At 41.0% G+C, this 72,089-nt stretch overlaps 1 long non-coding RNA gene across 1 annotated transcript; it reads right to left on the bottom strand.

Moving 5' to 3' along the window:
* Window positions 1-25,488: 25,488 nt before the first annotated feature.
* Window positions 25,489-50,631, bottom strand: LOC127196849 (uncharacterized). Its single transcript, XR_007831558.1, has 4 exons — window positions 50,557-50,631; window positions 44,298-44,383; window positions 34,119-34,217; window positions 25,489-25,558 (listed from the first exon to the last, which is right to left on the bottom strand). It is a non-coding gene; the product is annotated as an uncharacterized LOC127196849 (long non-coding RNA).
* Between the last annotated feature and the right edge of the window lie 21,458 nt (window positions 50,632-72,089).

Here is a 72,089-nt window from a genome sequence, read left to right on the forward strand (position 1 = left end):
CCATGGGATAGTGTCATTTAGAGTGAGTCTCAGACCTTTCTGAAAACAGCTTCAGAGATGCCCCAGAGGAGGGTTTCTGGCCACACATATTAAGAGTAAAGATTGGTGAACTTCAGAGATCAGCCCTGTCACCCTGTGGACAATGCGTTAGAGGATGGCAAGACTGAGAGAAGCCAATTACCCAGCTGGGCAGGCTGGCCTGTGAAAGACTGAATGCATGCAGCTTCACTAAATCATGACTGTAAAACTGATTTGAATGATGTCTCAAAATCTTAAAGTTTGTGTTGTGGCAGGAGACGCATCATAGTTTGTTTCAATATGTATTTACACGACGTATCCTCAGCAGCCTGCTATTTTCTTCTAGTTAGTGTGTGTCCCTAACTTTGTCCAAAATGACAAACTTGAGAAGCCACAGCTGTCACTGACTGAAGCCAATGGAGACTATTTACTCAGTTTCTCATGGCGATGGTCCCCATACCTAGGAAAGAAGTATGTGCCAATTTTAACAAGTGATGGAGAAGTGAAATCTTGAGAGGAGAGAATTGTTGTTTCCCAGTGTAGGAGAATGGAAATAGGTAACAATACCATCCTACTTAGCCTCAACTGTCCATTTGGTACACAGTAGAATCACCTGAGATAGAGGTCTCATTTTAGAGTTTTCCCACAGCAGATTGGACTGGGAGTGACTGTGGGGGATTGTCTTAACTAACAGTGATGTAGGCGGTCTCAGCCCTCAGTGGGTGGCACCATTCCCTGCACAGGTTATCCCAGGCTATATAAGAGAATGAGCTAAGCAAAGGAGCCAGAAAGCAGCACACTTCCACGGTTTCTCCTTCAAGTTCCTGCCATGACTTGACTCATTGAAGTAACCTGCTGATTCCTTTACTACCTTACGTTGTGTTTGGTGAGAGTGCTTTAACCAAGCAAGAGAAAGAAAATTAGAACTATCCAACCACGTGTTGCTGTCCGTCCAGCTTAAACACATCCCTGCTCCATGGCACAGAAGTTGTATTCTCACACTAGAGGGAGCAAACAGTTTATAAGAAAAAAGCTGGTGAGCCCTGTATAGTTTAAGGATGGCTGCTAAGGATGCAAAGAAAATACTAACTCTGAACCTCTGAAACTATCATTATCTCATGTTGTAGTCCATATTACATAAGCAAATGGAATCCCTACTTGTGTGAGCCACTTTGTTCTTGCAGCCAGATGCACTCTTAGTTCACACACTAATCCTCAAACAAGACAAATAAGAGCCATTCAAATAGACCTGACTCTACCATAAGGTTCCATACATCACCAGGCACATTAGAGAGGCTCCCATGGTTCAAACGCATCTGAAAACCAGAGGCCCAGCCAAGGGCAAACACCACCATTTTCAGATGATTTCACTCCAAGATTCTAGTCTATGATAATCTTTCTTTGCTGACTTTCAACAAAATAGCAGCTTAAACTCAAAGGGCCAATGAGAACAAGAGGGAGTGCTGAATGCTCTGGCTTGACTTGGTCCTCTGGGCAAGGAATTCTAGGACACAGAGTCCTTTTGGCTTACAGGAGAAAGGCACATCACACCAAGGACAGCCAACTTCTGTGCTAAAATACTTTCTCATTTTAAAAACTCCTGAGTTGCCTCCTGCTTTGCTTTCAGTTCTTGATGGAACTTATATAAGAAATGAATATAAAGAAAGCCATGCAGCGAGAGTCTCTTCACAAGACACACAATGCATTAATATGGAATTTTTTGGCAAATAGGAAGAATGACACATGAATGAATGGTCTCTCCCCATTTTGAACATTCTTACCCACTCCAGACGGCCCCACCTGTAGAGACCAGGTGGTCCACATCCCTGCTTCTGTTTTATTGTTTGACAGGTTTATATATTTATATAATGAGATTCACTCATATCCATCACCATTTCCTTCCTTCATTTCTCCTATTTTCCTTCTGTCCATGTATGGCCCACTGAAATTAGCAAGCAGTACTTGCCTTAGTGTGGGGAAGCAGTATTCAGTGGAATGAGAGTGACTTACCCATGGTTACAATGCTGAAAACATTAATACCCTCACTCTAGTTTGCTTCTCAGTTTCTTCAGTACCATGCTGAACAAAAGCAACTGCGGGGGGGGGGGAGGAAAGAGACTGTTTGGCTTACGACTGCACTTCACCGTAAAGTGAAGTAAAGGCAGGAACTTGGAGAAAGAGCCGAAGCAGAAGCCAGAGAGAGAAAAAAAAAAAAAGGCTGCTTACTGGCTGGCTTCCTCTGGCTGGCTCAGCTCTCATTGTATTTTATTTTTACAAAGCTTGGGCCATGTGTTCAGGAATGGCACTGTCCCCAGTGAACTCGGCCCTCTCACGTCAAATGATGATAAGCGATGCCCCCACTGACATGCCCACAGGACAATGTAAAGGAGTCAATTCCTCAGTTGGGCTTTTCCCTTTCCCCAGTTATGAACAGCTGGTGTGAAGGTGGCAAGAAATAACTATGATAAACCTCCTTTACCAGTGAGTGCTAACTGCTAATGATTTCACTAGCAGGGATAGGGGCTCATGGACCCCTGCCCTGTCTAGGAGGAAATGCTGTGCAGGTTTTGTGCAGGTAACCATGGCTGCAACGAGTTCATGAGGAACAGAGCTACATCACGTCCAGAAAATGTCTTTTTGCTACATGTCTCCCAAAGCTCAGCTTTTCCATTCTTTTCATTCATGCTTCTGAACTGTCCCCAAGCCTTCGGTGAGGTGATAATTATGTCTCATTGAGAGCCGAGCAGAGCACTCTGCCATCACGTATTCTTAGCACTTTGGTCACATTGGGGTTTCAGCACTAACTGCTGGAATAGCTGTTTGCACTGACTTTTTCAAGCATCTGGACATTGGATCTATTTCTCAGGAATTTGAAGAAAGAAGCACAGCCATTAGGAAGAGAAGAACTACCTGTATGATAAATGCATAAATTGTTCTGGCTTTGTGTGATTTATTGTAGATGAGTGTGAGAGGGACTATAAAAGCTATGCCATTAATTTCATTTCCCTTTTAGTGGTTACATGGGCTTAGCTGCCTTGGAAATTATCTTCTTGTTCTCTCAGGAGAGAGATCTGCAGAACAACCAAATGGCTGGATGTATTCTGGCATACACAATGGACTCAACTTTAGGAAGCTCATCCTTGCTTTCTCCGGCCGCAATCTCCTATGATTTTGCTTCAGTAGGAAAAAAAAAAGGCATTTGGAATCTTCTCCAATTCCACACACACTGTGTTTAATAACAGTATCATTGTGCCTTCCCACTAATTATGCCTTGGTTATCACTCCAGTCAATCCTATTTTAGTGCTACTGTTCCTCAACGGGGCTCATTTGCATCTGTGCTTAGAAGCTCTGGTACCCTCATTAGGTTTTCATATCAGAAAAGTGCTTTCCAATGACATCCCTGCTTTTCTAACTCTGATTTATAAACTCAAGATCTAGGAAAAATCATTTAAAATTCATGGAAGCTCACTTACTTCCAAAAATGTCTTCCCGACAGAACCAGCCGATCACATCACAGGTTCAAGCACTGGCTTTTCACAACTCAAAGGTTGTGTTCTGTACCGAGCAAACAGACACAGGTAATGATGCAGCTGAACTTTATTAGATTCTTATCTTGAGCCCAGCACAGTTCAGTGATTTCAATGAATATGGCCGCATATGAGCATGTGTATGATTTTCTGTGGATTTTATTACCTCTGTTATTCTGATAAGAACAAGAAGGAATTTAAGCTAATAGCTGCCATCAGATATGTGGTAAATGCTGAAGCCTGGATTTGGACCCAGGCTTTTAGCTGCAATACCAGGCCATCCAGAATGACTATTTTCTTTTCTTTTTTTTTTTATTATTAATTTATTCTTGTTACATCTCAATGTTTATCCCATCCCTTGTATCCTCCCATTCCTCCCCCGCCTCACTTTCCCATTATTCCCCCCCCCATGACTGTTCCTGAGGGGGATTACCTCCCCCTATATATTCTCATAGGGTATCAAGTCTCTTCTTGGCTACCTGCTGTCCTTCCTCTGAGTGCCACTGGGTCTCCCCCTCCAGGAGACATGGTCAAATGTGAGGCACCAGAGTACGTGAGAAAGTCATATCACACTCTCCACTCAACTGTGGAGAATATTCTGACCATTGGCTAGATCTGGGAAGGGGTTTAAAGTTTACCTCCTGTATTGTCCTTGGCTGGTGCCTTAGTTTGAGCGGGACCCCTGGGCCCAAATCTGCCTATCATATTGTTCTACTTGTATATTTCTAGGACCCTCTGTATCCTTTTATTTTGCTATTCTCCCATGCATCTCTCATTTAGAGTCCCAATAGGATGCCTTCCCCTCTGTCCCAGTTTCCTGGTAAGCGAAGGCTTTCTTGGGACATGCCCCTTGGGCTAGTATGCAGATATAAGTGAGTATACTATTGATTCTTTGCTTCTTGCTTCTGGGTTAACTCACTCATTGTGATCATTTCTAGCTCAATCCATTTATCCACAAATTTCGGGAATTCCTTGTTTTTAATAGCTGAGTAGTATTCCATAGTGTATATGTACCACAGTTTCTTTATCCACTCTTCTACTGAGGGACACTTAGGCTGTTTTCCATGTTCTGGCTATTATGAATAAGGCTGCTATGAACAGGTTGAGCACATTTTCTTGTTGTGTGCTGGAGCATCTTCTGGGTATATTCCAAGGAGTGGAATAGCTGGGTCTTGAGGAAGCCCTATTCCCATTTTTCTGAGATAGCACCAGATAGATTTCCAAAGTGGCTGTACTAGTTTGCATTCCCACCAGCAATGAAGGAGTGTTCCTCTCTCCCCACATCCTCGCCAGCATGTGGTGTCGCTTGAGTTTTTGATCTTAGCCATTCTGATGGGTGTAAGATGGAATCTCAGAGTTGTTTTGATTTGCATTTCCCTGATGACTAAGGAGGTTGAGCATTTCTTTAAGTGTTTCTCAGCCATTTGATACTCCTCTGTTGAGAATTCTCTGTTTAGATCCAAGCCCCGTTTCTCAATTGGGTTATTTGGTTTGGTGGTGTTTAATTTCTTGAGTTCTTTATATATTTTGGATATTAAACCTTTGTCAGATGTAGGGTTGGTGAAGATTTTTTCCCAGTCCGTAGGCTGACTATTTTCAAATGAAGCCATGCCTTGAAACTTATCAATTATGAAACCTGTGTTTTCTGTGGCTGTTTTGAAAGAAAGCTGAAATCAGTATTGAGTGGATAGTTTTTGGAGGATAACTCAACTGCACCTTTCTTCTTCTTTCTTTAAAAACAATGCCTTTGGTATAGATTCATCCTGTTGTCCTAACTAATGTCATATGGATGTTCAGAGGAATCCTTGATTTGTTTGAGCTCCCAATGGTCCTGCTTCCATCTGTAACAACAAAGAGGATTCAAGATAGACTCGTTCTTCTCTTAAGTTTCCCTTATGAACAATCACGAGTCCAGGGATATGATAAATATTTGTGTTTATTATAAAATATCTAGTAACATGTAGCCTGTGGTCAGAAAAGCAGACTGGCTCTCTTCTTCTAGAACAGAGGTTGTCAACCACTGTGACCCTTTAATATAGTTCCTAGATTGTGGTGAGCCCCAACCATAAAATTCTTTTAATTGCTATTTCATAACTCTAGTTTTGCTACTTTTATGAATTGTAATGCAAATATCTTTGTTTTCCAATGGTCTTAGGTGACATATGAAAGGGCCATTCAACCACCAAGGAGGCTGAGAACTGTTGTTCTACAAACAAAGCAACGTATAGCTGCAGTAACTGTTGGTGTCAGTTCTAGGATCAAGGGTAGACAGAAGTTAACTAAGAGAGGCAGCAAGCAGGTCATCAGGAGAGAATTCTCTGAATTGCTGAGGATGGAAGCCTGATCACATATGTCCTTATGGGGGACAAACATCCTTGCTACATCTCATTCAAATTATAGTTAGTTTTTTTATTGTTGTTTTTTTAAACAGCCAAATGCATCCTAAATCATACAGGTTGCAACTGATTTTGAGGGAGTGAGGACCAAAGGGTTGGCTGCCTTCATGTACCTCACCCTGCACTTGACACAGCACTGCTAGGTTCTGTAATGATAGTCATTTCTGGGGATCTCATAACAGTACTGGTAACTGAATCAATATAATACCTGATTTTAGGGAAATGTCTAAATGTAGCTGCTTCCCAGTCCACAGAAATCTGCAGCTGGCACCCCACCTTCTCTAGTTCCCAGCCACATCATTCTTCTAACCTCTGCTACATTGGCTTTTCCCAGGTTTTCCAACTTGACATGTTTTCTTCTCTGCCTCACACCCTTTGCTGCTTCTACATGGCAACACGCTGAGTTCAGTTCATGCAGGAGTTATTTGTCTCATTACTGTGACAAAAACACCTGAGTCAAGCAACTTATAACAGGAAAGGTTTATTTTGGCTCAAAGTTGAAAGCTTCAGCCCACCGTGGTGGAGAAGCCATTGCTTCAATTTAATTGTGTTCTGTTCACATGTAGGGTGAACATGATCTAGAAAAGGACCCCACAGAGTAGAACAGAGCTGTGTCTCCCAGGTGGGTCTACAGGCTATGATAACCAATATTAACAAGCACAGCTCAGCTCACATCTCTTCACAGGAAACTTCTCTGGTCTCTCTGTGACTCATCCATAGGGCCTCAATGCTGAAGATACTAGGAGATGTTCTTGTCTTCTTCTGGAGTGGTGTACTACAATTTTATATATTTCACTGGCCAAGAGGAAGACTCCTCCTTCTTCCTCCCTTTCTGAATGAGTGGCTCCAATTCAATTGCTGTGTATGCCTGGTCATGATTTATTTGAACATGAGGTTATGGAGCATTTAGGAAGCGGTGCCAGCTAAGAGAGGTATGTAGGTGCTACCAGGGTGAGCCAACCCCACTTCTGGTCCCAGATTCTCAGTTTACTGTCCTGTTGAGGTGTGAGTAATACATAGCACACCCATCCCACCATCCTGTTTCTACCATCAATCACCATGCCTTCTCCACCAGAACAAACTGTATACATTTAAACTATGATCTCTAAGAAACATTGCCTCCCTAAAATTACTTTGGTCAAAGCAATGAAAAAAGCAACTAAGGAAGCAATGTTTTGATTTTCTGCTCCACTGCCCTCAAGGACATCATATTAGGATATTCCAGGCTCATCCTGCTGTAAACACTGGACATTTCTTGCTTGCAGGCTTATCTCTAGCAAGGGCAGCATGGACGTGCTGGGGAGTTAATGATGTCACTGTCAAGTGTCAGTGACCAAATGGTGTTGAAGGATAAATACCCAGCTCCTTCCTGGCTATTCTGGTGGTGTTGTTAACAGGAAGCCAAAGCAGGAGTAGCAGGATGGGTGTCACCTGGAGTACTTGCTGGGAGAGAACTTCAGTTGGCTACAGTAGTAATTTATTCTACAAATGATTCTTATTCACCTCTCCCATCTCATTTCCTTTTGAAAAATTATTTAGCTCACTCCCCTTCCACTAAACTACATACACTTCATTACCGATGTCAATGTTTGTGTCTTAGCTTGGTCTCAGTGTTGGGATAAAACACTGGCCGGAAGTAACTTTGTGAGGAGAGGTTTGTTGGCTTACCACTCTGGGTCATTGTTCATCGTACGAGGGAGTCAAGGCAGGAGCAGAAGCATGAACCCAGAGAATGAAAGTGAAGCCAACCGTCGGAAGACTGACTTGCTCCTCATTGCCTTGCTCCTCCTCGTGCTCCTCAGCTTCTCGTCTTCCATAGCCCAAGACCAGATGCTCAGGTGAGCCCACCCACAGAGAGCTGTGCCCTCCTACATCAGGCATTAATCAGGAAAATGCTGCTCCAACATGCCTGGCATTCAGGATAAGAGAGGAATTTCCCAATTAAAGTTCACTCTTTCCAGCTTATGTGAGTTTGGTGTGTGTGTGTGTGTGTGTGTGTGTGTGTGTGTGTGTGTGTGTGTGTATGAGAGAGAGAGAGAGAGAGAGAGAGAGAGAGAGAGAGAGAGAGAGAGAGAGAGAGAGAAAGCAGTTTGAATCTAAATTAAACCCAGCCTAACAAACAGTTCTCTCTTCCTCACAGGTAAAATACAACCACTGTTCTTTTTCCTAAATCCATTAATATATTGTACCTCTATTTTCATTATTTCCCTTTCACACCAACTCTTATCACCTGTAAGAATCATATTCCCTTTGTTACTAATATACAAGTCTGCAAAGGAGTTCACAGTTCTCTAGCAGCTTCTAAATGAGTCTCTGGCCTGTTTTGCCTGCTTTCCCATAATGCATCACTTTCCCCCTTACATATCAAATAGATAGATCTGGCTCTGGTGTTATACAAATTTAAGATTCCAATTCTACCTCCAACTAGCTGTATAATTTTATACTGTATTTCTCTGAGTATGTTGCCTTATGAGTGTAATAAAAAAAAAGTAATAAAATCTACCTTTTAGTGAATTTTTTGTGAGGGTTAAATTAAGCAATGTTTGTAAAACACTTAGCAAAATGTCTGACATAGCTTGATAACTGTTGGTCTGACCACATTCATCACCAGTAGTACTGTTAGCTTTAAATCGTGGTTGTTCCCCAATGTTAATGCATCATCCACCCAATAAACTGTATATAGTAAATTGATATTTGTTTACTAATAGACTAGTGAAATAACAAGACATGTTTTTCACAATCAGCAGCAAGACTTGATTTGACCAATGAGCTTTCACAGCGCACCCAGCAGTGATGCTCTGAAGCCACTCAGCCCTCAAGACTTCCCACAGACATAAATCAAAACCACAAGTAATCCTCCATCTGCTTTGAGAGCAATGCACAGTTTGTCATTTCCCTGAGACATTCAAAGGAACAACAGGCCAGGCATCTTTCTCCCTTTTTGATCTATTCAGGACTTATTTTAAGGATACACTTAGCTCAGAGGAAGGATAGCAGGCTACCAAGAAGAGACTTGATGCCCTATGAGCCTATACAGGGGAGGAGGTCCCCCTCAGTCACAGTCATAGGGGAGAGGAGTAAGGGGAAAAAGGATGGAGGGAGGTAGGAATGGGAGGATTCAAGGGATGGGATAACAATTGAGGTGTAATATGAATAAATTAATAAAATATATTTTAAAACTTAAAAAATGGATACACTTAGCATTTGCACATGAAGTCTGGAAGCAAGGCAGATGCAGTGTGTGGCTTTCTCCTGGCCATTTTCTGTATCACACAGAATGAGCCTGTGGAAACAGAACCTGACTAAAATTCTCTCAAGAGTATGATCCTTCCAAAGTCAATCAGAATGCATGCCAGTTTCTCCAGCCACATCATTCCAGTGGGGAAACTCTTCCCAAGCTTAATTTTCTGCGACTCCTCTGTACACTGCTGCCTATTCATCTGCTACTGTCCATGCTGAGTACTTTTCCAGGAATGCCCTTCTCTACCCTTCATATGTGTCTAGTAAATATCTCTCCCCTCCCAAGATTCTGCTTAATTGTCATTACTGTGAATTTTCAACCTTTGTTAAAGTGTCTTCTTCTTCAAAAATTTCCATTTCTCTACCTATGGTGCAAGTTGATATATGAGGCTCACATATTACAATATTCAGGTGATGTGTGACAAAAAAGGATAATGATTCTTATTTCTAGCCAAGCAAAAACATTCTTGGTATCTAACCAATTACAAGCATTTCGAAGTAATCCAGTGGGATTCTTTTTGAGACTACAGGATGCCTGTTTTGTACGGTGACTCTAAGTACCTTTCCCCTTCCTGACAGCTTCCTCCTGCAGTCAGTACTTGGTGCCATCAAGTGACCCCCCCCCCCACTCCCTGTGGTTGGGAACAGCAACACTTCAAGTGTTCAAGGCTAGCAATTGCTGAGTCACATACTTTAAAAGACAGTATCTGCTTGATTCAATCTCCCTTTGATCAAGTGATTAAGCCTTTCTGTGGAAATATACTGATAAATGTATGTGCCATAGATTAGTTTTAAGAATAAGGAAACAACATGCACACAGCCTTTGGCACAGTAATTGATACAAACCTGTTTAAAATGATGATTACTGTTGCTTTTATTATTATCAATCATGTTACAAGTAGTGAAAATATTGAAGACCTTCCAAATTAGAGAAGCATAGGAGAATGGGGAAATAGAAGGATCCAAAGGGTCCTAGAAACCTACAAGAAGAGCATTATGACAGGCTGATCTGGGCCCAGGGGTCCTGCTCAAACTAAGGCACCAGCCAAGGACAATACATGCAGTAACCTTCAAACCCCTACCCAGATCTACCCAATGGACAGGAAATTCTTCACAGTTGAGTGGAGAGTGGGGTCTGACTTTCACACAAACTCTGCTGCCCCATATTTGACCACGTCCCCTGGATGGGGAGACCTGGTGGCACTCAGAGGAAGGATAGCAGGCTACCAAGAAGAGACGTGATACTCTATGAGAATATACAGGGGGAGGAGGTCCCCCTCAGTCACAGTCATAGGGGAGGGGAGTAGGGGAAAATGGGAGGGAGGGAGGAATGGGAGGATACAAGGGATGGGATAATAATTGAGATGTAATATAAATAAATTAATAAAATATATTAAGACATTATAATTTCAAAGAGTTATTATGAAGAAAGTACTTCCCTTCTACTAGGCATGACTGGGGGTGCGGGGCCGGAGGGGGTAGACAGATATTTGTTGAAAAATCAGGAAGGTCATGATGATTGTACTGGACCACACACCAATTCATCTTCCGCATACATCCAACAGACTGGGTGAGTTTCAGAGATACAGCCTGTCTTGACCTGAGTTGCATCTCTAGCATTAAGATATGAATATGAGGTTCAGGTTAGATGCTCTGGGAATGTCAGTCTGAATTTAGAGGGATGCTTAGCAAACTGGATACCTCTTCTTAGTATTAATACCAAACTATGAAGAGAGTCTGAAGCCAATTGGGAAGCAAGAGAGCAGGGATTTCCTAAACAAGGCTGCCTTTAAGGTGATTCTGTGCAGTCCACTCCCCAGCTGAAGGATAAGGATAGGAATCTGTTGGGAGACAAACACCAGAGCAAACAGACTCTGTATTCCATACCACCAGACAGATTTTAGAGGGAATTTCTGACTATAATTCTTTTCTATAATATATTAATTCATCTCTGTATATTTATCTTTTCCGTTTTCTTAAAGAAGACAACTTTAAATGTACACACAGGACTCTATGAGAGCAAACAAAGACATCAAAATTTATCTTCTCTACAGTTGGAAAAATAATGATATAACAGCAAAGTACCTCCTCTATAAAACACCTTTATGAGAAAATGCAAACTAACATTTATTGTAGCACAAGGAGAAGCAGGAAGCTTTTAAATCAAATATGGTAGGCATGAGCACACACATACAGACACACACACACACACACGCACACACACACCTCTGATTCATCCTCTAACAGAACTCTGTGATGTATTATGGAAAAGGAAGGAGAGCAGTGGGGAGGCTAAGAAATAGATTCGAAGAACTGGAAGAACTGGAAAATACTAGATATTCCTATGAATGTGCCTTTGTGATTTCTCACCTATAAGCAGAGGGTGTGGCTGGGTAAACAGTTGGTGGTACAGCTAAGACAATTCATTTACAGCAAGCTTCTTCTTCTTCTTCTTCTTCTTCTTCTTCTTCTTCTTCTTCTTCTTCTTCTTCTTCTCTTTTCTTCTTCTTCTTCTTCTTCTTCTTCTTCTTCTTCTCTTTTCTCTTTTTCTTTCTTCTTCTTCTCTTCTTCTTCTTCTTCTTCTCTTCTTTCTTCTTCTTCTTCTCTTTTCTTCTTCTTCTTCTTCTTCTTTTTCTTTTCTCTCTCTCTCTCTCTCTCTCTCTCTCTCTCTCTCTCTCTCTCTCTGTCTCTCTTTTGTCTTCCTCAATCACTTCTTGTTTTTTTCTGCCTTTCAGGATTGTTGGCTTCACCCTGGGGTTCCTAGTGGTCTTCTGTGCTGCTCCAGACCTTCTCGAGTGCCTTAAGGGTAGTAGAGTTCTGTTTCCCAAAAACCTTGCTAGTGGTTTTTTTTTTCGCCGGCTCAGCTCTAGTTGCTTGTAGAACACTTCTCTGAAGGAGCCATGTGGCCACGCAGTGAAGGGCAGGGGATATACCCATTGGCTCAGACTAAATAGGAATCATCCATAGAGGTGGTAGACTGATCGGGATCCTTCCCATACCAAAGGCATGAGGACAAAATAGAGGGATGGAGCTAGGCAGGATCAGGGATCAGTCCCCCAAAAGAAGAAATTGATACCAGGAAGGCAGACATTAAAATGACCCTTATATTAGATCTACATTTTCTCATCTATGTGGAATTTCCTTTCAGTTCATAATGATTGCTTGATAAAGAACAAAAGAAATCATAACACAAAGTGATTGTCTTAGCCAAGTGAGTGGCTTTTTGTATGAGAGCTCTGGGATTCAGTCTGCTAAAGATTTCCACAAAAGTCCTGAGCCCTGAAGAAGGAAGGAATCTTAAGGGAAGCTGGGGTGATGGGCTGAGGACAGTTTCTAAGATAACATTCCAATATGAAATCACCAGGAGACAGAACACTGAAGAACACTTAGTCCAACCCTTGATGTTCGAACAGCAGCATGGAAATTGTTACAATGACACATGGGGAGAACTCTGAAGAAGCGCTGTTTCTCAGAAATAATTAATTCACACATACATACGCATGGTACTAAACTATGAACAAAACACGAAGATATGATAAAATCTTAATTTTCTCAGGATAGCTCTGGCAATTTTAAAATAAAATATAAAGCATAAGTTTTCTTTCTGATTTTAGAATTATTTTTCATGATTTATTAATTATATGTATGTGTGGACATATGCATAGGAATGCAAGTACCCTTGGACATCAGAGGCATTGATCCTCTGGAGCTGGAGGACAGGCAATTCACTTTTAGCCCTTACTTTCTTTTCTCTTTCTTTCCTTCCTTCCTATCTTCTTTCCTTCTTTCCTTCCTCCTTCCTCCCTCCCTCCCTCCCTTCCTTCCCTTCCTCCCTCCCTTCCTTCCTTTCATTGTTTCTTCTTTAAGACAGGTGTCACTGTTCAGTGTTGTGTGGCCTAGAACTCATGTGAACACAAAGCTGGCCTGGAACTCACACAGATGCTCCTGTCTCTGCCTCCTGAGTACTGAACTAAAGGCATGTGCTACCATACCCCGGTTTCTCTTTTTACTGTTTTAGACTCTCATACATGCATAAATATGTTACAATTAGACCCATTTCCCTTTCCCTCCCCAATAACTTTTCTCCTTATTGCCCCTCCGCCACTTCCCCTCACCCCAACTTCATGTGTTCTGGTTTCTATATCCAGAGGCCACCTAGTGATGTCTGCGTATACATCTGGCGTGGCACCTGCTAGAGCGTGGTTAGCCTCTCAGTGGCCACATCTATGCATCGAGTGAGGAGGTGATCATGAGGCCTGACTAAGGATTCTCTGCTGAATTTTTTTTATTTGAAAGCTTCATCCTTGAAGTGGTGGGGTTAAGAAAAAACTTCGTTAAGAGGCAACTACATCCTGAGAGGTACTGTTCTCCAAAGGGATCACCACTGGCCTGGCAGAATGGGTGAGCGCTTATAAGAATGAGTTACCTCTTGGGCTTAGCACCTTCTGATATAGCTTCTCCTATTGTGATTTCCTCCCACACAGTGATGGGACCAGGGGAACCTTTTGCAAAAGAAAACAGTTCAGGTTAGTTCATCTTAGGCCTTCAGCCTTCAAACCTCCAACCTAAATAATTGTTCTCTCTTTTGTTTTTGTTTTTGTTTTGTTTTTTTCCTTTTCTTTATGAAATGTCTAACTTAAGAAATTTTGTTTGATCATCTGATAGAAAGAGAGGACAGAATCCTGCAGGCTGTCCTTTAGCCTCTAAACATGGGCTAAGGCACCCAGGAACCCACCTACACAAACACACATATGCACACATAAGAGAATGGATGAATTAATGGGTGGAAGGAAACTTAAAAGTAAAGCTATCTGTATTAATTGCTTTTCATCATTGTGATAAAATGCCAAGACCAAACATAATTTAAGAAAGGGTTGGTTTTGGCTTAGGTGGATGGGGTCTATCATGGTTCCAGAAGCAGGGGGCTAGCTGATCACATTTTTATCCACACACAGGAAGCAGAAAGAAAGAACAATAAATGGAGTATGGCTCTGTGCCTTTTAAGCCAGCCTTCCCAATGACATAGTTCCTCCAGCAAGGCTCATCCTCCTTAACCTTCCATAACTATCCCAGACAGTACCACCAATTGTGGACCAAGTGTTGAAATATTTAGCCTATGGGAAACATTTTTCATTCAAACCACAATACTTTGATGCTGAGAAGTCTGATGCAAGCTTGACAAATACAAACGTTTTTGCTTCTGTGAATATTATATTGAGGAGTGAATTAAATTCCTATAAATTAAGATTTGCTCAGAAACCCCCAAGAACACTACTTTTAAGTTGGGAAAGCATTAAAAACTTATTATTCCTGTATGGTTCCAATCAATAATCATCATGCTAACACTGTCCTTTTCAATGTGTGGAATCCTATGGTAAAGCAGGAAGTATCAGTTGAGTTTTCTCCCCAGCCAGCACTACAGCTATGCTTCCTGAGAAGTGCTCCCTCCTCTGGGCTGTCAAAAGCCTGGCTATTGGTACATCATGTAATGCTGTCTTTGGCCATAAGCTGACTGGTTTAGAAGTAGGAAGTTGAGCTAAATAGAGTCAGTCTAATGTTTTCTCGTTGTCCTAATTTGCCTTCTAATGCTGTTCTATGACACTGACCAAAAGCAACTTGGAGGGGAAAGGTTTAAATTGGCTTACACATACTGTTCACATTCCATCATGAAGGGAAATCAGAATAAGAACTCTAGACAGACTTGGAAGCAGCAAACATATGCCATGGAAGAGTGTTGCTTACTTACTGGCTTGTTCGCCATGACTGCTTTCTTATATAACATAGGGCCTCCTGCCCAGGATTGGCACTGCCCACAGAAGGCTAGGCTATCCAATATCAATCATCAACCAAGAAAAGGCCCCCACAGATTTGCATACAGGAGAAGCTGACGACAGCAATTCTTTAAATAAGGTACCCCGTTCCCAGATGACTCTAGGTTATGTTAACAACAAAAGTAACCCCCACATTCCTGACATGAAGAAGACACTTGCAAAGCAACACTGAAATGTGACTGTGGAGGGATATTTATACAAAAACGTGGGTGGAGTATCTAAGGGCACCACTCAGGGGTGTGGGGGGGTGGTATGAAGAAAAAGAAAAGAGACCTCTTTCCTTTGAAAAGTAAATGTGGAGACCAGAGAGGCAGAAATCCTGTAGCTCCAGAATGAAGTGCAAAGCAGAAGGGCTTTGTCTCTTAGCAACATCTCTGCGCAGCAAAAGCTCAAAGGGCTATTGTACAGATCCTGCTCAGGTTCTTTGTGCCATGACAGAAGCAGAGCCAAAGTCTGAAGGGTGGACCTGGGGGATGGGCTTACCAACAACACTTTGAAACTGTATAAAGTAGTTACTAGTGTGTTTGGGAGTATTCACATCTATATATGCCCTCTCTGCCTCCCTTTGGCCTTTCTGACAGCTTTGCCTTTGAACGCCTAGACTTCACATTCTGTATTCATTTGCGTTTACTCCATAGAGTCTAAACCTACTGGTGATACAGGTTTGCTCCGCACTGATTAGATTTGAGTCTTACTAGGCACTAGAATGCTTTAATGAGCAAGGCATGGTGCAGAGCCATCCTACTCCGAGATAGCCAATGCACATTCTGATCCAATCTAAGTAGCAAATAAACAACACAAAGCTATGATCCATGTTAATGCCTAGTGTTTATTCACATTTCTGGCCAACATATTACCCTACAGACATCACTGAACCACCCATAAAAGAACAGTTTTCTCTATCCTATTTGCAAATAAACTGTACTGTTACAACATCTTCGTGGGACATTTTTGAACCCATAAAATCGGTTAATGATTTTGAAAGGCTCTGGCCTAATGAAGTGTAATGTAGCCACGCATCAACAAAAGGAAAGAGTGTATTCTGATAAATGCCATGTCAGGTGACAAATCACAGAGAGTTTTTATACAAAGATGGCCACACCATCACCAAGTAGCATAATCTCACGAGATAGTATCTGTGTACACAATTATCATTGATGAACATGTTAATCCTTGCTAGACTTCCTTTTTCTGAACCAAGTTGATGAAGTCATTCATTATAATGTTGTGAATACCTGTTTACATCTGTGGTTGTTTTCCTTTCCATTCAGAATTCTCCTCCAATCCCCACTCAAGTAGCATTATTCTCCTTGACATTAAGACAGAGGGGAAAGTCCTTGAAAGACCTGTTCCCATTATTTCTGGTCGCCTGGTTTTGATAGCCTGGTGGTTATACAATCTTTCTAATATGATGAGATGAATAATACATCAAGCTCTGTGGCTGCCAGAAGAGCATCATAGACAGATGGGATGGGTAATGAGTCAGGCAGCTGAGACAGATCCTGCTCAGTGCTGGCTGGTGAGGATAGTGAACTTTATCCGCATTATGTGAATTGTGCAAAGACTACTGTGATCAAGAACTGGGGATCTGACAAAGCACCCTTAACTCTCGTGGTGTTAAGCTTCTGTGTCACTGGGGCCCACTAAGATAAGCCGGTTTCAAGTAGTAATAGAGGAAATCCAGAGCCCTATAGAATCACCTACCTTTCCCATTTTTTTCACTCATTACCAGAGTTATGATTAGTAGGTATTTTGATTATTTAGTAATTTGCCAAAATAAATATAACAAATGTTGTTACTGTGACAAGGGACAGATTGGAGACAGAAGAACGAGTATGAATACGGAAAGTGTCCTGGTCACGTGGAAACAGGAACTATGGCTGCCCAAACCAAAGGAGACAGGAAGGAGAGAGGGGGAGATATGGAAGATGGGAAGTAGGAGGAGTAAAGGATTGCAACAGGAAAGTGGGTGAGAAGGGAATTATGGGAAGGGAGAGTAAGGATGAGGAGAGAGGAAAGACGGCAAATGTAACATTAAAAGGGAGAAAAACAGAAAGGATGGGGTAGAACTAGAGAAGAGAAAAAAATTAGTCAGAGAAATAGCAAGGACAATTTTTAAAAATGTTTTATGCAGTGACCTTTAAGGAAAAGTGTGGGATTGTAATCAATTAATTCTTAAATTTACCTACAAAGTAAACCTTGATTAAAAAAAAAAAAAAAGCAGGATCCCAAATGGTTTTGTCTCCAAGATACTTAATGAGCAAAAGGCCATGATTTTCTGTTATGTACATCCCTTAGTTCATAAATCAGGTTGTTTGTCATTTTATTTCCCACGTTATTCCCCTGGGTAATGTTGAGCTGGGGTACCTGACCACACCTGATATTCCTGCTTCCTGAGTCTTCACCAAAGGGAGCCACCTCCCCTGGGAAGCCCACTGCTCCCTAGCACCTGATGCACTTCAGGTACAAGGTTGCTCCCCTGAAAGGGAGTCAGCTCTCTAGCGAGACTCCTATCCTTCTGCTGTGGCTTGAATTCCAAACAGGCATTCTGAAATGTTATCTTCTTCTCAGGAGACTTTTCATGTTTTCTTTTCTTTTTGCATTCATTTTATCTACACCAGGATCCTTTAACAAACCACCTGCACAGATTTGTTCCAACAAGATGGCCTGATTAAGGCCTGCAAGATGGCTCAGCAGGCAAAGGTGCTAGCTGCCGAAAGTTTGATTCCTGAGAATCCACAGAGCGAAAGGAGAGAATTGATTTCCACAATTGGTCCTCTGACCTTATAAGCATGTCATGACAATCAGCCAATAACTATCATTAAAATGATTACCTACTTAGGGGTAAAAGATTCTTAAACCATTCAAATTGCCATGCTAATAATATCTACCTGCCAAACCTTCTGCAGGTCTATAAATAGTGTTTTGTGGATTGTTGCTGCTTTGATATGGTTTGAATGGACAAACTTGGGTTGGGGTGTCTCTGCACAGATCTTAAAGCTATTAGACACAGAAGCTCATGCACAGATACATGAGAGAACCAAACAATGTTTTTGTTTTCTATATCCTTCAGATTCAATCCCACTTATCTCTTTAAGGATTTAATGATATGTTATTTGCAAGTCATTATGGATGGTTTCATTGGAGATGATCAGTGTGTGTGTGTGTGTGTGTGTGTGTGTGTGTGTGTGTGTGTGTGTAAAGCAAATAATTCTGGGCAAATACATTCACAAAGTCCTCTTTTATTCTAGTCATTATTTAGTAAGTTCATAAAACACTATACATGTGTTGCAATGAAATTAATGTACAACCCCTGGGTTGAGTAGAGGAATAAAGAACTCCAGATCACTTAATATAATCCTTGTGGCAATCACTAAACACTCTTTCTGTGCATTGTACATTTACTGGCTGGATTTTATTTCTCCTTCAATAAGAAGCTGTCAAGTACTCTGCAAATCTCACAAATTTGCTTTACTGACTGTACTTTGCCATAAATTAATTACTATGAGTACATAATATTTATTTCTGCCCAAGGCAGTCGGCGCTGGTGTGTCTTATTAGCATTCATTGATGAGTATAAACATACAGAGTGTAGTTAGCATGGAAAAACTTGTTTATGGCTTTCCCATCTCTAGTGGCAAAGCTCGAAAATAATTTTCTACTTTATTTCATTTTTTGTGTACTGTCTGCATGCACATGTTTATCGCAGCAGTTCTCATCTTCAAATTGGTTGTGCAAAAGAAATGTAACTCGTGAGAGAGTCACATTGTGACACCCATTGAATAGCCACAAGCCAAAATCCCACAGACATCAGAGAAACGCGAAGCCACTTCTCTCGCCATTTCAATAAGCAAATACCTGCTTTGTGATGTCTTTAAAGTTAGGAGTCATTCATCCTTATTTTGAGTTATCAACGCCCAGTTCAGAGTGGTATGCACAGGCTTGCTTAGGAGACTGATGAGCTTGCATCTGCAGGGCATGTAGAACAAGATTGATCTCTGTTTCTCTGGACAGTGACTTTGGATGTTAGCACAACAGTGAACTCAAACAATGCTGGCCTCTGAGTTTGCCTTCCATGCAGAGCTGGGGGGCTGAATGAAAGGAAACTGCACCACTAACACTCTGTAGTAATATGTGCCTCTCTCTGCTAATGGGATGTTTGAAGAAACTCAATACTGAAGCCTGCTGTAATATTTGTAATCTCTCAGTAAACATACTTCCATAAACAATAAGTTAAGCATGCCATGTATACCTGAGTCTTCCTGTAGAGCATGCATAATACAGACTGTATATGTTTGTGAATACTGCTGCATGGATGGCACTGATGCCATAATGTGGTGCTTAGCAGACATGCACAGTACTGGACACAGACCTGCCCTGACTCATCTCCCAGTTACTTTGCCCCTTCTTTTGCTCTTCCAAACATCCTCCTAAATTTTTCTTAAGGAAAAGTGATGAAATACTCTTTCTGCACTTTATCTTGCATCAAATACACATACTGTTATGCAATTTCCTCCATAGCAGAGCACTTACTAACTCAATAAAAAGTCCCACAGAGATGAACACAATCCACAAAGAACTTCCATGAGAAATCTGGGCTAAGTCATATCAGCTATCTATATGACACGATCCTCCCTCTTGTCATAGTGAGAGGCATAAAGTAAGTCAATGTATATACAATAACTCTCAATTTTAAATACAATTAATATTACCCCCAAAATGGATAAAACACTGATTTGGAGGGCCGAATTCTAGCATTTCTTATTTATTAAATCTGGGTTTTCTTCAAACAATCCTTATTTATATCAGGTTCTCAGAAGGTGGTAATACAGATGTTCAAGAAAGCAGGCTCTGTGACCCATCGAGGCATATGATGGCCACAGCTGTAGTAAGAGAAACCCAGAGTGTAGGGAGAGGGGTGTGGTATTATTGATGTCTCATTTTTACAGCACTTTCACGCTGGTATGCTTTCTTCCTGGCTCTCAACTGGTATATTCTCCACTCCACTTGGCCTGGCTACCTACTGGTTGGCACTGCAGGTGAGGTGGGAACCACAGACGTTCAGAGACTCTGAACGCTCTGAACACAGTACTAACTTCTCATTACAGAGAGGAAAACAGATGAGTCCATCTCCTCTGAGGCTCATCACTCTTATTTCAGGAGTTCAGACAAGTAGTTAATCTGCTGGAAATCTAGAAAATGAACAGGCTGCTACCATCTATCCATGCCAGAGGGGACCTTCCATTAGAAAGACGATGCTCGTGTGTTTTCATTAAGGCCATCTAGGTTGTTCATTCAAGTATTTATATTTTAATGCTTTGTTTATTGAACCTGCTGGCTTTTACCCTTTGAGGCAGGAAAAGCCAGAATAAAATCACAGGACTCTCTGTTACTTTTTTATTATGTGAAGTTCTTAACACATAATTGTTTAAATTTTAGAGTGATCTAATGGGAAGTACTCTGTCTGTCTTGTAGGTAAAGTGAAGCTCACAGAAATGGCAGGTTTTCAAGAATTCACACAGTAAGGTAAGGGCTTCAATGGCATTTTAATTTAGGTCCTTTAACTTCTCATGCTATATTACTCCATGATTAATGATTCCGTGACACCATAAGATAATAAAGAAAGCCCACAGTTTAGAAACGTCTGTGTCTTCACACAGCCAGTGCACTGAATGCATCCTAGTGAAGCAGGTAAGCACGGGGACTAGCTTATCAACTTGGGACTCTGCCGGACTTGGGCTACCCACTCCCCCCCTCTTCTTGTCTAGAAATGCACTTGGCAGTGAGGGGTTTTCTTTTTTTATATTAATTTATTCTCATTACATCTCAATGGTTATCCCATTCCTTGCATCCTCCCATTCTTCCCTCCCTCCCATTTTCCCCTTACTCCCCTCCCCTATGACTGTGACTGAGGGGGATTACCTCCCCCTGTATATGCTCATAGGGTATCAAGTCTCTTCTTAGTAGCCTGCTATCCTTCCTCTGAGTGCCACCAGGTCTCCCCCTCCAGGGGACATGGTCAAATGTGAGGCACCAGAGTACGTGAGAAAGTCATATCCCACTCTCCACTCAACTGTGGAGAATGTCCTGTCCATTGTCTAAATCTGGGTAGGGGTTTGAAGTTTACGGCCTGTATTGTCCTTGGCTGGTGCCATAGTTTGAATGGGACCCCTGGGCCCAAATCTGCCTATCATAATGTTCTTCTTGTAGGTTTCTAGGACCCTCTGGATCCTTCTACTTTGCTATTCTCCCATGCTTCTCTCATCTAGAGTCCCAATCAAACCAAAGCAACAGAGTCCTCTTCTAACAAAGCACGTAGCAGTCTAGGATTTCCTCATTCATCAAGCTGCATCTACACCAAGAAGAGGAGTTTCTACTCCTCCTGACTACCATTAAAATCTCCCCTTTCATGGATAATTTCTATTCAAATGCATTGCAGTTATATTTAAGCATAAAAGTAAGGGTTTTATCTTGTCTACACTAGTTTAGGGTGCATATGCAATCAACCAAACTGTCCTCTGAATGAACTTTTAAGGAGCATCTCCTATTTACCATTTTCTGCCTATGGATAATTAGCCATTCATATGATTACAATCAGATGCATCATAGGAAGAGTCACAAGAAATGGTGAAAGGCTTATATATCCTGAACCTGCCATTCAAAACAAAGCCACCTGTACTATGTCTCTAAATGACCAAACACCTTCTTCTCTTAAACTCCATAAAAAGAAACACCAAACAATAATCAGGACTTTTACTCCTCTTTCAGTAATGAGGACCAATGTCACTTTTGACAGTCAGTGTATCTGAACTGTTGTGTTGCTTTGCTTTGAATAATCCTAATACTTTACAGTTTGTGTGTACCTCTTTTTCTAGTATTGAATAAGACACCAAGAACCTGGGAACACCAGGTTTAAACTACAGAATAGATTGAATAAATCCTTAGACGTGGAACTACAACTTCAAAGGGCTGAAACCCACAAAGTCTCCATTTTTTATCTGTCATGTCCTTATAAATCCCTTCAAATAAATGGCAACCATTTCATTGGTGGTTTTTATGAAGGACACAGAGTATTGTGAACAGAAATACATTATGGAAAACATAACCACTGGATCTAAATGAGACTCTACATGGCTGCAACCCTGCCAGTTGTAATTCTACACTGGTGAGGGAAGAATGATTGTATTTAAAATGTCCTTTTCAAAATATCATTGAGGGGTGATACAAGCTAGGATTGCTCTGCTGAAGGACTCTGCTAAGTGCTGGAGAGACAAGAGGGTGCTCCAAAGACTAAGATCAAAAATCATAGTCTTGGGGATGAGTTGAGCAAGTACAGGGCGTCGAACACAGAGTGACTGGAAACAGAGACTCTTTGGTAGTTAACCTTGCAGCGAGGATGAGGATGAAAAGGATTCAGATGTTTCACATAGGAAGTCTGTCTAGTTCAAGAGTAATCAGAGTCGTCAGCTGAGTTTTTGAAGTCCAAAATACCTACTGCCCATAAACAAGGGATTCTGGTGGCAGAAGAAGATGAGACAACCCAGTCACAGGTACAGGTTTTGTAAACTAAAAGACCTTTTCTGTGTAATGTTTTAGTCTCATGTTAATAAAAGGCAAGTGGAAATTTTTCAGTTGGAAGTATTTACTGAACTTAATGGTAGAAAAATAATGGTAAAAATCAAACCTTTGACATTGTATACATTTCTTTATTTGTGGCCATAAGGGTTTACTTTTTTAAACAGAGGATATTAAATTAAGAATTTATGGTTTTGTTAGCTTTCTTTTTCAAAATGAGAGAAATGATAAGTATGCCTTGCACGGTATGATGCTTGATTTAGTCTGTTTCTATGATATGCCGTCAATGGAAATCATAATGTGCATACTGGTACTGCCTCCTTAAAAAAGCTCTTAGGACATGGGCATAGGACAATACTCTGAATTATGAATATTAACTATCTAACAATTCATACACATGTGGGAATGGCTATCCTTGATAGCGTGTACAGACCATCCTGGCAGTTCAACACAATTATAATGTAAGGCAGAGCCCATCAGAAGACCTTACACAAAGAAATCAAAGATATGGAAAGACCAGGAAGACAGTTTCTCTGGTTCTCTTGATTTTTTCACTTCTTTCTAGAATCACAATTTACTAGGCACAAAGGGCATGTCTTAACTACAACCACCACTATTTATTTTAATAAGGGAGGAAACAATGATCATACTCTGAGTAACCATCTCTCAAGTAGAATGTGGGTAGGGATAATTCTAAATCTATATCCAGGGAAGTAGCCAGAAACTGGACCAGACCAGCACAATTTGTGTATTGATCAAATAATACCAAGGAATATAGAATTGTTCCACACACTCAATGCCAAGTCACTTGTAATGCAAAACTCACTTATAATGAGATACATTCAGTTAAGACTGCTGAACCACAATCAACTCAATACTAAGGGTACCTCAGAGAAAAATCAAGGATCAAAACAAGATTGACTCCCAAGATATATGCAGGCATAACACTAGTTGCCCTTGAGCGTTTCCATTATTACCCAAAGTTCTTTTATTCAACTTTAGAATTTTAAATTTTGCATTACAATTCTCTGTTGCACCAACAATTCTGAATATGAGACAAAATACCTGCCTTGAAGGATGGAACTTGTCTATATAGCAGATTCAGAAAGCAAGATATATTTTTTGGAGCTGCATAGAATATGCTGGTAACATCACCTCCATCAGTTTGGGCCAGATGTGTGTTTGTGGAGTATTATCTCAGCTGATAATTTTTTCAGGAGAGCCCAGATCACTGAAGGTGGTGCCAGCACTATCAGGTGTACCTGGGCAAATGTGAACCTAGAACAAAATCTGTAAGCAGTGCTCTTTCATGTTCTTTGATTTAGGTTTCATCTTCAAGTTCCTGCTTCCATCATGAGGGACTGTATCTGTAATCCAAATGAACCCTTTTCTCCCCAAGTTGACTATCTTAGTCATGTCCTATTGCCATGACAATATATTATAACCAAGGCAACGTGCAAAAGAAAACATTTAATTGGGCACTTCCATGAAGTTTCAGAGGATGACTCCATGAACATTATGGCATGGGACATTATGGCAACAGACATGTAGTCATGCTGTTGAAGTGGTACCTGAAAGTTTAAATCATGATATAACAACCGCAATGAAGCAAAGAGAAAGTAGGCTCATTGACAGTGGTGTGATCTCTTAAGACTTCAAATCCCACCCTAGTGACACACCTCCTCCAACAAGGCCGCATCTCCTAATCCTTTCCAAACAGTTCCATCACCTGGTGACCAAGATTGCAAACACATAAGTCTATAGGAACAATTCTCATCCAAATTTCCACATTTATTTGGTCATTGTTAACTATATCAAAAGAAGTAAACTAGGAAAAACAAACAGCTTCAAGGCTAAAGCTGCTATTGCGAAGGTTTAAGGCTTAACTATTCTCTGCAGTTTCAGGCCAAGCTTGTGCATGAAAACTATTTAGCCTTTGGAAGATTTGGTTTGACATCCCCAAATCTGCTGTATCTATTAATCAACTCCAATGTCCATATTGGAGTTATGTTTGCATAATTTGAGACTCTGCTATACAGTATCAACAGCCTATGATATGTGCAAAGGAAAGAGTCTGGATCCAGACTCAAGAGAAGTTATAGTATAAATTCCTGTAAAGAGAATAAACTGAGAGATACTAAGAGCCAGGTTACCAGAAGAGCAGGACATTTTGTTGAAAAGACATCTGCATATTTATGGTTCAGGCAACATTGTCAGCAGCTGCCCAAGCTGTGCATCAAACAGTAGAGGCTACAGGCGGGGGTGGTCAACCATGAATGTATGAGTAAAAGAGTGAAGCAAAGGCTGTTTATATTCACAGAGGAATATTATTCCCAGTGTAGAAAAAGAGTAAAATCTTACCATTTGCAGTAGCATGGATAGACATGGATAGACATCAGGTAAATGAAATAAACCAGACGCAGAAAAACAAAAACCATATGTTAACATTCATGCATGCAGGTCAAAAGATAATTTTATAATTATAGAGTGAAATAGTGTCACTAGAGAGTAGCTTCCAGGGCATAGTAAACTCACAATAGTTCATAATAATGTGCTATATAGTATAATAGGCATTATAAGAAAGGCATTAGAAGCTTCTCATTTAAAGAAATGAAACATGTTCACGAAGAAATGCTAATTGCTTTGATTTGGTCATTGCATATTGTACATAAGGCTCATATTTCCACGATGAGCTTCATTAATAGGAACAATTATTATTCATTAATTTAATTTTTTTTACATTTTACAAGACTAGGAGAGCAGCCCAATGCCAGAGAGTTGGCAGACTCAGACAGTAGATGAAATTGTGGGACAGTGCAGCCTTCTCTGCGGACTTCTAGATACTTTAGCTAATAAAGTATTTTGGAGACAGAATCAGAATGAGGCTCAAAATAGCTTACCTTTACTGTCGCACAGATGCTGCTGAAGTCCAGGGCATGTAAAATATACTTGGTCTCCATGTATGAAATTCTGAGAAGACACGCAAACAGATAATCATGGCTGCACAGGGGAAATCTATGGACCTTCTCCTTCCCTTTTAATACTCTAATTCTGCATGTCCAAATTGTCATACCTAATAGCAATAAGATTAAAGGACACATAATATGGAAAACTAGAAGGTGTCATGATTAGGTGTCCACCACAAGGAAGGTGATAAGAGCCAAGGGCTAAGTGTTTTCTATTCAACTAGTCAAAGAAAAGCAGCATTGACATGAGATTCATTTTCTAAATACCTTAATTACTTGGATTTTGGTTATTAGTTAATGAGCTAGAAACATGGGGTAAGACAATATTAACTCATGAGTAATGTGAATAATTCAATTAGAATAATTAGGCGAGATGCTGATTGGAACCCTGTGGTGATAAATAAAAATAACATCATTTTGCTAAACTTTCTGAGGAATAATAAATGTCCTCTTTTCCCCCAAATGGTGTGGAAATAACTCAAAGTGACTACTTTTAATTTCTGAGCTTTCGTTTCTTCTGATGATTACAGGCAGAACAAGATAATTCAATGATAAAAAGTGTGAAACTGGAAGATGTCTTTGATTAACCAGTAATCCCATCCCTCCTAGTGACATGCAGAGTCCAGAGCCATGCGTAGGTAAAAAGACAATTGGGAGAATTATTTTTCAGTGATTAAATTCAACATCTGAAGTTGAAAAAAAAAAACCCAACAACTTGTCTTAAATGTCTCTTATAAGGAAAAGATCAGACTACTTCCCTAAAGCAGCATGTTTTCTACAGGGTATAATCTAATTTTAGCAACAGAGTGATATGCACAATTACAAAAGGATATTCAAAATCTATGAAGAAATCATAGAGATGGCACTGATAGAAAAGAGACTGAACAAATAGGAAATACATGTCAAGGTTGCAAGGGTGGTAATCTCTACATTGGTCTGGAATGGCTACATGGGGCAAATGTAGGTGGTTCTTTGTGGGGAATACTGAGAAGACAATGACACAAGCAGTTGCACAATGAGAAAGAGAGTAAGACAAACATGAGGGGGACTGGAGCGATGGCTATGGGTAAAGTGCTTGCATAGCAGGCATTCAGACTGAGTTTATATCCTTGGAACCCATGAAAAAAAGCTAGATACAGCCACAAACTCTATAGTCTGAGCACTAAGGAGGAATAAACATGATTCCTGAGGCTTCCAGGCAAGCTGGTCTAGCTGAACAGATGAGCTCCTGGTCATTGAGAGGTCTTGCCCCAAAACATAAGGTGGAGAGCAACTGAGGAAGATAATCCATTGGCCACGGCCTTCAACACACATGTGTACATGGTGCACACACATAACACATATGCATAAACCCATACTCATGTACACACCTAAAATGTAGATTGTTATTGTAGAATCCAAGGACATAGGGGTTACTGGCCAGGAAATAGTCACTAGAAAGGATGAAAATCTTTTAAAGGAGAAATAACTAGTGTTCACCTCCCTCTAAAGACTTAGTATCAACCATTTAGAGTCCAGGGTGTTAGCAGGAAACACTTATAATAGAAAGTGCATAAGATCAAGTCCAGATTGTTAGCAACCTTGAGGCTGCGGCCACATTCCCACCTCTCCCAGCAGTTCCCTAAGGGGCAGGCCCTGAGGCTGGTACTTTATTGCTGGTAGGTATTTAGGACAGCAAATGAGTGTCTGAAGGAACTTGTTCATGTAAAGATTGTCAACATTGTCCAGGGATCCCAAGGCCAATTTTTCACTGACAACAGCCAAGCTTACATCTTACACTTAGGAACCCTACAATCAAGAGTTGGAAAAGTGTTATCTTCTGTGTTGTTTGGCCTCTGCCTTATTTAGTCCAAGAATGTTAATACTTGCTCTTGTGTAAGGTTATTACGAAGGAGACATGAGCATGCGTCTACTTGTCTGAGATAGAGAATCAACAACAAACAAAAGTCATCACCAAAGTTCAATGTGGTGAACCAATGAGTTTACATGGGTTACTTATAAGAGTATAGGTGATGGGTTCTTTACATAATCAGAAGTGACTCAAAGATGGCTGCATCACAAAAGTCCATTCTAGCATAGGTGATGGTTCATGGAAGCTAAAAACCTAGAGTACATTGCAGAACAGTAAAACAAGTTGGACGGGCTCTCTTTTGGGCAGCTCAACTGGCCTAAGCCTCTTCCAGGCAGCTAGGCTGCCTCTCTGTATCTTCTAGTTGGCTTGAATGGTCCTGGACTTCTTCTAGGAAGCTTGGCATATTCAAGAGTGTCTCTCAGCTGTACTTGCTGCTTATGTATGCTTGGAGGGAAGGGCCTAACACATTTGTTCAGTTTGAGACTATGGGTCAAGCATTGGGGTGAAGGTCTCAGAAAGGATGGAGGAGCATAAAGACAGGATAAGCGTATGCTTTTGGCAAATACATAGTTACCATATGGACCTTCAGCTGCCATTCACTGAGTATCCTGAATGTTATATCATGCCACTTCTATTTGAGCTTGTCATTTGTCATGTGCAGTTGAATTGAATCCTCTGGAATTCAGGATTCTTCCCATGGATTTCATCGTTGCAATTCTCATACTCAGAGATAAAGTTTTATGGAGACCCCAATCATATTTTAAAACTTATAACTGAATCAGGCAAGTTTCCAAAAGAATAGCAAGTGGATGAATGCCAAGTAACAGAAGAATTCACTGCTGCTTCATGCGCAGGGAAAGCATAAAGGAATGAAAGGGAAGTCAATATCCATCACTCTGTTCCCTAGGGAGAGATGCCTAAAGACTCAGGCTCTGGAATGAAGCTGCATATTTATTTCTTATAGATCATCCCTCTGGTGGGTTTAATCACTTCAGATACTGCAAGAGGACAAGAAAGAAGACTCGTCTATTGATCATTCTGTTCTCAGGAAGACAGAATTCAAGAAGAAAGGAGAAATACTAAAGACAACAGGTACAGTGGCATCAACAGCAATGTCCACAGCAGGGAGCCATAGAGGAAACATCTGCTCTTTGCCAATACATATTCTCACTCTTTTATTTCCATTTAATCTTTAATTTTAAGCTAGAGCATCTCTTTTGAAAATTATAAGATGAACCTACAGCGATTATAAACTGCTTATGCATAGTAAGGAATTTTTTAAGTAATTGCTCAGAGGATGAATTGAAATCAATCTAATAGTTCAAATTGTGAAAACAGAATGAAAGGAGGACTGAGACAGGGTGGGTGGCAACCAAAGGGGACAAAAAGCCAAAACTCATTTTCTTCCCACTATTGCCTCCAGTCCAGTCTTAACATCAACAGGCAACCAATATGAGCCACCACCAAGAGCAGAAAACAGTGTTAATTTCATTAAGCTCAATCTCCATCAAAACTTTGCAAAGTAGAAATATCCTTACCTTTAGAGAGGTACAAAAAAGGAAGTGTCTCACTAGTGTCATTCAAGAAACAACAATTTGATTCTAAAGCAGGTCTGTCTGACTCCAATGCTATGCAGGACCCCAAGCCATGAAAGTCAGTATTTCATGAACATATAAATTTGCCTTCATTTTTCTTATGCATGATTATAAATGGATACAAGGTCTGGCAAAACCTTCAATGATCCTTCAATGATGACTTCATCACAAGTATCTAGTGACTAAGTAAACTTGGCACAAAATTTCTAACCCCACTGTGACTGGTCTTCATTCAGTAGCTTTACCAAAAGTCTATATCACTTCACTGCTCACTGTGTTAGGTACTGGTTGGAAATGATGAATAAGACATGAACCTTTTCTTCAGTTTAGCATCTCAGGGTTTCAAATGACAAATACTTAAAGAAATAATGGTATAGATTAATTGTAGTGAAAGACAGAGCTAAAAAAGTCTCATTGAGGTAGACCTCAAGTAGACAACATGTGTCTGGTAGACAATTTTGTAAGATTCCTGTTCAACTCATTATCAGTCATCTCTTCTGTAGACAATTTCTGGGCTCACCAGTACCCACTGCTCATTGGTAAGCCCCAAAGGGTAATATGGCTAAGTTGTTCTACTGATCATGCCTGTTAGAGGAGGGATGAGTGCGCAACTCAAGTTGGATCAGTAAAATTCTCTACCATGTGAACATAGATGGAAATTGAAAGAAGGACTATGGAACAGATTCACATTAAGATCTGTCTTCTAGCCTACCACTGGAGATGTAGCTCAGTTGGTAGAGTGCTTGTTTAGACAAAAGGAGTGCGGGTTTATTTAACTTTACAAAAGAGAATATAGTTCATATGTAAACAAGCCATGAAAGATTCGGAATAACAGTAACAAAGAACAGTGTGTGTGTTTGTGTGTGCATGTGTGCATGTGGGGGAGGAGGGGAGTGGGGAGAGAGAGAGAGAAAGAGAGAGAGAGAGGAGAGAGGAGGGAGAGAGGGGAGGAAGAGAAGAGATAAAAATGTGTGAGTTCTTTTCAGGTAACCAGTGCAGTACCCTTCAGTTCTACACTTTTAATTTTTAAAACTTTTATTTATGTGACACATATATACAGGTGTTAAGCGAGGCCAGAAGAGAGTGTCATATACCTTGGAACTGTAGTTATAAGCAGTTGTGAGCTCTCATAATGTGGGTAGCAGGAATTGAACTTGTATCCTCTGTAAGAAGAGCAAGTGTTCTTATCTTAGCACTGAGTGGCATTTCCAGCTTACCTAGCACTTCTAACAATCAAGAGTCTGGCCAATGCTGAGAATATCCAGCTAGGTTTCATTCTACAATCCATGGGTCACAGAAAAGAAAGGGGGGATTTAAAGATGCTGATCCTGCAATTCCTCTCTTGAGGTGCCTATAAGGCTTATTTTAGGCACACCTTCCTTCAGCTATCTGTTCTAGGTTTTGGCAAACACTCCTTCAAATCTACCTGGTTGGCTTTCGTGGAAGGAATGTGACTGGAACCCAGGTGAAAGTAGTCCTGGGGGGCTTGGCCTCATTGAGACATCATTGATACCCCAAGCACAGATGGCAGGAGGGACCCAGATGAATGGTTCCAGCACCGATGGCTGGGGGCTTGGGGGCTGGGGAAACAGCGGGAGAGAGAAGGCTAGAGTGGGACCATGATCAGTGTGGCTAGCTTACCTCTGGTAGAGGATCTGCGAGCGAGGCCGAACATGCCACGCCAAGGGATTCACCCGCGGAACTGATCCCCAGATTCTTGTTCTCCTTAACCTCCTTTCCCTCCTATTTAGGATAGTTGGGTAGTAAGGAAGAGGCTAATAAAGTCTAATTGTTAAGGAACCAGAGCCAACAGGCTTTTCCATAAATTGTCACGAGCTTAGGTCATCAGGGAAGAGAAAAACTCAACTGAGAAAACACCTCCATCAGACTGGCCCAGGGACAATTTTGAGACTAATTATAGCTGTGAGAGGACTCAAATAACTGTGGGTACTGGTAACCCTGCAAAGGTGGTCCTGAGTTGATTAAAAAAAAATAAGCTGAGTCTTTTACAGGGACCAGGCCAATGAGGAGTGCTCTTCCATGGTACCTGCTGTAGCTCCTACCTCCAGGTCCCTGCTTGAGTTACTGTCTTAATTTCCCTTAATGATGGACTGTATGCTATAGCATGAAATAAACCCTTTCCTTTCCAAGTTGCACATGGTCATTAGCCCTTTGTAGTGTTCATCTATTTAAAACCTCTTAAGCATGTCTTGGTAAAATGCCCCTTCCTAAAAGTCTCCTTAAGTGACACAATCACAACCAAGTCCCTCTAGTATCTTTCACGTGAAGACCTGCTTGTGACAAATGGGCTTCCTCTGTAGCTCCCTACTACTGGAAATAGCCCTATGCATAATGTCCTTTTTAAGGATTATCCAGAGTACAGCTAAGGTTATTGCAGACATAAATAAACATTTTAACAGCCTCTGGGAACCATAAGTTTTCCCAAGAAAACTTTCCTGTGCCACCTAAGATAAAGAATACTTCACACCAATATCAAATGGGATAGAAAGCACCTGGGTGATAATAAACAGAGCAATAAGCTACAGGCAAAGTCCAATAAGCAGCAAGAAGCGTGCAAGAATGGCTATTGAGGGATAGGAGAGCACGGCCAATTGCATAATAATTTGAGCTCACTTCAGGAACCAGCCACAATTGCCTAGGCAGCCTGGAGGGCAGAACAAGGAAAATAGGGAAAGGCAAATAAATAGAAGCAAACTCCCAGAACATGGTTTAGCATAGGCCGATTGCAAAGTACTTCTCAACAAATTATCTAAGACCCAGTTATCTCATCACATGTAGACATACTAAAGAATTATCAAACATGCCACTACTACAGGTAGCATGATCTTGGAAACTTAGTTGACTTTTCAACTTTCTTATACATTTTTGTCTATATATCTATGTAGCCATTCACCAATACATCAAATTCTAGGTCATTTATGAAGTCATAGGTATATGTATTGGTGATATAAAGAAAAGCATGGGCTATCTACAAAATTAGATTGAGGGAAATACAGAAATGAGCAAGCAATAAGCATAGAACACTTAAACCCATACATAGCAGTGAAATGCAGGATGAAGGGGATGCAGGGATAATATAAATGGCCTTGAATCTGGAGTCTTTGGCGACAGTCAGAGAAAGCTGCATTGAAGAGCAGACAATTGAGGTGAACTTTCCTGTTCATTCTGGCTTAAAAGAGAAAAGCTACTGGAGCATTAGGTGTAAATCCTGTGCATCTTTAAATAGAAACTTCCAAAAGAACAGACTTCCTTTCTTAACATCCTCAGGCAACCCAGTGCCTTAAGTGGTACCCAGTGGCTGAAGTACCCTCATCCTCTTTCCAGCAATGAGGTTCAGTTGCTAGGCAACCACCACATGACTAGATCCAGCCTCATTCTCAATTAATTTGAGGAGGAGGTTCCCCTTCAAGTTATAGCCTCAGGGCTTCATTTTACACAGAAAGAGAAAGCTTCTCTATCCAGTTTAATTGTGAATTTTATAACTTGTCTTCAATCATAGTTCCACATTTCTTTAGAACCAAAACCACATACCTACCACTGTAAAGAAATCATGGTACTACAAGGTCATAAAGATTTCTCAGATTCACTCATTGGAAGCCATTAAACTGGTTTAACTCCACGGGGATACTGAATGGTTAACACGAGTTTTGAGTGCTTTGTATTTTGTAATTGCTTGGACCCAACAGCCCTGTCATCAACACAATGCCGGTCCAACTATGATAAAATGGCATTGTATCTAAGAAGTTGAGTTTCTGAGAACTTTTAATGATGACATAAAAGTGCCTTAGTTCTGCAACATGGATGTTTTTCCAGTTACATAAAATGCTATTGGATCATTTTATGGAGTCAGATTTATGTGTTCTGAATAAGAAGTATCTACAGGAAAAGCATGAGTCCTTGAATAATATACTAGAATATAGTATGGGCTTATTAATAAGAGAAATGAAGAGATGTGCCTCAGGCAAACTCCAACATAGATGTATAGGAGGAAAAACATTTTCCCTTAGAAAGTTGTTCACAGTAATTCTTCTAGTTTTTAAGGAATAGTAGTGGAGTTTCATGTCAAATTTAACCACTGTACTTGTTGCTTTTCTTGTTTTGGGGACCAAATACATAATAAGACACAGAATAGGGGAGGAAGGGTTTCTTTGGGCTCAGAGTTTGTGGAGATTCAAAAGAAAAAGCATCAGGAGGGCGAATAGTATGGCCATTGATGGCATGGCATTCACGGCTAGGGAACAGAGAGCAGACTGTAGGAGTGGGCTGTTGAAACTCCATACCCACTCCACTTCTTCCAGCAAGTCTCCACAAGGTACCACAACCTTTCAAAAACAGTCACATCAGCTGAGGATGAAATTTACAAACACATGAGCTTAGGGAGGAAATCCCATATCCAGACGACAACACTCACCTACATAGGTATGTTCAGAGTGTATTTAAGTGTACTACATCCAATGCACACACATGTACAGCCTTGTTAAGGAGATCTCCATGTCTCTCTATGTGGCATGTTCCTCAAGAAAAGGAATAAGAATCTTACCAAAGATCATAGAAAACTTCCTGATTAGACATTTTCCCCTAAAACTCAGAAAAATTAATTGGCTTAATAAGAAGTTGCGTGCCTGATTTATCTGGATTTTTATCTGTAATTATAAAACATACAAAACATACCAAGATAAAGAAAATAATATGATTCTCAAGGACACAAAGGTCAAATATTATCAATATTAAAATTCCATTGTATTTTCTTCATTATATCATTTTTGTCTTCTCACACATACAAGTATAAATAGCAAGGGTCCAAATGTTTGTAACTATCATTCTTGTATATTTTAATATGTTTATTGATCATGTATACAAGTAAGGCATAGTATTGATTTTTGGAGTTATAATGTGCATAAATTATATTGTACTGGGTGTATCCTTTTCACCTGGCCTGAACTTTCTAGAACCTTTTCACTCTGTGCATTGATTTAAATGGTGTAATTAAATTCTCATTACCCAAAGCAATCATGATAGTGTCAAAGGCAGAGGCTGCACAGATGGACTAAGAGAAATTCAAGGACTGTAATCACAATCATAATTGGAATTCTCACCTCTTTGTGTCAGAGCTCAGCAAAACTACTGCCTGCAGAACCACATAGTAAAGATGTTTGGTCTTGAAGTGATAACATCTCCATGGCAACTAGTCATCTCTGCAATTGTAGATCAGAAGCAGTTATGGATACATAAATGAACAGGCCTCCTTATGTATCAATAAAACTTTGTTTATAAAGGACAGGGGCTGTTTGGGGTAATGGGGCTATAGTTTACAAACTTCTGGTCTATAAGAAAAGATCCAGTCACCTTAATTTCTGTTTTTCTCTAGAGCCTAAGTTATTAGGGATGATCTGAAAAGTTACCTTCTTCTCTGATGCTCCTTACATACCCTCCTTACATACCCTATGCTTCTAAGAAAAAGATAAACTCCTATAACTGAAGAGTATCTTACAAGAAAAATTTCAAGAGAAACTATGTGTCAGTCAACAATCCAGTACCACTGGCAGGTAGGATACCATGTCTTTGTATAAAGAAAACCTACCTGGCAGCTAAGATCCCATGGATTTAATTCCCAACTTTGAAACTATCAGTTGATCTCAGGAAGTAATTTATCCTTTAGGGCCTTAGCCTCCCTTTTGTAAAATCGGTGTGTTAGGTGGTATTGCATACTATTCTTTAAGGCATCATGGTCCCATACTATATGTGATGGCATACCTAAATAAAATGGAACAGAGACCTGTTACTACTATTTGTTCAACATATAACAAATAAGACACATTGGAATGTTCAGCCCTAAATGAAATGTCTGTATCACACCCCTCTCCTCAAAGCTTGGCGATCTATGCAGAAGAAGAGATGGAAAGATTCTAAAAGCCAGAGGTGTTGGATGACTTCAAGGAAACTGTTCTCTAGGTGCAGAGCTGCAAATATATATATTAACTCAGTAATTGTGACAGCATGTACAAGAGCTGCATGATCTCAGACAAAATCCAGTATGGAGGAAGGGAAGTGGTCAAGAAGACCCTTTCCTAGGTGAACAACTATAGGCATTTGCTTGCTGATTGGAGAAGGAGAACCAGTTTTCTTCTATGGTGCAACACCTTGTACACTAACCACACTTCAGAGTTGGCCCCATATAGTAGTAGTCACTCAGCACAAACTGGACTCAGAAGAGAGGAGAAAGAGAGGTAAAGGGAGAGAATGAGAGAGGGAGGGGGTAAAGGGGGTAGGAAGGAAGAGAGAGATGGAGAAGGGGAGAGGGAGAGAGAGAGGGAGGAAATGGAGTTGGTTAAGTATGGAGGTGGGGGAAGACCTGGGAAAAGACAGGTAAATATTATAAAAAATGTGTTGTATGGAATTTTCAAAAAAATTAATAAAACAACTACTTAAGAACCCAACGGAATAAGCCTTTTACTCATCTCTCCCACAGAGTAGCAGTGTCTCCAGGAACCTTTAGGAGTAACAACAACAAAGGCAGATGAGTCAGTTAAATTCCAGCAGCAGATTTCCCTCAGCTTCGAGATGGCTTGGGATGGCTAGAAGGCAGGCACGAGAGAGGGAACAGGAGGTGGGAAGAATCAAAACCCAGACAAAGGAATCTAGGGCAGGAGGGGGCTTCCAGCTCTCTGCATGAGAACTCTGCTCAAATGCAAAGATATCAGAAACCATGAGTTACAGCACAGTGATTCAGTATTTGTCTTAAAGGGAGAACCTGTGCTAACAGGAGAGCTCAGGCTCATCTCTAAAAGACTGTCTCCAGGAATTAAAGACTTAAGCACACAGCAGAGGCAAGGACTACAACTCAGTGGTAGAACATTGGTCTAGCATACATAAAATCCTAGGTTCAAACTGCGGTGCTGAAGAAAAAAATTAGTCGTGAAATTATGTACAAGTAATGGCCGGTTAATGAGTCAATTCAAATGGACTGAAGGGTCAAGATTCCTATGCTTAACCTCCCTAGCTCAGGGATTCTATGGCTTTACCTTGATGGTGTGTAGCCTGAAGTCTGACACATTTCCTCTTGGAAACGCCTGCTCTGTTTTCATGTGTAGCTAGTTCGTGGAAACTATTTCAAATAAGGAAGAATACTAGTCATTAATATTGATGCTGTGCCAGGCAATAGTGAGTACAATACCGGGCACAAAGAACATATTTATTAAATTATGCATCAAGGGGGAAGAATGAGAAAGAGAAAGGAATGGGAAAGGGAAGGAAAGGGGAGGGGGAATGGAAAAGGAAGAGAAAGAAATGGAAAGAAATAGGAAGATGGAAAATTCTAGGACACATAAATGAAAATTCAATTACATAAAAGGAGCGTGGATAAATGCTTTATGTATTCCTTAGGATGTACAAAATTCTAGCTTCTCTGCTTCCTTGCTCACATTATCTCCATGGAATTACCTCACCGTGCTTGAGAACTCATGCTCATGGAGCTCAACAGAGGCAGAAGATCCCTGGGGCGGCCTCCTGCAGTACCTGTTGTTGACTTGACACCTTTCCCAGGACTGCAGGATGAGGTGGGAACCAGCAGTGGCTCCCATCTCATCCTGGCGGTCCTTGTTTTGGGAGCCACAACTAAATTCTCATGAAGTCACCTCAGTTGAGCAAGCACAGCTTGAGGCTCAGATTTGGGGTAATTGCAGTAAGTACATATGGAGTTCTGGTTTGCTGCTGGCTATAATAAGCTGCGCTTGGAAAGAGGATTACTGCAGTATGCTTCTGGGATGCTCTCTGAAGGTTATTTTGTTAAAGGTTTTGTCTCTATTTTGGTGCTATTAGAAGATGCTATTGGTGCTGTGGGTGGTAGCATCCCTAGGTAGGTAGAGCTGGGCAGGATAAGGAAGATAGCTAAGCAAGCTAGGTTAAGCAAACCAGTAAGTAGCATTCCTTCATGAGCTCCACTACAGTTTCTCCTGCCTGGCTTCCCTAGTTGGTGGACTGTAAGCTAAAACAAAGCCTTCCTTGTCCAAGTTGGTTTTGATCAGTATTTTATCACAGCAACAGAAGCAAACTATGATACACTGCTTCCTCCTACGTAATTTCAGCTATCCAGATCATTTGATCCCACCCACGATACTGTAGGAAAACCCAGAGCAACAGGATTCAAAATTCCAGATCCCTCATCAACACCAGCGGTGACTCAGAGTAATGAATTTGTATTATTTCATTTCACACTCCCACAGCCAGTGAGTATACGGCCCTTCCCTGTACCCCTGAGGAAACTGGGCTAAAGAGACTATTATTTCCTGGGTCCACAGCTTTAGAAATAACAAAAAACATATGGTTCTTTTCTGTTTCCTGTAGAGGAAAATGATGAGCAAACGAAGACCAGAATCCTGCAAATCCAAAGTCACTGCTTCCATGGAAACCTAATTTCTACTTAATAGCACTAAATGATTAAATGAGACCTTCTGACACTCCTTAAGAGCTAATGATAGCTTTGTGTTATCAACCCTTTGTTTTATGATGTGAGTCCCTAAATAGATGGGATCAGAAGAGATTTTTCCAAGTTCCCTCTTAACCTTGAGAGAACCCAAAAATGTTTTCTTATTACACTGGCAAGGCTGGTAAAGAACACAGGCTGCATTTATTGATAAACTGATTTTCTGAGTGCTGCGGTTTGACTTGCCTCTGGCTACGTGATTGCCTTAGATTGGCTGTTAATAATTGCACCCCAGGAACTAATTTCACTTCTTGCTTCTCCCCAAAGTAGTATTTTACCTTACCCTTCTGTTCAAGAGAAAGTTGGTGAATGTTAGCTGCTGTAAATGAGACAGAGGGTAATTTGTTATATTAAATCCCTGAGCTAAAAAATTAAACAGTAAGAACACCACATTTGCTTTTTATGATCTCAAGCTCCACAGTGCTTGGAGAGGCATAAATTTCTACTCCAAAATCAGAGTCATTGCTGAGGAAGGGACTGGGTTTGGCTGGAATGGAAAGATCAGGTCTTGGGGTATAGAATGGTATGGCATTATGTTTGAGTTTTGGAAGCAACTTCAGAAAAGAGGAGGGGTTTTTAGGCAGAGAGAGAAGTGCACTAGCCTGACCAGGACCCTCAGTGAGGACAGGTTAAAGCATTCTCATGTGTGATTGAGAAACGCAGATGTGGAGACTTAGGGCTCCACACCAAGGCCTTAAAATGTTACATAGGTGGCAAAGCTTTATGGGATATGGCATCACTCTCCCCATGCTCACTCTAGAAGTGGCACTTTAACCATGCTCCTCCTGGGCAGTTGCATTGGTAATCTGTCTTGCTTCCCTGCTGGATCTCTCTGATATTTATTTCAAGATCTCTGTTGTAGAAACTGGGAACATGGCTTAATGAGTAAAGTGTGTGCTGGGCCATCATGGAGACCTCGAGTTCAATTTCTAGTACCTTAAAAAAAAATAAAAAACAGGTTCCGTGTTGTGTCCCTGAAATCCCAGTGCTGGGGAAACAGAAACGGAGGATCCCTGGTGCTTGCTTACTACACAGGGGCACTACATTCATTAAGCTCCAAGTCCCAAATGAAAGACACCTGTCTTAAAAACTGAAGAGGAAAGCAAGCGAGGAAGATTGCTGATTTTGACATCTAGCATGCATGTGCATGTACCTACACACACACGCACACACATACATATGCCTATACAAGTATACACATACACACATGCATACATGCACACACACACAGAGAGAGAAAGAGAGACAGAGAGACAGAGACAGAGAGAGATATCTATTATTCAGAAACATTTCCCAGATTACCATGTTTAAAAGAGCAGTCCCATCCCTCTATGCTTCCTTGTCCTTCCTGCATTCCTTTCCTCATAACAGCTGTCATTTTTAAATTAAATTTTTATTTTAATTTACCCACATTATATCCCTATTGTTATCCCCTTACTCTTCCTGTTCCCACCATCTCTTCCTCTCCTGCCCTATTTCCCGCCCCTAGACCTCTGATGGGGGGGGGGTCTTCCCATACCTGATAGCCTGCATCCTGATAGCCTGCATCCCCCCTCCTCTGTGTGCTCGCAGGGTCTCCCTGCCAAGGTGAAGTGATCAAATCACTGGCTCCAGAGTTCAAGTCAGAGGCAGTTCATGTTCCTTTCCCCTCCCACACCATTAGAGTGAGCTGTCCATTGGCTAGATCTGAACGGAGGGTCTTAGTTCTATGCATGCATTGTCCTTGGTTGGTACAACAGTTTTTGCAGCCTCCTCATCCACATTTGCCAGCCTTAATGGTCTCCCTGTGGGGCTCCTGGACCCTCCTTGTCTTTCCATCCCCCTCCTCTTCCATAGCACTCTCAATGTTATTCCCAGGGTCTAGCTGAAAGTCCTGGCCGTTCATCATACCCTGCCCCCCACCCCCGAGTCTTTCAGATGACCTCTATATTGGGCTAATATTCAATTCTCAACTTTATATGGAAAAACAAGAAACCCAGAATAGCTAAAACAACCCTGTACAATAAATGATCTTCCAGAGGAACCTCCATCCCAGATCTCAAGCTGTACTGTAGAGCAGCTTTCATTTTTAAAAAATGATATGTTTTACTCTTTTATTCCTGGCCTGTGTCCCACCAACTCCTCCTGAATACAAATTCCCTGCCAGTTCTGGCTGTTTTTGGTCACAGCCATATTCCTGACACCAGAGAAGAATCTCAGGCATATCATGGAATGACTGAAAAGGGAATAACAAAGGTTAAACCTGCATGGGGTAAAGAGAAGTAACAAAACCACTGAATGGGATGGAAAAGAGCAGCTGTAAAGATACAAAGAGGGCACTAAAGAGTATGAGGACAAGAGATTCAGAGAGTGTCTGTCAGCTGCACATAAAGAATAGAGCAAGACCACTGTCCCAGCCATTCCCACCCTCTTGCTTAACACGAAGGCTTAAAAACAGGTCCCCTGCCCTGCAACAGCGGTGGCTCCCACGTCAACAGATGGGTTAAGTCTGGAGTGGTTCCAGCATCTTGGTACTAAGGGATTATAGGCTACAGCTATTAGCACACTGCCCAGGTCTGCCTAGCAACCAATAACCCCAGTCTGCCCAGCAACCTATGACATCATTACCTAGCTGTCACTAGGAGTGGCCCTACCCAGGATTATAAAAGGTCAAACCCACCTTGTCTCTCTCCCTCTCTTGTTCTTCTCTTCCTCTCTTGCTATCTCTATCTCTCTGTGTCTCTGAGTCCCCCTTCTCCTCCCCCCCATGCTCATATAATAAACTTCTTCATATCATATCTGCTGTGTGGCACATATTTTATATCTTATTTTTCATATTTAAAGACAGTCTGAGTCTTAAGTGCTTTCCAAAGATAATGTAGTACAGGTGATGGTCCAAGCCCTTACTGCCCTTGGGAGGAGGTAGGCACTTCAGGAGATGATGTCTATTACAACTATGTTTGGTTATGGGGAAAGAAAATATCTCAAAAGGGATAGTAGGATGTTGGCCACATGTCTATTTTCACTTCCCAATGCTATCAGAAACTTCTGCACTAAATGCCATCATTATCATGATAGCTGCCAACATTAAGTCGACAAATTGCTAGTGAGGCAGGTAAGCTACTAATTAACTGCTATGGAAAATGAAAATGAAATACCTCTATTATTAAAATGACACATATAAAAGCAGTAGACCATGTGAGCAACGAGTAAAACCTCTGAAACCATGAACCGAAAACTAAGTTCTCTTCTTATGGTAATTGAAATAAAAATGTGCCCCTTAGGCTCCCTTAGGTCCCATTTGGTGGTGTCATTTGGCAGGATTAGGAGGTGTAACCTTGTTGAAGGAAATGCGTCACTGAAGGTGGGTTTTGAGAGTTAAAAGACTCACTCCATTCCCAGTTGCATTGTCTGATGTTCAAGAGGCCAGCCCTCAGGTCCCTGCTCCTGCCACCGTGCCTGCCACTTGCCCACTTGTTGCCATGCCCTTCCTCCACCACCGTGAATCAATCCCTCTGAACCTTTGTCACATTGTTTCATCGTAGCAATTGAAACATAAAACTCCTCTTAAGGAAATTTGATTTGGCATCCAAGCTAAGGTCTAGCAGGAATGCAACAGCACTTTTTGGGAAAGTTAGGTTCAAGCAGACAGGGTAAGATTGTCCAGTAAGACGAGGATATCCTCCCAAGTGGATAAAGAAGGGAGCTCAGGCTGGCAAAAGCAAGCAGGGTTTGGATCCCTCTTTACCTGCTGGGCAGCTGTCTGCACAGCACCAACTCCTGCTTACCTCTTGAGTTTATGCAGTTGAACCTGTCAGCAAGGACTCATGGTTAGAAAGCACAGTGGAGCATCTGAGCAAAATACCTAATTACATACAAATGACAGAGGAACTGAGAAGTATCCCCTGTTAAGAAGCACCCAGAGACCTCTGGGAATTTACAAACAAACATGTTATTAGCTAAAACTACTTGAACACAGTCGTTGTGGAATCCAGTGAATATTCAAGCACATGGAGATGAGAGAGCATCAGACTCATCTTCATTAAACACTGGGCTGGAACTGAAGACTAGATGCCTCCTTCCTGGGAGATATGCTTTTCATTACTGGTTAGCATAGAAAAGACAGGCATTTGTATCATAATAGAGTTCCATGGTGCATGAACTTTCCCCCTTTACCTAAAGAATGTCATTTATTAATTATCAGTCTAATTCTTACAGCATGTGAGTCACTGTCCTTCCTTAGCAAGCCATAACACAGCAATGCACTGCCACTGATTCTACCACTTTTTATATTATAAAGGCAATTTTATCTAGAGCTGAATGCAAAGCATGGAGCAGAGGGAGAAACCCACTACCGGGCCTCTCAGTCATTCTAGACCTTAGTTTCTTCACTGAAGAGAACTCTTGAGCATTAAGTTGCTAAATTGCTAATAAGGCAGGTAAGCCACTAATCAAATGCTAAGTAAAGGAAAAATGAAATACCTCCATTATGAAAATGAGAGTCCTATTTATTCCCAAGTTAACCATGAAAGCCTTATTACAGATAATTATTTTATTAAAACCCTGATGGGGATCTGGGAAAATAGCTCAGTGAATAAAGTACTTGCTCTGAAAGTGTGAAGACCAAAGACCAAAGTTCAAACCCCCAGAATCCACATAAAAGGCAAACACTTGTGGGAGCCACCTGTAATCTCAGTACTTGAGAGACAGCAGACACTTTAACAAACTGCCCAGCTGGAGTTGATGGAATTTGTGAACTAGGATTCAAGAGAAACTGCCTCAAATACATAGTAGAGAATGACTGAGGAGGATACTTGATGCCCACTGTGGATTTCCACATACATGCACGCGCATGCGCACACGCGCTCACACACACACACACACACACACACACACACACACACGAACACTCATCCAAATACATGCATGCATACATACATACACGAACACTCATGTACATATATTATACATACACACACAGAAAAATCTTGATTTATCCTTTCCATGTATTTTTACAATTTAGAAAACACAAAGGGAAAGCCACAATAATTTATGGCTCAGTGACTCGGAGACATTTCAGAGGGTAAGCCCAATTCTTCCATTTTGATCCACAGACCTTTCACAAACCCATTTGAGGGCATCTCTGAAAAAAAGAGAGTAAGAGATAGACAGAGCCAATCCATAACCCGTTGTCATCTATAACAGTCACTGACAATTCATCAAAATCCTGCTGCAGATTTATTCCTATTGTTCTTGATCAGAAGTGAAGATCTGTGGAGTGGGGAAGGGGAGGGATGACATTTAAATTGTTTTTCTAGGATAATTCAAGTCTGTCTTCTTGGTTGTATGCCTTTCTTTGGACATCAGTTTAACATCAGGTTTAAATAAGGCAAAGTTGGGTGACTAAGAATAAATAGGAATCCAGAATGATCAAAATATTAGGTCCCATCTGTGCAAACACCTCCTTATATTATATGATGCTTCTCTTGGCACACACACACACACACACACACACACACACACACACACATGAATGTATACACAGCTCCTTCCAAACCCTACCACCAGCTCAAGAGCAAACCTCCACTATTTACCTACATAAATGGTGTGGGTAAAAATGGTCTGCCATCCCAGGTCTGCTTTTACCACAGGGTATCCAGGTACCATTGCACACTGGCTAGAATGAAGAGTAGCCAGGAGATGGGGTAGGCAAGATCTTGGTCAGTGTGAGTGCATAAGAAACAGCCAGATGAGAGAAATCATCCAGCTATCTTTATTGCGGGGAAATCTGAGCATTTAAACCTTGGGGTGTGAGTAGGTGCTTATGGGTGCGTGTACATCATTGGCCCTGGTGCCAGGAAGGAACAAAGTGAACAAAACACGAAAATCCTTTTTCAAATGCCTTATTTGCATGAAGAAGAATTTGACATGCTTGCTGAACAAGACTTTGTAAGCAGAAAGGAAGTTTAACTTCTTAACCTGGCACCAGGCTACTGACTGCCTCAAGAGTGGCAGAGATGGAGGTTGCAAGGATACATGCACAGGGACATACAGGAAAGGAGGAAGCAGTCTCAGGATGAGATTGGGTGGGGGGGGTTGGACATGTCTTGGCCTCACTCTTGCTCTGGACCAGTCCCCCCAGTTGCAGGGCTTTCCTGGCCCCACAATAACCTATGCCTATTCCAGCAGCACTGAGGATCAGACCAGCAGCTCTGAAGCTCAGTAAAGGGTTCAAACAGGCAGGAAGTGATCATCTCTGGCAAGCCATGGCCACTGGCACTTGGGATGACAGAGGGGTAAACAAAGCTATTAGGCTTCACTCTGGGCCTATAAATCATTCCAGAGCCTTCATCATTCCTGCTGAGTTATTTTAATCGCTCTCATTTGCAAGAGCAAATTAGGTGTAGCATTGTTCTCGAGATGCTGCCCGGGATTGGTGCCAGGAAGGAACAAAATGAGCGAGACATGAAAACCCCTTTCCAAACAAAAGCCCAAAGTCTGAGAGCAAAATTGATTTGTAAACCTTGTCAAGGTAGTTTCTAAGACAAATCTATTCAGGGCATAGCGGGGGTTTGTAATCAAGGCTAGGAGAAATTGTCCAATTAATACACGAATCTGACAACAATAACAGATTTCCTTACGGTAGAACTCTCAAAGACTGTGACCTTCCCAGTGCACCCTCACAAGATAAAAGACGGGTGTGCTTCTCATACCGTGGCAACAGAAAGTTTGTTCAATTAAGGCCGCTCTAACATATGCTACATAAAATGGTAACTGGGGAAGTAATTTAGGTCATGCAGACAGACCCACTCACCTCTCTCCATTTATCTGAGTAATTTATTTCTCTTTTCTTGTCATCAGTTTGGGTCGTTCTGATTAATTTACTGTTTAACGGCCTAACTGTAGGAAGATGAACAGAGAAAGGAAGAATTGATTCAATCAGTTCAACCACTTTTTAATGAGTGCTTTTACCAAATAGAGAGTAAGTCACAGGAGAAAGAGTCTCTATCAGTGATGTGCTGGCTAGTTTTATGTCAACTTGACACAAGTTGGAATCATATGAGAAGATGGAACCTCAACTGAGAAAGTGCCTCCTCCCCCAGTAGACTGGTCTGTGGGCAAACTTGGGGTGTGTTTTCTTGCCTGGTGATTTATCAGGGAGGGCCAAGCTCACCGTGAGTGGTACAGCTCCTGGTAAGCGATCCTGAGTGCTATGAGAAAGCAGATTAAGAAAGCAGGAAGCTACATTACTCCACGGCTTCTACTTCGGTTCCTACCTACAGATTCCTGCCATGCTTGAGTCCTGTCCTGACTTCATCATTCATGGACTATGATGTGGGACTAGAAACTGAGATAACTCGTTTTCTCCCAAGCTATTGGTCATGATGCTTTAATCACAGCAATGGAGCTCCTAAGACAAGTGGTGAAGAGCAGACTGACATTTTCTGAGAACCCAAATAGGTGATTGAGCTGTCTGCTTGTTCAGATTCCTCAGTGTCAATGTAGGGCACTTACAAGTGGCACAAACCATAGTGTTGGGAAACATTCAGGGTGGATCTCCTGAAATACAGTTTAGAGTATTGCATGCAAGCCATCCATGAAATAGGAAGGTAACCAATCCCCAACTTCTCATCTTGGAAATACAATCTTTACTGTTGTTCTTTAGGAAATGCATATTAAAATCAAAGTCTTTTGCAATTAGGGAGAGAGATCCGAGAGTAGTGCATGAGGGTTTGAATGTAGATCTATGGCACCCACATACAAGGCAGACATGGGAACAGGCTTACATGCTGGAAGCCACTAGGGATTCACTAGGGCTCCCTAGGGCTTCATGATCAGATAGACCAGTCAATTACACAACCCCAAGATCAATGAGGGTCTCTCACAGGCTAAGGTGGAAAGCAAAGATACCTGATATCAGTCTCTGACCAGCATACATGTACAGGCAAGTATGTGCATGTCCACCCCTTCCCCCACAGAGACAGAGATAGGCAAGGAGAGAACTCTTTATATTTTTAATTTTTCTATTGTTTTAAGTTCTGTTAATCCTTGGTGCATACATATACACCAAGAGAGACTGAGACAGAGAAAGAATCCTTTATATTTATAGCTTTAATCTTCTATTGTAGATTTTGTTATTACTTGGTAAACTAAACGTCTGACATCATGTGACAGATGACCAGCAAGAGTAGGACTGACTGTTACCACCCATACACCACACTCTCAACTGGATGAACACTGGAAAGGAAGAAAGTATAAATATATTTTTAAAATTATAGTAAAATTTTAGTTTGCAATCATATGATTGGGGAGGAGGTTTTCTTCTGTCAGAGGTCTAGAGGAGGGGAATAGGAAGAAAGAAAAAGAAAGCAATAGGAAAATACAAGTGAGGGTATAACAATTGGAATGTATTCTGAATAAATTATAAAATAAAATAAGATTAAATAAAGACCCTCACAAAATAAATAAAAATATTAAAATACTAAAAAAATATTGTTTCCCCAATTATCATAGGTATATGTGGATAGTGATATTTTATTGAACAATAGAGACCTTAACTCCAGAAGCCTTAGATCATGAGGGACAGAAAATACATATATATGGTTTTTTTGAGACAGGTTTCTCTGTATAGCCCTGGCAGTTCATGCTCTGTAGATAAAGCTGGCCTGAAATTCAGAGATCCACCTTCCTCTGCCTCCAGAGTTCTGGGGTTAATGATGTTCATCACCATGTCTAGCCAGCCAGAATATATTATTTTAATTTTGTTACATAATAATAGCACAAGTGAGAGCCCATGCTGGTGAGGAGGTGAATCAGAGGAAACACTCCTTTATTGGTGGTGGGAATGAAAACTTGTATAGCCACTGTGAAAGTCAATATGGGAGTTCCTCAGAAAATTGAAAATTTATCTACCTCAAGACTCAGCTATCTTGGCCGTATACCCAAAAGACAATCCATCCTATCACAAGAACATTTGCTCAGTGATATTTATAGCACCTTTATTCATAATAGTCAGAAACTGGAAACAACATTGATGTTCCTCAATTGAAGAATGGATAAAAAAAATGTGGTACATTTATACAATGGAATATTACTCAGCAGTTAAAAATATGCCAAGAAAATTTCAGGCAAATGGATACAACTAGAAAAAAAGTCATACTTAGTAAGGTAACTCAGACACAGAAAAACCAATGTGTTATGTATTCACTTACAAGTAGACATTAGTCATTAAGTAAATGATCACAAGCTACAATCCATATCCCAGAGAGATTAGATAAAAAGGAGGTATATATCAGGGGAAGCATGGATCTCTCTGGGAAGGGAAACTCAATAGATCCTGCAGGTATACTGGGTGCTGGTAGGGTTCAGAGCAGGAACAATCAGAATCTGATGAGGAGGATGGAGGGATATAGTGCAGGGAGAGACAGCTGGAATTGGGGGGGGGGGGAGTTTGGAGGGTGGCATAGAAATCTAGTGGAATCTATGAGGGTGACTGCAATAAGGATTCTTAGCAATAGAAGATACACAGTCTGAACTGGCCATCTTTTTAGCCAGGCATGTCTTCCCGTGGTAGGACTCAATTACGTTCAGTTGACTTGTTGTCCATGGAGGTCCCATGGAAATCTCTAAACAACTCAGGCTGATACTAGAACAGAAGGTCTCCCTGTGAACCTTTGGGACTCCATTGCTAAGAACAACTTTTATTCAACTCGTTGAATATAAAGAAGTCAAGCTGGTGCCTGCATGGAGCCTTACACATACATTCTCATCTCTCTGGCATGAGAAACTATGCTGCAGGCTCCAGAAAGTGCAACCTGGACACCAACCAAGCCACAGAACCCTCCACCTACAATCTGTCCTGTCTAAATGATATGCTGGGGCAATGGTGATGCAGAACATGTGGGAGTGGCCAAGCAGTGTTTGGTTTAACTTGAGGCCCAACCTATGAGAGGGAGCCCATACCCTATACTGCCTGGATGGCCCAAAACCAGAGACCGGAAAGCCTTGGTAACTAGGGTAGAACCAATTTGCAAAAAGAAAAAGGAAAAACAATCAATGAAATGATTCCCAATGATATTCTGCTATCCTCATAGATTGGTGCCTTGTCTAGTCATCATCTGAGAGGCTTCCTCTAGCAGCAAATGGAAACAGGTATCGAAACCCACAGCCACACATTATGTACATGGAGAGAGAGTATTAATTGGAGATCTCTATTGGGTACCACTTCTTGGAGATTGGAAAACCCCATGAAAGATGGGGAGGAAAGACTGTAAGATTCCAAGGGGGTGGAGAACAGCAGGAGAACATTGTCCAACAAATCAACTAAGCAAGGCTTACATGGGCTCACAGAGACTGGTGGTGGGACTGCAAACTTGGAAAGTTTCTCAAGTAACTAAAAACATGACAAGTGTACATCATTCTTGACAATGTATCCAAAGAAAATCTAAGTTAAAATACCAAAGAGATATTTGCAATAAAAATTGCATGTTATGCACCATGGGTTTAAGCAACACATTCTTTTTCTCTTTCTCTGTCACAGTTAAGGTGAGCCTTCTGCTTGAGAGCCCCAAGGATAGACATTGAGAAATCAACAGAGCTGTTTCCTTAATTCAAGACTACAGGGAAAGATCCACTTCTAAGCTGATGCAGGTGTTGATGGGCCTGGGTTCTTTGAGGACCTCTTTGTGTTTCTGACTGGTGTTTGAGAGCCACTCTCCATAAATTCCTTGTCATATGAACTTTCCCAACATTGCCATTTGCTTTATAAGCATCCTGAAAAAGCACCACTCTATACATTGACTACTCGGGTTGCATTAGTCAGGATTCTTTAAAGGAACAGAGAAATAGAAATAATATATGTGGAGTACATCTCACTTAAAGGTCAGGATGAAGATGAGGAAGGACTGCAGTCAGGAGTCCAGGTAGCATGTATATCCCTTAGTAACTCTCAAAGCTAAGCTCTAGTGCTGAGCTCCAAAGATATATAATGCTGACGGTTTTAGTGGTATAACAGTCAAATATTGCCAATGATACATGATTTGAATTAACATATTTAGGTCAGCCATAGGAAGAAAATGTTCTTCATTTGTCACAGTTAGCTTTAGTTGTCAAATTGACACAAATATAGATTCACTTGAGAAAATGGAAATCTCACCTGAAGAATTTTGAAGATTAGATTATCCTTTTATCACCTCCCACATCTGTAAGGCATTTTCTTAATGATAACTGATGTAAGATGGTCTGTCCCCTGTGGAAAGTCTCATTCCTAGACAGATAAACCTCATTGGTGTAATAAAAGGAACAGAGCAAGCCACTTCCTCTATGGTCTCTGCTTCAATTCCTGCCTCTGGGTCTTTGCCTTGAGTTCCTGCCTTGGCTTCCCTTGATTGATGGATGGCAAAGTGTAAGAATAACTAAATCCTTTCTGCCTCCACATCTCTTTTGGTCATGGTACTATCAGAGCAGGAGAAAGCAAACTAGAGTATCACCTAATAAAAATTAAGTGGGGTGGGGTCTGACTTTCAGATGAACTCTGTGCCCCATTTTTGACCACCTCCCCTTGATGGGGAGGCCTGGTGGCACTCAGAGGAAGGGTAACAGGTCACCAAGAAGAGACTTGATAACCTATAAACATATACAGGGGAGGAGGTCCCCCTCAGTCACAGACATAGGGGAGGGGAGTAGGGGGAAAGCGGGAGGGAGGGAGGAATGGGAGGATACAAGGGATGGGATAACAATTGAGATGTAGTATGAATAAATTAATAAAATATTAAAAATAATGATATATGGCTTTAGCTTCTAAAAAATGGGATATGATTTTACACATGCTTATGTACTCTGATTGTACTGCCAAAGCCATACAGATACCTCAAAATAAAATTCATCAGAATTCCCAAATGCAAAAAAAAAAAAAAAAAAAAAAAAAAATTAAGTGGAGATTTTGATCATTATTTTTGGCAGAAGCTTTCGTATTAAACTTTTACATCTACATGCTAACGTCCTTGAGAAGCCTTGGAGTAAATAAACATATTGTCCCACATTTCCCTGTGTCTTTGACTTGGGAACTCTATTTTTCTAAGATAAAACCTTAGGGACATTTCAGAAAATACGCCTTGTATAATCCAAATATGTCACTAGGAACGGTTATAGGTAATATAATGTCATTCTGAGAGGATAAACGGTTTTTGTGCTAAAAAGTAGAGCCTTGGGTCTGAAGCTGTTTCAGCACAACATCTGCAGATATTTTTCCCAAGGTAATCAGAGAAACTATGCTTGGATTGTAAATAAGTTAACTTTGGGAGCAAGATAGCATGTGAACATAAAATCCACCCTCATGCATGGAAGATGGCAATCTAAGAGCAATAAATCCTCCTGTTTTTTTTCCAACCTAAATATCCCTCGATATCTGTAGATAGTAGAGACTATCATAGTCCCTAGTGAGTATAGTAAGAGTGTCCATTTACTTTCCACATAGTTACTATATTGGCCTTCTGAGTTTTTACGTTTTGGGAGCACCATTGTGATTTGCACAGCTACTGTTTCAGTAAAACTGTGTTCCACACAATGGAAACATCGGGAAGCTGGGCAGCTCATGCATTAAGCATTAGGATAAAGGGAAAGATATCAAGAAATAAGCTTAGGAGCTCACAAGCCACTAATTTGTACAAATGGTATTGAAATCAATTCAACACCTTTCTAGGAGACACAAGAGGGATCTGTTGCTTAATAACTGGACATATTTATAAAATATTGAGCTAGGACTTGATTTCTCTCATTATAAGAAATTGAGTATTCCAGAGCAATGCAATATGAGGATCAGCACCAAAGTAGTGAGGTACCAAATAAAGAGAACAAAGCATTTGGGGACAGGAGGGCTCTGGTGGAATCAAAGACCTGTTAGAAAGAAATGAAAAACAATGCTTCCTCCTGGCTAAAAACTGTTTCGTTTCAATCTAATTATCCAAAAGTCAGGTACTTCCTGGTTCCAGGCTCTGATCATAAATGGCCCATAGGCGACTTTAATGGTGTTTATCTATTTATAATGTGCTGGGAAATGTGGGCAGATGACTCACCGGTTACTCAGAAATGCTCGTGGTGGTTTCAACTCTTGATGGCTGCAGTCGTGGCAAACTGAATTCACCCAAGAAGAGAATATTTGGTGTGTGTGCTACTTTCATCCACCAAACTTCTTCCCGACTGCATATCTGTTTCTTTCTTGTGTATCAGATTGTTGATGTGCTCATTATTTCTGTCATGAATTTCTAGTTGAAAAGAGAAACAAAAAATGGTGATAGTTTTTTTTTCCATTTGGTGGTAGTTCCTGATGCCGTTGTGGGATCAGACATGTAGGAAATGCTCTGGATTGTCTCCCACTAGCTGTGAGTCCTTGTGCATACTGTTTTACCTTGGTGCATCTCAATCTCAGTGTTGATCATGTAGGGATTATAAGTATAGCTACAAGGGATCGCTCCACTCCTGCATGCATTTGAACCATTAGTGGAACATGGCCAACCATCAATAAATGCTCATTTCCCCATACGTTTGGAGAGTACTCAGTGACTATTGGCTGATTCCGTGAAGGTGAATAAGTAATAATAGGCTACTCCTCTCTTCAATATGAAAAATGCTTCTTTGACCTTAATCACTTTTCAGATTGCTCCCTCTCTTAGACTAAATAGCACAACTAAAATAGTTAATCTTGCAGTCTTAAGCATTGTAGGAATTTCTGATCTTTATGCACTCACAATCATGTTTCCATTTTTAAATTATCTTTCCACTACCCAAGAACTGGATTCTTCTTATGATTTTCTATATTAAGGTCTCTGATGAGATGTAAGCCTTTGTGTTTATAAATTTGATTTTCCGTATTTCTGGGAAGGTTGGGAAAGCAAATGTTGACTTAGTAGCATTGATGCTCCCACCAAATATCTGTCCACCTGGGTGGAATTCCTTCTGGATTTCAGAACAATTATCATTTATGTAAGAAGGTACACTTTCCCACTGACTTCATCCCAATACAGACTTTTCTGCAATATATATGTGTAAATATTAATTAATATATTTTTACATATATACATTATATATATGTGTGTGTATATATATATATATATATATATATATATATATATATATATATATATATATATTACACAGAAGACTCATAATAGGTTAGAGATTAAAGCCGAATACTTGGGTGGGGAGAGATGGATGCATAAGCAACCATGTAAAAAGCCCAGAAAGATGGGAGTCCAGGTCTGCATTCCAGGGATGAGAAAGCAAGCCAGAAAGAACCCTAGAGCACACTGGCTGGCACCCTAGCTGAATGAGTGAGCTCCAGCTTCAGTGATAAACTTCTCAAAAAATAAGGTGAAGAGTGACAAGGAAGAAACTCAGTTACTTTCTGACCTCCACATGCATGCAGGTACCCGCACACTCACACAAACCCCTGAGCCTAGAGACAACCAATACAAATGGTACATTCTATCACTGTACTATTTAAGATAGTAGATAACCTAACACAGCTATTGAGCATTTAAATATGGTACATCCAAAACAAAATGGCCTCCAAGTGCTAAAATCTATACACAGGGGCTCAGGACATGCTGTGTCTTGCCAGGTTGACTATTGTAATTTGGAGAGTTCACAGCTCAGTAAGACTGGTGATTCCTCTTCTCTAGTAACACACATAGTGACCGCCAGCACTGTGACAGCTAGCCAGTAGGGAGGAACTTCCAGGTGACATCCAATGACTAAAATGTGGCATAGTCACACAATGGGATATCAGTCAAATATTAAGAAAAGGTGTAATTCTCAGCTACGTGGAGGGAGCTGTGAACAACCATTCTGTGAGAGCCAACTCAGATCCAGATAGGCAAATGTTGCATGGATATTTAAGTATGTTATATCATTGACAATAAGGATCATCAAATTCTGGAAGGTAACCCTGAAAAATAAAGACTGCTTGTAATTTTTGGGGATCTATGGCATCTATGGGACCTCACTGCCCAAAAACTACAAAAGAGGTGGCCCATTTTCAATAATCCACTGGGCATTTGGTCACCTTGTGGTATCTAATGGAGGCTTTGCCAACCTATTTCAGGGTAGCTCCATTTAACCACTTTCTGTATATATGCATGTATAGAAAGCTTCTACAATAGTAAGTTTCCCTATGTCTTTTTCAAAATATCTTTAACATTACTTCCCCTCCTAGTATTCCTCCATTATCCTGCCCTCCCATCCTTTACCCAAATTTGACCCTTTCCTCATGTTCCATTATTCCCCTTTATCCCTTTATAGAATTGCAATCTAAATCCCCTCCCATGAAAGCCCCAACTCCTACCATATTACAGAGCCTTACTAGTTTCCTAACCTTTATGAGTATCCCAAACAAAACATACATGAGAGAAAATGTGAGACATTTGTCTACTTGGGAGGTTGAGGCAGGAGGAATGCTTGAATCCAGGACTAAGAGACACGCCTTGGCAACCTATGGAGACTTAGTCTATAGGAACACAGCAGGATTTTTGGCAGCTGCTGGGATGCAGTGGCTGCTGACCATGGGTATCAACATAAAAGGGGAGGAGATACTGTAGTAGGAATGATAGATCCTGCTGGAAGCCTAGCATCAGGATTCTGCCATAGAACTCCCAGAAGGACCCCTGCTGACATTCGGCTCACATAACACAGCAGATAGCATGGGAGGGCCCATGGGAACTGGCTTTTAAGACCAAAGCGATCTGCACCTATCCTTTGCTCCACTCACTCACAAATTTGTCGTTTGATTGACGAGTTAGCTAATAATTTTTCTCCCTCAGCATTTTCCAAACAGAATCAGAGAAAAGTAATAATGGCTACCACTTATGACTGCATTAATTTTAAAGTCCTGAGGAATTCCAAAGCTGGCCTTAGTAGTGCAGGCCTACAATGCCATCCATTAGGGAGGATGAAGGAGGCAAGCTCTAAGTGCAAGGCCTCCTTTGGCTACAGAATGTGTTCACAACAGGTCTTCACAACTTAGTGAGGCATTGTCTCAAAATATGAAGTAAAACAAGAGCTGGGGATGTAACTCAGTGACTAACACACATGGTTCTCTGAGCTAATCACCTAGTATTACTGAAAGGATGAAGTTTGGCATGAGTATGGCCATCTTAAGGCACCCACCCTTTGCTGGGGCTTGAATTCCATTTAAGGTCAAGTCAAGGGTAAAAATGTGCTCTGTTTCTTTTGGGATTTCTTCTGTCCTTCAACCACAAAACCCATGACTCAGAAATGGGTTGAGATGTTTTTAGGTCTAGATAGGTGTTCTAAGTTGATAATGACAATATGTGATGGAGATTGATTTACATTCAGAAACTTAGACACACCAAGATGGGAAAGATGTATGCTTCAAGACTGTCAAATACAAATAGCCAAAACACTCAGAATGTAATATTTATATAATTCCTGATTGTGTCATGGTTCTTCTTGGTATATGTAATCTATTGTATATATGTGTAATAATATAAATGTATATGTAAAAAAATAGAAGCAAGCCTACTATTCTTCCCTCTTGTGTAATCTTAGGTGGTCCATCTGCTTGTGGGTTTTGATCTTGTGATGCTATCTACACATGTTGGTTGTAATTTGGGGCTTAAAATATGTTCACCCAGAAGAGGTGGGGTTCCAGTATCAGCTCCCAAGTTTGTACTGCATACCTGGCTGGTCAGTGTGCTGTTCAAATCAGTAAAGTTGCTCTGATTAAGAAAGCTTGGTTCTCTGTTGTCCTTTGTCTTACAGAAGTTTTTCACTTTCATGAAGTCCCATTTATTAATTGTTGTTCTTAGAGCCTGAGCTATTGGTGTTCTATACAGGAAGCTGTCTCCTGTGCCAGTGACCTCAAGGCTCTTCTCTACTTTTTCTTTTAACAGATTTGATATGTCTGGTCCAATATTGATGTCGTTATCCCATCTGGACACAATGGAGTACTGCTCAGCTATGAAGAAAAAGGAAATCTTGAAATTTGCCGGCAAGTTGATGGAACTAGAAACGAACATCCTGAGTGAGGTAACCCAGACCCAGAAAGGCATGAATAGTATATACTTATATATAAGTGGATAATAAACCAACATAAATGTCCTTTGAGATACTCCACCCAGCGGGAGAATGAGACAGATGCTGAGACTCGCAACCAGATTCTGGGCCAAGTGCTGAGAATGATATGGAAGAGTGGAGAGATGAAAGGACCCAGAGGCTTCAGGAGCCCCACAAGGAGACCATCAAGGCTGGTGTATCTGGACCCAGGGCGGCCTGCACAAACTGTTGCACCAACCAAGGACAATGTATGCAGTGAACCCCTATTCAGATCTAGCCAATGGACAGCTCATTCTCGAGGGTTGTTAGGGGAGTGGGGACTGTCTCTGACATGAACTTTGGTGCCCCCAATTTGATCACTCCTCCTTGGTGGGGAGGCCCTGTGAGAAAACAAAAGAAGGAGATGCAGGGTATCAGCATGAGACCTGATAGGCTGTGGTTATGTGGTGGGGAAGGAGGCCCCCTTCTGTCAGAGGTCTAGGGGAAAGGAATAGAGCAGAAGAGGGAAGGAGGATAGAATGGGAATAAACAGGTGAGGGGATAACAATTGAGAGGTAATCTGAATTAATTATAATAAAGTAAAAAGAAAAGAATGACAAGCTTAGCACAGGGCAAGAGCAGCTGCTCAGGCAAAAAAAATTAAATTAAAAATAAAATAAAATAAATCCTTGGGGGTGGGGAAAAAATTGGTACATCTTGAGTATTGGATTTTTACTCTGCCCTACAACATTACTAATCCTTACACACAAACACACACAAATATACACAAACATGCATATAAACACATACATAAATTCACATGCACATACACACACTTACATACACACATACTTACACACACATGTGCACACGTGTGCATGCATGCACGCACACACATGCAAGATTTAAGAGCCTTAATAAATACTTCTAAATGAAGTAATATACTCAGAGACAAGATGTAACTTAAGCATCATCTCAACTCAACTATGAAACATGTATATGCAGTATTCCACAGAGATATCTAGACAAGAACCAATAAACACCTATGGCTGAGACAAATGCCACCAAGTGTTAGCCCAGTTCTAATTATAGTAAACATTTTGGTGCCACTAAAATGTTTGTTATTAATTACTATGGTGAGATCTTATTCTGGAAAGGATCAACAGAACTCTCAATGATGTGCCATTATGTGCCCCTGCCTGACTTTCCAACATGTTTCTTCATTCTGCTGAAATAGCCATTAGCATCTACACAAGGGGATTTGATTATTTTTTTCATTAGCATAAAGAAGATATTTAACCAAAATGCAATATAGGCAACTAATAAAAATTTGCAAAGCTAGGTAGCATATAAAATATAATCTTTATACAAACCAACCTGAGATATTTTTGTTAAGAGTTTTGCTATTTTTGCTAAGAAACAAATGCATACCTTTAAGGTTTTCTCAGTCAGTTGCTCTTGAACCACTCTGCCTGCTCTTGTCTGGATCCATACATGTTTTATTCATCTCAATAGAAAGATATGGACATATCACAATTGTAACCTATGCCTCTAAGCCTCTTCTTGCACTTATCAGGGATCTCCGTGATCACTCTTATATTTTTCTTGAATCTCTCTCTCATCTTTGTGTGTGTGTGTGTGTGTGTGCGTGTGCGTGTGTACACAGTTGTGCACACATACAGTTAACCACAGAAGCCAGAGGACAGCTTTGTATTTCCTGCAGCTGGAGTTATAGGGGATTATGAGCTGCCCAGTACATGAGTCAGGAATCAACCTAGAGGGCAGTTGTCCTGAGCAACGGAAAATATAGTATCCAGTACCATTCCCTTGCTTGATTCAATTTCAACTCCCAGAGCACCAGCTCGCATACTGTTATTTTCCAAGCAAATGGGCCTTTGATCTTCTTGGGACATCCTGGACCACTGCCCTTGCTTCCTTAAACACCATGTTGCCTCACCTCTACTTCCTATAAGCAAGGAAGATATCATCATTCAAGATCCACATCCAAAGTCTCTATGTTGGTAGACATCTTTTTCTACTGTATTCTCACTCAGTTACATTTCCATCTTCTACCACCAAGGCAGGCCATACTGGGCTTCAGTGGTTATTCTGTTGGTATCTATCATCACCTCCATAGACTGCCTCACTCCCAGAAGCAGGGCAGTACCTCAGCATTTTTAGAACTCTGCATCCCTACTGGAGCAGGTGTCTGTATATAACAAGACCTCTGGAGGTGTTTTGATGGAATTCACGAGTGTAAGATTATGTGGATAAGTAGATGACTGTAGAACCCAATATGAATGGTAGAGCCTACTCTACAGCAATCCACAATAGTGGGTGTCAGTCCTCAATAGAAGAGCAATATGTGTGCTATTCCATCCTTGCTTTCAGCCTCCAGGTCACATCTGTTCCTCCACCCAGGATCATAATTCTCCAAAATACATTATATCTCAGGGTGAGGGATGGCTCAGTCAGGAAGCACTGGCCTCAGAAGCGTGAGGGGCTGCATATGAACCCGAGAAACACACACACATGTGCACGCACACACTATGTAAAACCTCACACTCAGACTCACATTCGCACATTTACATTTACTCATACTTACATAACTTACACCCACACTCACAACACACAGGCATGCACAGCCACACTTACACACACTATCACTGACAGGGAGGGACACTCAAATATAGTTGCAAATGCTGACTCATATACAGTAAAACACTCCACAGGCTCACACATTTACACACACAGGCCCTCTCACACAATGCCCAAGCACATATCCATACTTGCCCCCAATTCACATACTTGTGAACACCTATGGACACATTCCCATACTCACGCATACTCACACATGCTCATGCGTACTCAGACACTCAGACACATTCATACACATATGCTCACATACCTACCCAGTCACGCACAGGGTTATGCACTCCCATACTCACTCATATTCACATGCACATACTTACACCCACTCATTCACATACACAAACATTTGGACATGTATATGTTCACAATTCATGCACACTTGGACACACTCACACAAAAGATCCATCTCACACTTTACTGGGGATTCTGAACATCAGTTCTTCCTGAGTCATGATGGAAGAACTTCCATTTCCTAAGCTTCCCGTCATCCCTCTGCAGAGCTTGCCTGGGGGGGGGGGGGTCAGGTTTCTGCTACTTTCACAGCTTGAGCATTAATGGTGAACAAATTCCCCTGGCTAGGTAATGGCCGCAACAGGGCACTCTTTCTCTATTACCTCCTGACATTCCCAAATTATCAGATAAATCACTGACATCTATCTTGCAGCTGACATTTGAGTCAGTACCTCTTTGTGAAGATTATCTTTTACCAATAATCAACTATTGATTGTTCCCACCTGGATAGTGAGTGGTGGTAAAATGAATGTGTCTGTGTTCGCAAGGAGCGGGTGCAAGGAAACACAGACTGTGCTGGGTAAATGAGGTGGCCCAAAAACAGAATGAATAGCACCAATCCAAATTATATTAACTTTTAATGAGCCAAGATTAAAACAGCTCCAGGGACGCAGAGTTCTTGTGGAAGAATAAAATATCCAGGCTGATGAAATACCATTTTGACTAGATGGTGCATAGGGTAGGATTCCATTTCCTCCTAATTCCGTGAATTTCCCATGCAGCCAAAACCACTATTAAAATACATATTTCACATTGATTGCTTGCATCTCAGCATCTCTTTAATAGGGGCCCACAGAGAGAAGGGATGTGAATCAGAAGGGGAAAGACGCCTCGGGAAGCTTTCTGAATAATTAAACTCAGTACTGAAATGGGCTCAAAATGCTATGGAAATAGAGTGCAGATTCAGAAAAACTCAAGAACTAATTTCAGGGTTGTAAAACTTTGGAATATTGGGGCTGGGATATTCCTCAGTGGTCCGGTGCTTGCCTAGCAAGCACAAAGCCCTGGATTTTATATCCACAACAAAAATAATATATTTTTAAAATTTAGATTATTGGTTTTGGTTTGAAAATGAACAATTTGAGTTTAGATACATCAGTATAATGTTCCTTATTTTTAGCTTAGTTTATTACATTTTATTTATTTATTCACATTTGTGCAAGTGTGCACATGGGTACATGTGCTTGTGTGTGCCCATGTGTGCCCTTGTGTGTGTGTGTGTGTGTGTGTGTGTGTGTGTGTGCCCATGATACATGGAAGTGAGATGACAAGTTTCAAGAGTTAGTTCTCTTTGCCTACCATGTGGGACCTGGGGATTCCTTTATCATCTGTGCTATCTCATCTATCAGTCCATAGATATGACCTCCCTAACACATGGCAAAAAGAATCAGAATTAGTAGCACAAACTTATGTCACAATAGCCAGAGTTCAAAAACCCTGTTTAGTCAAGAAGAAAATCTCAGTGACGATATAGCTCAGCGGTAGAGCGTGGGTGGGGACAATGCTTGGTGGGAGAGTACACCTTTAGTATGTGCAAGGCTGCAGATTAAATTTTAAACATAAAATAAAGAGGACGTGGAAGAGGGAGAGAGAGCAGGGAGAAGGAAAAGGAGCAGAGAGTAATGGGGAGGAGTGGCACTGGGTAAATTATTTAATGGCACTATAACTTTGCACTAATTTGTATAATGCACAACAGAACTATTGCTGGACTTAAGAATGTGAACTATGTTCCACATGTCACCCGGTGTCTAGAAATACTGTGATAAGTATTGCTATTATTCTTGTTGATACCTGATTTACATAGCAAATATTTATGGACTCTCTAAGTATGCTGTGTGAGAAAAGGGATGGCACGGTTCCTACCATTATCCTCTCAGACAAATAAACACCAGGAAAGACATTTGAGCTGAAAAGAAAGATGCATACGCTGAAATTTTTGACAGAAGTAGGGGAAACAGCTCTTTGGGAGGCAGGAAAAGCAGAGTCAAAAGGTCTTGGCTGCAGAAAGCATGTGCTCTGTGTGAGGGATCAGCAAGCTAGGATGTGCCAAGCAAGGACAGTCCAAGCACGCACTGGGACAAGATTATGTGCAGAGCTGTAGCCTATGAAGAGAGCTCAGCTGATGCATGAGGACATGTGTCTGAGGACCGCGTAAAAAAGCTAGGCATGGTGGCATGTACTTACAATCCCAGCACTGGGGAGGTGGAAACAGGCAGGTCCCTTGGGGCTCTAAGGCCATCTGCAGCTGAGCCAAGTAAGTGAGCCCCAGGCCAATGAGAGTTATTTCTTCAAAAACGAGCTGAATGGTACATGAAAAATGACATTCAAGATCATTGAGTTCCAGATGTGTACATATGCGAATGCATGCACACATGAACACACACAGGTGTACGTGCGCACGCGTGCATGCGCACACATACACACGCACAAATAACATTTTATTGTGGAGAAAAAAACATTAGATTTTATGCTAAAATGAGTGGAAGACTAGGAAATTCTGGGACAGAAGAGTAGGGTCAGATGTGCTGTACTTCTAGTTTACCCAACACATCTGCTTCTCCATCAGGACTACAGCAATGCCAGTTCATTTGGGATAGCTACTTCAAACATCCACAGCTCTTGTCTTTTAGGTAGCATAAATTTCTCCTCCCCAACATCAGCCCTGAATCCGTCTTCCCAGTTTCCCCCATCTCTCCTTTCATTCTCCCACAAGGCTGGAGAAAGCCATGATTTCTCCCTGCACACCCTCCTACAGCCCCAATCAGCTATACTTGATGTTCTCATCTTCTTCATGGTCTTTTACACAGTCCATTCCTGAGGGGGTCACCAGGACTCTCCTCTCCTGCCTTCTAATGAAAACCAAACTCTCCCTAGTTTATAGAAGAATCCAGGTCAGTGTGCCTTTCCTATTTAACCTATCTGCCTATGTACCCTTAGTTCATTTTCTCCTATCCCAAGATAAAAGAGTCTCCCTGTCCACTGGAGACCAACTATTCTAATGGTGTGTGTGTGTGTGTGTGTGTGTGTGTGTGTGTGCATGTGTGTGTGCATTTGTGTGTATGTACATGTGTATACAGGTGTGTGGACATGTAAGCATACAGGTAAGCATATGTAAAGGCCAGAGGCTGATGGCAGTAGACATTCTGTTTCCATCATTTTCACTCATCTCTTGAGACAATCTCTCCCACTGAATTTTCACCCACTAGTTAGCTACATGAGCCTGCTAGTATGATCTAGGGAGCTGTCATATCCATGGCTCTACTGCTCACTCAGGATTACAGGTGCCCATAACCACAACCTTTTTCTTTTACATGGTTATCTGAAACCCAAACACAAGTCCTCATGCTCACGTGACAGGCCCTTTGTCAACTAAGCCATCACCCTAGCTCTCTCCCCACCACCACCCCGACTTTCTGTTATCATCTCACATGCTCTACAGATACTTTTCTAACTTTATCTACTCTTTTTTGATCAAAGCCTTTCCTTCAAAACTACTGGAATATCTCAATCTTCTAGTTGTGTAACTTCTAGTTTCAGGGCTACAAAGATGGGTTCATGATTAAGAGCACTGACTCCTCTTATAGAGTACCCAGGTTCAGTTCTCAGCACTCATAGGGTGACTCACAAACACATGTTATCTCCAGTCCTAGGGGATCCGATGGCCTCTTCTGAACTCCATGGGGGCCAGGCACACATGTGGTACATATACACACATGTAGGCAAAACACTCCTTCAAATAAAACAAACATATATATATATATATATATATATATATATATATATATATATATATATATATATATATATTTTTTTTAAAAGCTTCTGGTCCCCTCTGCCCTCAACCTTCTTTGACTTAGTATTTCTTACCTCGTAATTGCTTGAAGGCTTATTTGTCCACACTGCTCCCGTGCCCTAGGCTGCTCCTTTGCTAGCTAGAATGGATATCTCCATTTAGACTACTCTAATGAGTACATCGATAATCACTAATTGCTTCAATTCTTGATCTATTTTCAAGCCAGCCTTCTTAGCTCTCCAGTACTATTTGATCCGCTCCATCCTGAGCAGACAGCCCCGTTCTTGTCTCCCTGAGATTGTTTATCTTTCTCCTCCTGTTTCTTTCTTGACTTCTTCCCAAACGCGTCTTTTCTTATTAGTGATACTTGTGTCTCTCTTTATCCCTGAAATAGGTATTTGCCTATTTCAAGCTGTATCCTACTCTAAGTTACTTCATACAGTGTAAAACAATGCTTTTTAAAAATCAGACTGTACCTCTCTCTTAGAGATTCAATTTTTACAAGCAGAATTTGACTCCATTTTGAAGATGGAAGATGTGACAAAACCTATAGGCAAGAAATCCCCACTGTCCCTAGGACTTTAGCTCAGCATGGCCTTCTTAACTGCCATCTACTCATCCACCTGCCCACTCCATCTGGTCCTGAATATACCAAGCCGACTTTTTCTCCCCATTCACCTTGCAACTGGACTCAGTTCTGTAGCTAAGTTTTCAGCCTTGACTCTCCTGCAACCTGAGCAGCTTCTTTCTTTAGGCCAGTTTGGGCTTATTAGCTCATCAGTACAGATGTTAATTGTATTTCTCTAGGCGTATTCCTTAAACTTTCTGAACTCTTCTTTAATTCCCTTAAGTATTGTCACCTCTGTAAAACACATACATACATATACATGTACGCATATACACACTACACACATACAAAAAATATATACATACAAAATACATGCATACATACATAGATGATAGTAAATAAAAACAGACGATAGGTAGATAAGAAGATAATGGATAAATAGATATAGATAGATGATAGATGATAAATACTTGATACATAGATATATATAGATGATAGGTAAATAAATTGATAGACAAACAGACAGATAGTTACAAAGATGATGGATAAACAAAAAGATACATTTACTGTGTGCTGTGTGGTACGCTGCTGTTGGCATGATGACAAGCCAACCTACTTTAGATGATTCCTCATGAGCCTCTCCTCCAGAGTAATTCTACATCGTGTTAAGCTTACAATCAAAACGAATCATTGCTGCCAAGAGATGGTGGCGCACACCTTTAATTCCAGCACCTCCACTCAATGAGGCAGAGGCAGGCGGTTCTCTGTGAGTTCGAAGCCATCCTGGTCTACAAAGCTAGTCCAGGACAGCCAATGCTACACAGAGAAACACTGTCTTGAAAAAACAAAACAAAACAAAACAAAAGAAATCCTTGTAACCCTCAAAACAACCTCCTAGATAGGGATGCTTATAGCCCACTTCTGTATCTTGGAAAACTGAATTTCAAAAAGGCAAAGTAACTTCTTCAAAGTCACATGGCTGGTAGATAGGCATAGTCTGATTCTGGCACCTTCTATTCAAACCACTTATTCTGAAGCCCTGCATTGCACCCACCCACCCACCCACAGCTCTCTTTTCAGGTACATGCCCTTGCTTCTTGCTTCCTCCTTCCTACCTATCTCCAGGAACCACTTGAGAGCTTTGAGAGGAGAGATGTCCTTCACCTCATTCCTCTTCCCACCCCACTAATGCACCAGAACAAGTCTACGGGTTCAACAAAAGCTTTCTGAATTTGCAGTTGATGGGAGTGCATCCTGCATTTTGATGAAGGGTAGGGAGAAAATTCAAGGCAAAAGATCTAATTAGCCTGACTGTCCGGGTGACTGCCAGCACTCTGACTGGATTCATTTCTATCCAGTTGCATAAGAGGGCAAACAGACACAGCTCACTCTCTGTCCCAAATCCCCAAACCTCTTCAACTAGGCTATCTATGTTCAACCATTTAAATTGGAGTAAGCACTGCAAGGGGTTTCTGTTTATAGAAAGCGATGCTTTGCAGTTCTCTACCAAAGGAGCACTCAGACAAGTGACTTACCAGCCCAGGACATTAAGACTTTAAGGCCCACTGAAACTATTACATAGATAAAAGCCTGTTCCTCAGCATTTGTCACAACAGCAGTATCCTGCTGTTTCTGGAGTATTCTGCACCATCCACAATTACCTTGGGATGGATAGCCTATATACTGTAGTAAAAATGATGAAAAAGCAGGAATTGGTCAGAGGGGCAAAGGGACATGAAATGTTACCTGTGGCAACTATTTGGTTTTCTAATTTTAAAAAATTCACAGTTAATAGTGAGGCACACTATATTTAGCTGTTTTCTTTTAAAAAAAAAAACAATTATTTTATTTGTTTGTTTGTGCTTGTGTAATGTTGTGTGATGGCTTAAATAGGAACGGCTTTCATAGGCTCATCTATTTCAATGAGTAGGGAGTGGCATTAGGAGATGTGGCCTTGTTGGAGAAAATGTGTCACTAGGAGTGGGCTTTAGAGTTTCAAATGCTTAAGCCAGGCATTTCAAAAATCCATTGACTTGTGAAATTAGTGAGGAGCCAATGAATATTCCTTGGGAACAAGCATGTGTATTCTTTCCTCTGGATATGGGAAGTAGCCGTTTTTGGAAGCACCAGGCCAAGCAGGAAGTAAATGTTCACATATTTGTCTACTCCTTCACTTAAATCTGGGGTGCTTAATCCTATCTTCTACCATACCCTTGCCTTCCTCTCTACTAACTGCAAGTTAGTACAGGTAGACAGTAAAGAAATGATGTGTGGGCTCATAGAGTGTCATAGCTGACAGTGTGGAAGCCCTGAGTCTAGAAGATTGGATGAATGGAAACCAGAGGGAATGACTTTACATGCACTCCAACAAAGCCTGAGCATGCAACGCCGGAAGAACTTGTACTGCATTTGTCTTCCCTGCTTTACCATCACTGATCCACTGGAAAGCTAAAGTCACTGTGGTGAGAAGACTACATTGTGATGATTTGTCTTGAACGTCAACTTAATGGGATATGAAACCAGCTAAGATACACATCCCTGAGTGCAAAGCATCTTCCACTAACAGCCCAGCTATGAAGAGGTCTGAAGGAAAAGCTACACGCCATTTACCTATTTGAATTCGCTCCTTGCTGATATGTGCATCTACTCTATATCTGCTACTGCTGTTGCTGCCATCCTTCACTGACTCAGAACCAAGAGTTTTTGGACTATAGCTGGTGGCTCTCTAAGAATCCTCCAGACCTTCAGCAAGAGATTGGTATTGTGGAAGTAGTAAACCTTGTATGCTGGATGTGGCTACTAGACTCAGCCAATATGCAGTTGGCTACTGGTGGACTACCCAGCTCATACTATATAAACCAATCTGGTAGATTCCTCTGATCCTATCAATTCTATTACTATAGAGGGAGACAAACATTATAATCAAAGGTGATTCTCCCATCTAAGACTTAGCTTTATCAGATATATGTAAATATGAATCATATGGTGTTTCTATATGCCCACAGGTATTATCTTCCTTTCACCCTTTTTGTTGCTTATTTGCCTGCAAACAATGAGTCCACTAAACAAAGAAATTCTGATGACATTTTATATATCAGGTGCAATGCAATGTGTGGACAAAAAGGTGGGGAAAAAAACCCAAGTCTTGACTTCATTGGGAATTGGTGACAGAAGAGGCATTGATGCTAAGCATAAGGGAATTATGGTTATAAATCAAGTGCCAAATATGAGCTGTGATGTATTCAAGATGGTGGTATCTAGGCCCAGGAACTAACAAGTTAGTACATTTATCAAGTTATCACAATGCTGGGCCTGGAGTGATGGCTCAGCAGTTAAGAGCATTTGCTGCTCTTGCTGAGGTTCCAAGTTCAGTTTCCATCATTCATGTTGGGACAGTTCAAAACTGTCTGCAACTTCAGCTCCTGGGGAGCCAATGCTTGCTTCTGACTTCTGTGGGCACTGCAGTCATATTCATATACTTAGAGAGAGAGAGAGAGAGAGAGAGAGAGAGAGAGAGAGAGAGAGAGAGAGAGAGAGAGAGAACACGGAAGGGGGGTTAAGAGAGGATTAAAAGCAAAATAAAAGTTAAAAAAAAAACCTATCACAAACATGTTCTATTTGAGGTCTGACCAGGCTTCAGAACCAGATAGATCTGAGACTGATTCCTAGATTCAAATATCCTTGTTGAGTGCCTTTTACAGCTAGTGGAAGTGTTGGTGGTCTTTTCAATGAAATAGGGAGGATGTAAGCCCCCCTCCATAGTGCTGACATTAGGATTAGCTGACAGTGTGTGTCTGGTACATCACTGCTGTATGCTGTAGGATAAATGGCACCTATGTTAATGAGCATGGCCACTGGTATCATGTTTACTTCCCGCTACATATCTAGAATGCTCATTCTGTCTCTCCCTTTACAGGACATCAGCTCTGCTTCCATGTGTTATTTCCCTGAGAATGTGGGGGACATGCAGAGGCCATCTGGTGATGGTGGACACTGGCCAAATCATCACTAATTGCCTAAGCTCTCTGGCTCTCCTTTGGTAATGAGTTTGGTGGGTCCAATTAGTGCAGACCACATGACGTTGTTGAGATGCTATGGGGAACTTGAGCGTAAGCCAGCGATGCCTGCTTCCTTTGGAGGCTGAAGAGAAACCTTCTGAGAATCACATTTAGCAAAGAGCTGGCAGAAACATGTCCTGTCTGTTCCCATGCCCTCCATGTGGGGACTTGCTGTGACTAAAGGGAGCACAGGGGCTGTGATTAGAGGGACAGATGGGAAGTGGGAACATTCACTTAGCAGCTTTTAGCGACCTCCAAGGATCCATCTTTAGGCAGCTCCAAGCCCTTGGCCTGGGTTTTGGTTTGCTAAGCAAAAGGCTGGGGCAGAATGGGAAGCATATGCTAGTTCCAGGATTTACCTACCATTTAGCCTTCCAGCTGTTGCTCTTTGCATTGCCATTTGTGGCCATGGCTGAGTCCTGGCAGGGAACACTAAGGTATATGTTTACCTAGTGAAGTGCCTAACCCAGAGTAGGGACTCCACCTATGCTGAGTAGATGAGTGCCAAAAGCTCTGCATTGTTCTTTACCAGGGTTGTCTTCCTTCCATCCTTCTTTCTCTTGGTTCATCTTCTAGACAAATCAGAAGCCTGTTTGCATGAAATGGATAGAATGCAGAACTCTCCTTTTCATGGACATTAGCACAAGAACCTCAAAACATTTGTGTAGGCAATTAGCTCAATGATGTTGGGAGACATATTTAGGGGGTCCACTTTGTGAGTGTGGGGAAGATCTACATTGTAATTTCATGGCCATGTGGTCTCAAAGATGTAAATTCCTTCTAAGCTGATTCCTTCTTTGGAAAATGGCAATAATAAAAAATACTTGGTTAAAAAAATGATAAACTCCTTGAAGGGCAGATCTAAAAGTGAAAGGGTGAGTATGCTAAGCATGGGGGACTTTTGGAGTAATGAGATTGCCAGCATGTCCCAATAATTGTGATATGCACTATTATTCCTTTATCAGGATTCATAAACTATATAGAGAAAAATACAGACATTGTAGAAGACTAGAGGAGAAAGGAAACGTTATTCTCTAAGTAGAACTCTCCCACGGATCACTTCCAAGTGTGTGGTGTGTGTTTAATAGTAAGACTCGGTGTTTTTCCTGTCTCCTTTCCAAGTCTCATTAAATGCATTGGTTATATAAAGTGACAAGCCTGACCCATGACCAGCTTCTGTTGACTATATTTAGAATGGTCCCAAAGACTATGTGTCTAAAGCCTTGGTTCCAACTCTGCATTAAGGGAAGGTACCAGTACTCAGTAGTGGAACCTCACAGCAGCTATTTAGATCATCAGGGACTCATTCTCAAGAGGATTGTAGGTCCTTGGTCTCTCACTTTTCTCTCCTATTTGTTTCCTGGCCTTGACATGAGCAATTTCACTCAGCTATAAACTCCTTTCCTCATGTGCAAATGGAGGCCTACAAGATCAACTAATCACAGATTGGAACCTTGGATCCTCCAAACCTTGACAGACAAAAATTAACCTTTTTCCTTTGCAATCTGATTATAGTATTTGTCACAGTAACAGGAACCTGATTCACACTAGGCCTGTTAAAAGCATACCATTGTTTATTAACTTAGCTCTCTATAAATTCCCATTGGTGTTCTTGACAATGAATGTAGTGATCTCCTTTCAGGGGGAGGTACAGAAAGTGTTTTTGAATTACATTTGCCTTTATTTTCATCCATACTATTTTCTGTAAGGTCTTATTCCATTTTTCTATTTTTCCTATGGGAAAGATAACTCTATGGAGGAAAGCTAAATTTTTTTAACACCTCTTCACCATAAATATAAGGGACTGGACATTTTCATTAAATCCCATGTTCTTAGGATGGAAGGAAGTATTAACAATGAGCATCAAATAAATGCTTACTGTAGTCCTATATAAACAGTAGGCACTTGGCAGGTGGGCCACCTGGATTGGTTTGTTTAGAGCACAAGAAACTATGGGATGCTTTCTGCATGAGGATGACCAGTGTATACTGATCTGCTCATTTTACTTCTGTATGGGTCACTGATAAGATTACAGTGTGGTGGATTGAGAGATGGAGAGATAGCTCAGCTGTTAAGAGAACCTGCTGTTCCTCCAGAAGACATGGGTTCAGTTTATACACCCAAGGCAGGAGGCTTGCAACTGCCTCTAATTCTAGCCCCTGGGAATCTGGCCCTCTTCTCACCTCTGTCGATATCTGCATACAAGTGAAATATTTATACACACACAGATACACAAACACATAATTGGATTTTTTTTGTCTTAACAAAACTTTAATCTTCAAAAAACTATAATAGGATAAACTTTTAAACACAGTTCTGCTTCTAGTAGTAAATGTGAGTTAGATTATCTTTAAAGGCACAAGTAAGTGAGGCATGGGGGGAGGACTCCAACTGCAGCCTAGCCCTGTGTATCATATTCCATATCATCCAACTACAAAATCATACAGCAAGTTTTTCTCAACGAACATTCTCTTAGGTCCATATAAAGACCCATGGGCACCCATAGAAGATGCTGATTGAGGTTGAGGAATGGGATTTGTGGATGGACAGCCATGACTGAGAAACACAGAGGCATAGAGGTCCCCAAAATGAGCCTTCCCCAAACAGAAAAGCTAAGGAACTGTTCCACTCAATAGGCCAAGCATGGCCAATGAAATCAACTACAGTCCCATACCACAGAGTTACCCTCAGTTTTATAACAGGAATAACAAAACATGCTAGAATATTGCATGTAATAACATGACTCAACATAAACATGATTCCATTGAAAGGAGTATGCCCATCAGCATTTCTCTCCACCCTAATACTAACCAAGGATGACCCTGCTTAGCTTCTGAGATCAGGCTGTCATTCGTATTGGTTTTGTTAGTGGCAGGATAGCCTTAGACTATGTGCAAGCATTTCTTTTTCTGTTACTGTCCCACTCACTGTTTCCTTTGCAATGTGCAAAATACACTCATTTTCTTTATATTCTGTCATAAAGGATGAGTTATTTCACCAATCAACCAAAATCTGTAGAAGGTAACAATGCCAAAGTACCTATTTGTCAGTTCAACCAATCAGAGAAGAGGGTCATATCATACACTGTGATACTTTCATACAGCTCTATCTAAAGATTATTCAGGCCCCACATTCAAAGAAACACTCAGCAACAATGTACAGATACATATGAATAATAGGAAAGGCTAGGGGTAAGGATGAGCTACTCCCAGCATCAACTAGTGGAAGAATCCCTCTAGCCAGCAACAGTAGAGCTACGGGGACTCCATGCCAAGCCCCATTTGGTTTAATACCCTCTTTTTACATCAGAGCCCATTCAATCTTGAAACAATCTTTTAGCCATATTGGATTTTTGAACATTCTAAAAAGAATTAACGTTGAAGTAGAAAACAAGGCTCAAAGACCATTTTTAGGAGTTATGTGAAGAAAAGCATCCATATACTCTGTTTTGAGCTTAGAAGCGTGTCTAACTGGTACTGGCACCACTCAGAAAGATATTTCCCCTCTGGGTCTCTACAGTATATCATCTTTATGGGACTAAGCATCTTTCCCAAAGATGTAAAGAATTTTGAGCAAATGTCTGTCCTTGGGGTCTCATAAGCCTGCAGGTTCTGGCAGGATTCAGCAGCAATGCTGCAGTAGGTGAGCTTACAGCTCAGTAAGGGGTGGGATTGGACCAGGGAAGAGGCACTCATAGAATTGCTTGATTCTGCTCAGAAATAAAGCCACATAGAATATGCATGGTGCTAAAACAAAGGCCACCCAAGGAAACCTCAAACAATTAACCCACCATCCTTTTCCCATGGCTTATTTTTAGCAGCAAAGATGAAGCACAAGACGCAGGGATCAAAATCATCTGAGTAACTAAAAGACAGAGGAGTCCCATGAGCACCTCTTCCTGTCCATACAGGCAGATCATCATCAAACATTGGCAAGAGCTCTCTGAAGGGTGTGCCTGCCCCCAGACATCCATCCGTGAGCTAGAGTCTCATCACACCACAGAGGCATTCCTTGGGTGCCTAGATGAGCATTCCTCTAAGTGCCTATCAGCAGCGTTCCACCTTTACTAATATTATCATTGCTGTATTATTATGCATATAATCTATATCTTAATATCTCTCAATATCTTAAGAGATGTCAAGTTAAAACCAAATAATCTCTTCCAGCATACAAACTTTTAAGAGCAAATACAATGAAACAAAAGTTAAAGTTTAAGATTTCTGTTAAATGCTCAGGTGGTAAGGGGTTTGCCAAGTATGTATACAGAGTTGAATTCTATCCCTAGTACTGTCAAAAAGAGTTCTGCTAAATACTTCTAGTGAGTAACAGATTTCAGCCTAAAGCCAGTTCTACCATTTCAAAAAGGAAGAGCAGATAGAGTTAAAGATTTCTTACACAAAGTAAGGTTTTCTTCTTAAATTTTACCAACCATTGTCTATATGGTTTACCAGAAGACCCTTATGAAGAATTGAGATTATTCAAGAGACTAATGATGATGAGCCCAGGTGGGACTTCTAGAGGTGTCTCTTAGTATATTTGTGAGTTACTGGTTTCAGGATGTTCTCCACCAAAGTCTGCAGATGCTCAAATTCTTCATATGAATTGCATTGTTTGTATAGATGCTAAATATTAGACATTGTTCACATGTTTAAATCATTTCTACATGAATTGGCCATATTTAAAAATTCATTATATTGTATTGAATAGGTAATTATGGTAATAAAATGTCTTTACATTTATATTTCTACATGGTCAAAATAGGTGCACTTGAGAAAACAAAACACTATTTTCTATGCACAGTCAGTTGGCTCATGGATATTGCCGTGCTTTGAATGAGAAATGTCCTCCATAAGCTAGTGTATTCTGACACTTTGTCCCCAGTGAGTTGTGCTATTAGGGGGAAGTTGTGGAGCATTTGGGTGGTGCAGATTGTTAGAGGAAGTATGTCTCCAGGCCTGGGCTTTGAGAACCTTATGGTCCATGTCCCCATCACTCCCTGCTTCATTGTCACCTTGACAACGTGATCTCTCAGTTTTCTCCTCTGTCTGCCTGCTTCCATGCTCCTCCCTGCCATCATAGATTCTCCTTCTGGAACCAAAAGCTGAAATAATCCCCATCCTCCTATAACTTGCTTTGGTCAAGATGTTGTAGAACCCGCTGTATAAAGAATGGACACATTTTCTGGCTCTGGGCAAATGACCACATGAGTTTGTTACTGTGTACTGTTTCTCAGAGCAAGCAGTGAGACACAGCTGTGTTCTACAGACTTAGACCAAAACTTGAATGAGATCACCCATGTGTCTACCTTGCAGCTTCGGCTGAGGTAAGGTGGAAAGTCGTGTCTCAGCTTCTCTTTTATTGAGGATGGGGCACTCACTGTTAGCACTTGCTGGATCTTACAAAGCATGACGCTCATTTGCATAGTATTTCTAACTCACCCTGATCACTCTGCCTCTACTTTGAGCAAGATACCAATGATTAACTCTGCTTAGCACCTGTGAGGATACTGAGATATTTGTGACCAAAGGTCACAAGGGAAGCAACATCCCATTTTCCCAGCTCTTTTCATTGTATTGTCACCCACTAGGATGGTACTTTTCTTCTTTCAAGCAAGTTCTAACTTCATTAATATTTACTCACAGCCAACCAGGAATATGAGACACTCACAAATGGTGCTTGATATCTTGTCACAAGAGCCTGGTTGGGGGTAACCACAGGAGGCTTTTCCTCTGGGGCACTTAAAGGATTTTTAGACTGAGAAATATCTCTGGAGAAGAAAAGAAATCACAAGAAATAAATGCATGTCTGTGTAATCTACCTCAAAGGTTCGTTGCAGAAATAACTTATCAGGCCCAGATGCTTCCCCTGGCCTAGCCTGTACATCCCCAGAGAGCTGTGATTAAGTGTCGAGTGGCTTTCTGCACACCCATACCCTCCATGCCAGTTCTGTTGCCTACAAACAGGGGGCCAACAATTTGTACAGGTGCAGACAGCAAGATTCAAGGCACTAAGTTGCTGGAGCAATTTTGTTTAAGGTGATTCTTTTTCCTTGTTTCAAAGTGACCCCTTCCTGTTTAAACAACACATTCTGGCTTTAAAGAAAAAGAGGACAAAAAGTTACAGTTCTTTCAGTAAAGGTGGTATGCAGGTGGAGACCCCTCCATTTGTTCTGAAATCATAGCATGTTAATAACAT

Source organism: Acomys russatus, chromosome 13 (genome assembly GCF_903995435.1).
Source record: "Acomys russatus chromosome 13, mAcoRus1.1, whole genome shotgun sequence".
NCBI lineage: Eukaryota > Metazoa > Chordata > Mammalia > Rodentia > Muridae > Acomys > Acomys russatus.